This window comes from Pholis gunnellus (genome assembly GCF_910591455.1).
Source record: "Pholis gunnellus genome assembly, chromosome: 2".
In the NCBI taxonomy this organism is placed as follows: Eukaryota; Metazoa; Chordata; class Actinopteri; order Perciformes; family Pholidae; genus Pholis; species Pholis gunnellus.
The window spans coordinates 3,011,830-3,083,918 of record NC_136536.1 but is presented as its reverse complement, the minus strand read 5'-3'; the positions used below and the strand labels follow the sequence as shown (position 1 = coordinate 3,083,918).

Below are 72,089 nucleotides of genomic sequence, written 5' to 3'. Positions count from 1 at the left end.
GCCTAAACCTCTGGATTTTACTAAAACATCTTCCGGGAGTCATTTGCATTTATTGTATTCTTTACTACATTTTTATTTTTAGTAAATGTAGGATTTGGTTGAAAGGCTGGCTTGATTTATAAGCACGCAATGTTCATCTATTCGTAATTTTAAAAAGATCTGTTTATTGTGAGGCATTAGGTTAATTCATTTTAAAGTGAGCGAGCGACCGTCATGTAAAATGTAAAATGATAATCTATATTTATAATTAAAATGCACACTAAGCCTGGCTAATGCTCCCGATGGCTACGTGTGCAGTGTCCGGTGATGGAAACATCCGCCGCTCCATCCTCTCCACCTTCAGGAGCCATGCTTCTTATTGTGAAGGTTTAAAATATTCTACTAAATGTATCAGAGGCCAAACACCGAGGCTCACGTGCTACAGGCTCAGTAATACATTATTTCATAAACAAAAGTAGGCCAGCCTCACAGCTCAGGCCTACACACTTGACGATGGCTGCAGCGTTTTAGTCGGATGGAGTCAACATGTAGACATGTTCAGGGATCTGGCGCCACCTACAGGCCGTGAGGACTCAACACTATCATGAAATCCACTTAAAGCTTTTACAGACTTCACTGGAGGAGAATAATGCATCAGACTTCATCCCCTCAATCCTTAACGGAAGATACTAAATCTAACATAGTTTGTAATGACAAACCTAATGTTTGTGTTGTTGAAGATAAGACATTTAGCATGAACTAATAAATGACCTAAACAGGACAAATAGGAGAATTTAGCAGAAGTTGTATTTTCTTTCAGTCACATTATAGGTTCAATATTTTGTGTAACTTTTTCATGCGTTCCTAAAACAACCGATATATTAACTAATAGCTAAATCTGGTGCAAAGCCTCTTTGAGATGTATGTATTTTTGTACACGATCCTTGAAACATGAAAAACATATAAATAACCTAAATATATGAAATGTCTCATGTCAGTGGACATCGCTGTGGAGTCTTTACTCGTTATATGTTTGCTATATCAGAGTCTGAATGTAATTTCCTTTTGTTGTAATATTGACCACAAATAAAGCCTGAGCTGCACAGTTTTCTGCTTGTGATTCTTTTGTGATTATTTCATGTGGAACCAATGCTGGAGAACACACACACACACACACACACACACACACACACACACACACATTATCCTTTCACAGAACTTCATCCAATGTGACTTATTTTAACAAACTTTTAAATCTTGAGCAGAAGATTTGTACAAACTGCCAGCTGGTGATCTTTGAAATCGTTGTTTCTTAAAACATTTCATAGTCATATATCTCCGTCACCATGTAACGTGAGGTCACTTACAGTGTGCATCACTCCAGAGAGAGTTCTTTACTTCACCGCGTGATCGGAGAATCCCACCAGAAGTTCACCCCACATCAGGAAATCAGCACCACGGAGAGCTCCTGTGAAGGGAAATCTAAAAAACAAAAAGTGTGGAAGAAATATATTACTTTGTCAAATAAAACGATCTCACTTGTTTTTTGGTGTACAGGACATCTCGGGAAAAACATCTGGGTTATATTAAAAAAAAGGATTAAAACCTAAAGCCTCTCGTCTTTAAATATTAAATGAGCCTCTGATCAAACACTCTGCACTTACTTATGAAGAAGCCTTTTTCTGTGTGACAATACATTTTAAACACCATAAACCTTCATCATTAGTGCTCCATCATATATTATCTTGTGGAAACAGAGCTCTGCTTTGATATCAGGACAGATACAGTAAAGTCAGCTGTAGCAACACTATGACAAATAAAATAAATAGAAAACAAAAGAAACTGATCCAGCTGAGAAAACCTTTCAGAGACCCGCAGAGCTTCCTCTGTGTGTGTGTGTGTGTGGTCACTACAGGTGAAGTCAGGAGATCAACACAACAGTTTCTGAACGGAGTTTTATTTAAGGCTCGATTTCTACGGAGAAAAACTAAGATGGATCATCTGAACAAAGTCACCGCCTCACTACAAACTGTGGCCTAGAAGATAATCAGTCTATTTAATATTGCATGTCATTAAGTGTTGTAGTGTTGATGCAGAAGACTTCCCCGTCTATAACCCGACGTCCCTCTATTGCAACACTTTGATCACAAGCAGGTCACCCGAGCTCGACTCTACGGTAACCGGGAGAGAGCGACGGAGACGAGAAAACGTGTTCACCGTATTGCTGATCAAAACTATCGACACAAGAGCAGAACTTCTGACGTCTTAACACAGTAAAGGTGTGCGCGTGTGTGCACGTGTGCACATGTGTGCGCGTGCACACGTGTGCGCGTGCACACATGTGCACACACACACACCTCTTTTTAATTTTTTTTAAATCAAATCTATTTCTTCCTGAAAGTACTTCACTGTATCGATGGTTTCAGTCTTGAACTAACTTTTCTTCTTTCGGCAACAACCAAGAAACACACAGAAACCACATTTCATTCTTATTTTTTTCTTCTTACTCGATAGTAAATCAGTTACATTAATTTTCAGGTTATACATTTTTTTTAGGCTTTCTCCATGAATATATAGGCTCCTACGTTAAAGCTTAGCATTACGACCAACATGACAGACTTATTAGCAAAAAACTAATTAGAGGGGAAAAAACAAAAAACCAGGATTAAGACAGAATGATGGTGAATGGACAAAAAGATGTGACACACCCCCCCCCCATTTTGTGGAACAAAAAAAGAAGAAGCAACAATTCATTCAATGTAGCAGTTACATCAGGACATAATTGTGATTATAAAACAACTTAAAATGGTGGATGCAGCTATTCTGTCAGACTGGGTATTGAACACGAAGCAGAATCTGAAACATACAAAAGACCCTTAAAGACAGAGCGAAGCAGAGGGGCGTGACGGATGGCAAGAGTACAATTTTCTGACTTTAAACGGTGAGAGTTCTGGTCGTGGAGGACACATCCATTATTTAATTTTTTTTTCCCAGAGGCCTTTGCAATTCCTCCTCGGAAATGTCTCGAGTCCCGTGTGACTTCACACTTATCCCTGATTTCTCCAGCAGTGTCACTGTTTGAGCAGTTCGTTTGAGAAGTCACCAATAATTAGAAAACAAAAAAAAACTAAAAAGGAAACATTAAGGCTCCAGAAAACAGCTGTTTCTGAAATGAAAATTGTCAGTAGTAAGCCAAAAAAATAGAGATTTTTGTCGATCTGAATGAAAAATAGATAAAACATTGAAGTTTTATTATCGTGGCGGCTCCAAGTCCGAACGTTGCCTTTGGGATCCTCCAACCCTGTTGGCACAGTTAGAACCTCTGAAGCATGGCAATGTTGCCCCCAAATGGACAAAGAGGGGCAGGACACGTCCGATCCTGATTGTACTGAAATATAAAGTGGCAGATTTCGTTTTTTTTCCTCCGAGGTGCAGTCAGACCCTGATTCAATTGGAAAGAGGTGGGAGGTGTGGGGCAGGAGAGAGAAACCCAGTGTGGTGAGAGAAGAGGATGGAACGGGAGGAGAAGACTACAGAGCGTGGTGGTGGAACATTAATCAGCTTGTTATCCCTGCACAAGAGGTGGGCGGTACATGGGGGCAAAAAAAAGAATTAAAAAGCACGAGTCTCGACAATGGCAGAGATTCACCAGGATTAAATAAGAAAAAAAATGAAGGACTTTGCATTTTCATATTCTTCTGTCTCTTAAATCATAAGTCCTAGTCTGTAACTGTTGATCAAGCCGAGGATGAATGTCTTCTATTGTTTATTCCTGTTTTGGCGCTCCTGTTGGGAAAAAGAACACAAAAATAAAATGACATTAGACAATTAAATATTACATGACAGCACATTTTAACGAGGTCTACGTGTATCTACTCAGAGCAGGGATCAGATATCAGAAAATGTCATCTTCACTCATCAATCAGGAGGAAAAAAAGCCCCAAATACTCGGAGCACTAAGTCTGTCAGTCAGCTAGTCAGTCTATCAAACATTTTAAAATAAATAATATCAATGGTTAAAAATACTAATAAATATAAAATAAATATGCAAACTGTTGAAAAAGTGTGTGAATATCTTGTCGAACTGATTAAGAATACAAAGACAAGTCTGACTTCAGAACACATCAACGGGTTAAATTAAACAATATTAATAGTTTAAGAGACATTGTGAAAATGTCGAGATATTATTTCGAGGCCCTACTTATTACTCGTGGGATAGTCAATGACACCAACAAGAAAATACTACTTATTATTATTATTATTATTATTATTATTATAATAAAAGGATTCTTTACCTGATCCAACCGAGAGCGGTTCGGTATCGGAGAAGGTTCAAAAGTCTGTCGAAAGGAGCAAAACAGAGCAAAACAACGATTAGCCTCTCAGACACGAATGAACTAGAAAAACAATTTGCAAAAACAACAACATGTGTAACGGTGTATGTATATTTTTGGTATATTGAAGGCAACACAGTGAGATTACTGTGCCCACCTTGCACACCTCCTCCTCCTCCTCCTCCTGCCTCTTCTCATAATGGGAGAAGTCATCAAAGATGGAGGTGGTGTGTTTGTAGCTGGCGATGATCTTGAGCACCTGCTTGGCCTTCTCCAGCGGAACCTCCTGGGTGTCACGGGAGTTGGTCACCGGCTTGTTGTCGTTGTTCTCCAGGCGGATGTGGCGCAGCTGGCTGTTGGGCACGTCCTTAACGAACAACCAGTCCACGTCGAACTTGCCCTTCCACTTGTCCTGCGCCCAAACACCGGCACTGGTGCCGTAGTCAACCGGCGAGCGCATCTCCGCCACGCCGCAGAAATGGCCGCTGCCGTTGACACTGAACAGCAGGTACACGGGGCCTTTGGCGTTCATGGCCCGGAAGGCCGAGTCCAGCCGCTTGTTGCCGTGCTCCGTGCTGCACCAGATGGAGTACTTGATGGAGCGGTGGATATCGTCCTCGGAGTAGCTCTTAATGATGAAAACACGTCCGTTCTTCAGGTTCCATTCAAAGTCCTTGGGGTTGTAGCTGTGGGAGGCTCGCAGCTTATCCAGCACCGGGTGGGACTCTGCACCGGGTCCCTGGCTGACACACGTCTGAGGGCCGCAGCTCCCGCCACCGACCATCCCCATCACGCCGCCGTCGTGGCCGGGGCCGCCCTGCCCGTAGCCTTGGTTGCGGTTGCGGGGGGCCACCCAGCGGGTCTGGGGCTGCGGGGGCTGGGTGTGGTTTTGGTAGGGCTGAGGCGGTGGCTGATGGTGCTGATGGTGCTGCTGGTGGTGTTGGTGTTGGTGATGGTGGGTCTGTAAGGCCATAGGCTGCATCTGGGGCTGCACCAAAGACTGGGGCGGTGGGGGGTGCATGGGTCCTTGCTGCATGTGGCCTTGGAGAGGCATGGCGTGAGGAGGCAGGCCATGAGGCTGCTGCTGCTGCAGTGGAGCTGTGGCTACTTTAGTCACGGGGCCCTTGTCCCAGGTCCCGATGTTCATGTTGTGTTTGATGGGAGGCGGGGGAAGAGCCCCCCCCAGGTTGGACATCCCCGGCTTCACCTTGGCTTTCAGCTGCTGCGGCTTGGCGGGCTTGCTGGCAATGGACGCCCAGGAGGTGGGTTTGGGCGGCGGCATCCCGATTGGCGTGGCCCCGTTCCCCGCGGTCGCCACCACCGGTCCCCCGATCACGGACCCCACGGCCTTGACTCCCGAGCCCTGGCCGGTGACGTCCCCTCCGATCTTCAAGCCGACCATACCCTGCTCCAGGCTGTTCATGCCGGGGGCTTTGTTGAGGGTGTCGCTGTGAAAGCCCGTCTGACCATCGGGCACCAGGGTGCCCCCCAGGGAGCTGGGGGGGTAGCTGTAGCTGCCGCCGTAGGCTGAACTCTGAGTCTGCTGGCCCTGGGAGCCACTCGCGCCCCAAGCAGAGAAGGCAGGGTTTTCGGGGAAAAAGTTAAACCGGTGGGGGTAGATGCTGCTCCCCAGGCCCCCCGGCTGCCCGAACACCGTGTCCGGCATGAAGTGATGGTCTCCGTTACTCAAGGCTCCGTAGGGGGTGAGGTACGGAATAGGGGGGTCCCCGCCTGTGGACCAGGGAGCCTCGCTGAGGGGATACGGAAATCCAATGGAGGGGGCGTAGTAGCTGGACAGGTAGGGGTCGGTGATGGACTGGTAGCTGTTGTTCTGTTCAGCAGAGCCACAACATTAGCAAGGGACTTACAGTTTGACTGAATCAGACCTATGATGTAAATAAAACTCTACATCGACATGAGCGACTAACTTAATGCCAAATATCACGTTGTGTTTCTGTAGTAATAACCAAGTCTTTGTTTTAAACATAGCAGGAGTTTTGTTATGCTCATTTACTAATATGTGGGTAGAAATGTTCATTCTTTTACAATTTAAAAAACGTTAACATGCCCATCGTAGTCGTGACAGTAACTAAATAAATAAAATAACCGAGGCGGTGAATGTCGCGTCCCTGAGATACGGACTGTGGCTCAGGTACAAATGAAACATTTACTTTAAAGCGAATAAAAAACACAGAACAGAAGAAAAGGAACCAGGTGCAGGAGGACAAGGACCACCTGCTATGTGAAAAGTGAGGACATCCAGCCAGAACTTTCACCCAGAGCTCATTTATTTCATCGTTATTTCAGGATGTTCTGAACATTTGAATGCTGCAGAGGTTTATCTATTCGTCCTGTATGAACCTGTACTTCTGCACGGTTGCAGATTCAGATCATATTCTTAGTATTATACTATCTGTAGAATTAAATTCCACTCATGTGATACAAATACCAATAACTCCAGAGCGTCAAAAATGAACAGAAAAAAGATTGATGTAAAAATGTCCTATATTCACCACGTTTTTACTAAATGAATATTCTGCTTCAATCCATATTTTTGGGCGTTTCGGTTCTTTAAAAACAACATTTTCACCGCGGTCAAAAACTGAAATAGTGATATTTCTTTTCCGGGTGATGGTGTCAGAAAATATGAAGACAGACATTTGAAAGTTAATTTGAAAAAACCTCAAAAGAAGCTCTGAAATATTTAGTATATTTTATAGTATACTATACTTTAATTATGGCAATAATTGATGAGGATGTAAGCGCTTCAATTTCATAGTAATTTAATACACTTGGCCAATGAATTGATAAATTAACCGTTTTAAATAGTCTAAAATATTCTATTAAAGCCCATTTGAATAAATTCTGTTTTAATATGAGACGCATTCAGATACACGGTGTGTGTGCAGTTAGTGAATGAGGCCCGTCGAGGTTTACCTGAGTCGATTGACTGGTGAGGTAAGGCTCAAAGTCATTGTCATGGACCGTCTCCTTCTGATGCAGTGAACCATTTTGCACTGCGACAAAAGAAAAATGACATTAATGCACATTTAAATACACATGTTCACTGTTTCAAGATAGTGATAGCAATGGCTGTTTTAGTTATAAAGTTGAGTTGAAAATGATCGACTTAGGATTCAATTATAATGTTGTAAAACAAAAGAAAATACATATTTAACTTGCTCAGCTCCAACACAGCACACAACAGATTTAAGGATAACTCCATATAAAGGTGTATTGATATCCATCTATCCAATGATGTAATCTCTCTCTGTCCACCTTGTGTGTGCATGTGTTCATCCCTAAACGTTCTTTAAATAATCAGTGAGCCACGAGCCTCTCCTGGAGGTGAATCAGCCCGTGGCGTAGTGCCAGCGAGGCCTGCAGGTGAAGCGTGAGTCAAGACCTGCCTGTCACTGCGCCTCCTTCACCGACCGCAGTAAATCAAAGTTGACTACAACATCATAAAAGAAAATCCCATTACAAGGCCATAACAACAGCGTTGCCACCGCTAACGTTGGGGAGGAACTGACAACAATGACTTTCCAGTAAATCTTTATGCATTATGCAAAAACATTCTGGATCTCTGATTTATGTTAACATTTTCCTGCACCATATCTCTCGAGATTAAAGGTGGCTATAAAACTTTGCAGTTTGCCCTCTCACAGAGGATTCTGTGGTCAGATTTAAGAGATTAAAGCATAAACAAAACACCCATGGAAGCTTCACAAACCAGTCAATACTGTCTGCTAGGTATGTTTGAAACCGCCATATTTCTTTAGCAAAACAGGACGAAAGGACTCTGCCTTTGTTTCCTCTTCCGTTGGCAAGGAGAGCTCCTCTTTCCTGGTTCACCGAGCACTTTGACTAATGTAGGAGCAAGAGGAGGATCTATCTAATGTGCACAGACAACGGTGAACTGGGGATGGAAAACAGAACCGGTGCATTAAGGAATATGATTGAAATATCCTCAGAATAAGGACGGGACAGTGGCAAGGTGGATAATGCTGGGAATGAATTTTCTCCCAGATCCCAAGCAGACTACAATATCTCTGTTACTCACAACTGTCAAGGCTACAGGGGCTGAGAGTGTGTGATACTCAAAAGACAGCTTTGGGTGTGCCGGAATCTCCAAATATCACCAAATATGCATCTGCCAATAACATTAGAAACCGCTTCAACGGATGGCATCGACACCGTGCAGGTTAAAACTGAGCATCATGGACATCTTCTCATCATGCCTACTATCAGCAGACAAAGACATAAAAGTATCCGCCCGTTTAATGACCTGATGGATGTTGTACTCCAATGTGTCTTCACAGTACTCAAGTATTTGACCCCTGACCCTGATAATGTTTATGTAATACTAACTTCTTCAGAACATAAATACTATACAGTCAAAGTAACTCATCTGATTTAATTTGTATGTCCTGTCCACACTGTGGCAAGACCCAGCATCTGAATATGTGCATGTATATAAATATATGTACGAATGCTTTTCTTTGTAATGCGTTTGTTGTGTTGAAAATGGGCTGCAACTGAATTTGGTTGTGTATCCCTGTGTTGCATAATGACAATAAATGATCCTTGAGTGTGTATATTATGTTCCTAAAATATTGTGTAGCCTGACAGCAGTGTGTATGTCAAAGACAGTGTATGTGATGCAGATGTAGTCAGAGGAGGTATGAGCCCAGGATAAACAGGTATACACAAACAAATACAGTACAACTCACCTTTAGATGCTTGTCCCTTTGATCTCTGCACACACGTTGTAGCATAAGAAGGAAAAACAGGAAACACAGTTATTTTCAGTTGATTTGGGGGGATTTCACACTGACTGTTTGCAGCTTTTTATTGTATTACTCACAACATTAAGACTACTTCCCGAAAAGACGCAATGCAACATGATTACCTAACGTTGCTCACCAGTGAAAAGCTGTATATAAATACAGTTTAGCTATAATAGTTAGTCGTTTAATTGGTCTGTAACTTTAGCTAACGCACGCACAACTTAGCTAGTTAGCTTAACGTGGCTTAGCCCTCTTTAAAATGGCTTTTACAAACGCAAATAGCGTAAACAGCAGCTCGTAACTTAGACAAAGTCACCCTAGAAACAATGCTGGTGTTTGTACCACCTTCAATATAAACACAAACTTGGAGCTTCACTGAATAAGTTAGCTCGAACCCCCTGTTATAATCATTTTAACGTTAGCTTTCACGTATTGTGCCGTTAATGGTTACAATAGTTGTTGTTTTCTTCCTACTACGTTGATTCTACAGATATATAATTATAGTTAAAAGATGTGTTTGACACAGGTTTGCATGCTTGACGTATAACTTAAGTGTCATTCCAATTAAACGTCCGTTAAAAACACATTTAACCGTTTGCCGGAATGTAGCCGTTGTAGCTAACAGCTACATGCACCCGGCTAACGTCAGCGGCTAGCTAGCTTAGCACTTCCAATGAATAGCCGTAGCCCAATATAAAAAAGAACTCGTTTAACGTTAGCAGGGTTAAGCTAACAATCCTACCTGAGGGTCAATGCTTGTGGCAGACATTATTCATGAAGCAGGTCTTCTCACAACAGCCGGAGCTTGTGACTGGGTTTTTTTCCAAGGCCCCGTGATTTGAGAGAAGAAAAAAAGAAAAAAAAACAGCAAGTTCACACACAGCTCAGTTCCAGTTAGCTTATGTCGGCTAGCTGCTTAGCTTAGCTTATCGTGTGTTGTGGAGCTAGCAGTTGTAGCTCAGCTGTGTGTGTGTGTGTTTTTTCCGCTGTGTGCACCAGTATCTTAAACTTCCACAGTTTAAAAGTCTGTCGCCTCCGGATACTGGTGGTCCGAAAGCAGTCCGAAAATAAACGTTTATGTGTCGCCGGTTGGAAGCTTTTCTGGAGCTTATAGAATATTTCTGCACCTCCTCGGTCGCCTTTTACTTTGTCTTTATTATTCCAGACAGAGAGAGAGAGAGAGAGAGAGAGAGAGAGTGTGTGTGTGTGTGAGCGACAGAGAGACACACACAGTGAGAGAGAGAGAGAGAGCGTGTGTGTGTGTGAGAGAGAGAGAGAGAGCGTGTGTGTGTGTGTGTGTGTGTGTGTGTGTGTGTGTGAGAGAGAGGGAGAGAGAGAGACACAGTGAGAGAGAGAGAGAGCTCATACACTTCCCCAATGGCTGCTCTCATCCGGGCTTTGAGCTGCAGTGCACGTGGCTCCCCGCGGGGGGTGCAAAAAGCATCCTTGTTTGATTTTATTTGTTAATATCCGTGATTCCATTGATATGGAAGCCAATTTCTGACACTGTGATGAAAAAAATTAAGATTTAATGAGAACAATGATGAAATGCTAAGTCATAATTATGAGATACTAAGTCAGTATTATGAGATACGATCTTATAATTATGACATAAGTCCTTATTTTGATAAACGTTCTCATTATAATGACTTACAGGATCTTTATTTTTTGGGCTTCCGTACATAAAGCATTACATACATAAACTTCAGTTCACTCTTCACTATTCTGACATTGTTTTTTTTTGCAATCTGTGTGGACGTAAAACAACGTCAGCGGGGCGATCAGCAGACTGTGTGTGTGTGTGTGTGTGTGTGTGTGTGTGTGTGTGTGTGTGTGTGTGTGTGTGTGTGTGTGTGTGTGTGTGGTACACTGATACAGTTTATCTCAGTGACTGGTGATTTCAGCATGACTAGAACTGTTCTAGTTATTACTCTCCGTCGCCACCAGGTGGCAGCAATGATGCACCCACAGCCCCCATACAAATCTATCAAAGGTCAAACCATGCTACTTTTTATAGATAGACTGTAAATATTTAATGAGTGTTGTGAGTATTATAATTAATAGACAAATATGTTGTGATTTAAATCTTTAAAAAGCTTTTGACACCACAATAAATCCCACAAACAAGAATAAAAGAGACTCATCATGTTTTGAACTAATTCACCTTCATCCTTATTATTTGTCTTGCAAACAAACCATTGTTATTGTTGAGATCATTCTATTCTTGTAGGGTTATGGTTTAAAAGTTCAAGGTTGTAAGCTTTCACAATGGTATTTTTTAATAACTCTTTGTTGTTATGGGGCCATAGTGTTTTTTTTCTTCTTTCTGAAATGCTTCACATGTTTTGTCCGAAGAGGCGGAGCGACGTTCAGGCTTTTCATCCATTCAAGGATCAATGAGCGCATAACGTTCTGGCATTCGGTGGCTTTTCTGGAAAGCCGTCTGCCGTAGGCCGCAGCGCAGGCCCCCCGCAGCTGATCAGATTATTTCAACTGGTGTGCTGCACTCACCTTCAGTGCGCGCTCCACTATGGACCGCAAACGGGACGACCGGCACAGGACGAGACGAAGCTGCGCGCCACAGAATGACGGATGACAGGGGAACCGCGCCGCACGTCCTCGAGGAGCCCCGGATGCGAGGGGAAGGGGAGAGACTTCGAACTTTTGAGAGCTGGCCAGCAGATGCGCCCGTCACATGTGGAGCGCTGGCCAAGGCGGGCTTCTTCTTCCTGGGCCCCGGGGATAAAGTCCAGTGCTTCTGCTGCGGGGGGATTTTAAGATGCTGGGTGCGCGAGGACAGCCCCGCCGTGGAGCACGAGAGGCATTTCCCCACTTGCGGCTTCACACTGGGCCGAGCCGTGGGGAACATCCCGCTCCAAGTCGGATCCTCCGACTCCGTGGACGGTCAGCTGTTGAGTCAGCTCCAGAGGATGACTATGGATGACCAGGGCACCGCCGGGCAAGCGGTCTACCCGGAGATGGAGGCGGAGGACTCCCGGCTCACCACGTTCCACAACTGGCCCACCGAGGCCTCGGTCCAGCCAGATGTTCTCGTACGAGCAGGATTTTTCTACACAGGTGCTCATTGTCTCCTACATCCTCCTTCTTTAATACCTTAATATAGCAACACTTATCGAGTGATAATAATATTTCTGTCAGTTGTTCAGCACTGACCCCGGTCGCTGCTGGAGTGACCTCTCTTTGTGAGAGAGTTCATGGGACAATTGTCCTGCTGAGTCATGGGTGTTGTGGACAGAACAACCTGGACAACGCTGGGGCTGCTAGAGAAGTTCAGCAGCTTCAATACACAGAGTCAAAGAAAAACAAGTACAACATAATGTGATAATACAACATTTAAATAAAGTATTGTGTCAGAGAGGAGGTTGATTCAGCTTTAGTGTTATTAACACAGGTTTTTAGTTTGTGCACGATATTGATTCCTTTTACAGTTTGACCTATGAAGTGATTTCTTTTATTTTCTTATTTTATTTAGGACACAGGGAGAGTAACGAGATGTTACAGCTGAGTTTCTGTAAAAAGACTCTCATGGCTCAATATAACAAATCACAAATTTGCCTCAGAGGGCTTTTACATTCGGTGCAATTTACAAAAAATAAAAACCTTTAACATGAAGAAATTTCAGGGAAACCAACAAAGGAAGGATGCCTCTCCCAGGATGGACAGAAGTGCAACAAATGTCAGAATAGAAGAGAATCCATACGACCAAAATATGAGAGTAGAAGCAGAAATAATAATAGCAAAAATGTAATCATAACAATAGTCCTGCTCATCCTGACAGGTCACGGTGACAACGTGAAATGCTTCCACTGCGATGGAGGTCTGAGGAACTGGGAGCCGGGAGACGACCCCTGGCAGGAGCACGCCAAGTGGTTTCCACGGTAAGAGGACTTGTTCAAACACACACAAAAAGTTTGGTTGTTTTTTTTTGGTGTTCAGCATTCACGCTTTAGAAGATTTGTAAGACGGAGTCTTCATGTTTCTCAGATGTGAGTTTTTGATCCAGGAGAGAGGGCAGGATTACATCAGCAACATACAGGACTCTCACTTCCATCTGGGGGACACTGTGGTGAGAACGTTCACTCCTCTAACAGCAGCCGTTATGATCACACAATGATGCATGATGATTGATAAATGACAGTTTGTGATTCCTGCATTTAAGAATATGATTGTTTTTCCAGGGCGGATCACAGACCTCCACAGGCAGAGACATCGGATCCAGAAATGGTAAGTCACATAAACAGCAGACAAGGCAGGGAATAAGAAACCTTTATAGACCTGGATTTGATGCCAGAAATGATCTCCGTGCATCCTGCACGAAGTGTCAACATCCTCTCTAGCTTGTTCACACAACAGGGGAGAAGGTTGTGAGTGTCACTGCAGTTTGTGCAAATGGGAGGCAAAGAAAAGCTGGAACCCGTTTATTCAATTATTCTCAGATCGACATGGTGACAACACCACCTACAATCTCAAATTAGACTCTCTGGAAGAAAAGCAGGTCCTCTGGGAGGCGGCTGACAATCCAAATAGCTGGATGTTCAATTAGCTGAGCTCATGTTTGCTAGAGGATGTCAGTAATTAGGGGGTGCTATGGAAACCATTTGTTGCACACGGTTTCAGGGCAATTATTCCATACAAATATAATCCATTTTAGCAGAATATACTGACAAAAAAAAGTTAAGCTGAACACATTTGTTCCTCATAGTTAATGTGACATCTCGTGGATGTGTAGTTTTTTTGGTCGCTGGTCTCGTCTTCCTCACTTCTTCCTCCCCCCTTCCTCCCCTCTCGTCTACCAGATGTGGTCGGTGGTCTGGGAGCGTCGTCGGCCATGCTTTCTCCCGTGGTGCAGACGGTGCTGCAGATGGGCTTCGAGGCCGGCCTGGTGGAGAGTCTGGTCCAGACCAAGTACCTTCTGACGGGTCAGCACTACACCTCTGTGTCGGACCTGGTCACCGACGTGCTGCAGGCGGAGCAGCAGGACAGACAGAGGGGGTCACAGAGCAGAGGTACGGACACGAGTACTGTACTTACGTACATTTCTTGTGGTACTTTTACTTGAGTATTTCCTTTTTTCTTTTCTATACTTCTACTCCACTACAACTCACAGGAACATGATGTGTTTTTCTTTTAACTTTTTTACTACATTTATCAGCTATGGTTGCTTTTCAGATCATCATCATCAGTAGCTATTCCTACAAACAAATGTATGATCTGTAATTCATATATATATCCCACAAAATAAATTTGCATGTAATCCAGGTAATCATGAACCAGGAAGTGTAAGACCAGCTGTTTGTGTCCCGCGTAAAACAAGAAGTCAGCGTTGATTTATTTACGCTGTACTTCAGTCACGTCACCTCCATAGTTATTTTAACTCAAATCACAATCTTTTCCCAAACCGAACTAAGTAGTTTTGTTGCCTAAACCTAACCTAAGTTATTTCCTGTCAAGATGTAAGAATATTTTGAAAAGACTGTATGCATGTAGCGAGCAGACCGTTGTGCAGAATGTAGGGGGGATGTATTCGTAGAAATGGAATATAATATTAATAAGTATGTTTTCTTTAAGTGTAGAATCAGGCAATTGTGGCTAAGTGGGCCCAGAATGAGTCATTTAAATCTTCATATGCCATGTTTCTACAGTAGCCCTGAATGGACAAACCAAAACACTGGCTCTACATAGGGGCCATTAACGTTTTCCTTTTTTTCCCGCGTCGGCCATCGTAGTTCTCCTACATGCTCGGCAAACCGGAGACGTTTCAGTTGTTTGCAATCTGCAACCTCACCACTAGGTGGTGCCAAATCCTGCACACCTTTACATTTAGCTAACGATGCTATTGTACTTTTACTTAACGTTTTAAATACAGGTCTCTAGCTTGTAATAAGACTAGAGGTATTAATGATTAGCATGCTGAACTACTGTCATTTTACACGCTAACCTCTTAAAGAATAATCTGCCAATTCATTGTTTTTTGACAATTAATAATATGAGCACATGGTAATAACCCAAATATCAATGCTTTAGTATATAATAATATGTTTGACTGTCTTGTGTGTCCTACAGAGGCAGACACGAGGCAGGGCTCCAGCGCTGCGAATGTGAGGACACAAACACCCATCAGAGAGAAAGGTCAGAGGTCAACACCTATGCACTTTGCAGGGGGAAAAACACCCTTGAGTTGCTGACATGCGATCGCTCTATCCTGCAGACTCAACACTCTTGAAACTTAAAATGATTTTGTCCTGTTTTGCGGTTTCTCCGACAGCGAAGGACCCGAGCCCCGAGGAGCTGCTGCGGCAGCTGCAGGAGGAGAGGACCTGCAAAGTGTGCATGGACAAACTGGTGTCCATCGTCTTCATCCCCTGCGGTCACCTGGTGGTGTGCGGCGATTGCGCCGCCAGCCTGCGTCACTGCCCCATCTGCAGAGCCGTCATCAGAGGCAGCGTTCGTGCTTTCATGTCCTGAGGCTGCAGCGAGAAGCCGCCGTTACACAGGTGTCGCATTGCACGAGTGGCCTTGAGTTTCTTTCCTCTGTTCTCTCATTTAACCTTGTACTGATAAAAAAAAGCTAAATAAAGAGTAATTGCTGCTTGCTCGTTACAGCTGACAGATCGTTTTCTATCATGAACATTTGAAGCTGTTCGATATGTGTTTTTCTTTAACACGCACAAACACGTCTACTGAATGTCACACAGTATCCTTAATTAAAAGAGCACATTCTTTTATTAACAGACACCTATTTACATGAACACAAAGCACAGTTCTGGATAAATAGGATTACACACAAGCAGGTCACATTGAGGCAACACAGGACACAAAATAGAAGAGAGAGGTACGGAAAGAAAAAAAATACCTTTTCCACTTTCTATACAAAGAAAAAGAATTATCTACAAACAGGTGGAATGTTTTTTAGTGGAAACTAGCACACAAACACACTAATTCCAGTCACCAAAGGGGGGGGGGGGGGGTTAAGGAAGAGGCTGTATTGCACTGAGAGGAAGACTAGTGTTACATAGTAGCATTTACCACTAATACTGATTATGTTACAATATGAGGTGCTCTGTGTTTCTACTAACACACACTCCTGTGAGCCTCCACTCTTAGAAATCAAAAGGTGCTAACTAGAACCAGAAAGGGTTCTTCGGCTTGTCCTCATACGATCAAAGGGGTTCTACCTAGAACCCAACGTCACAGGGTTACACCTAGAACTTGGGCTGGGCGATATAGAGAACATCTTAATATCACAATATTTCAGACTAAAATCTGGTATCGATATTGTAGAGTTGACCATTGGTGCTTTTACTAAATATTTACACAATGAGATATTTGTGGATATTATGACGAAGTGACTAAAGGCGATTAGTAGAACATCTAGAACAGTCTGGTCTCAGAAAATGACATCACTCTATTGCAGCCTTTAAAAACCCACAAACACTTATGCAACATCACAATATCCAAAATCTAAGATATCTCTTCTCATATCACAATATCAACATTCTAGTGACACGGCCCAGCCCGACCTAGAATATCATCATCTAGAACCCACCCGTCGGTTTATACCAAGATCCTTTTAATATTTGAAGGGTTCCGTCTAACCCACCCGGGTTGTTCCACTGAGAACTCTTTAATAAAGCGAGTGTTTCTTCTAGAACCCTGAAGGGTCGGAGGTTTCATGTGGTGCAACTCACAGCAATCATTGTTCACAATCACAGCTTTTGGTGGTGTGGTTCTCGATTGTGGCCGTTCTCTTGCTTTCAACAATCCTTGAAGAACTCGTCCTTCCACAAAGGGTTCTTAACGGAACCCGTAGTCTCACAAAGAAGCCTTGACAAACCCTTTCTTTATGATTCTGGGCGGAACCTCAAGCCTTTATGAAGAACCCATTTTGGAACCCGTATTTCTAAGAGTGAACCAGGAGTGTGTTTTAAATCATTAAAAAACAAACATAGATAAGACATTAAATTATTGCATCTTGCCAATAGAGAAGAGACCAATCCAATGGAAACGGGTCGCTCTCATCGTTCTGAAATTAGCCGACAGAAGCGGTCTGAAGATTCTAACAGTTGGTTGACTTTCTATCCGGCAGTGAAGAACATCTGATACCGCGCAGGAATCTGACACACAGCAGGGTATTTTTAGTTGCTGACGATAAAAAGCACCGAGAACAGAAAGAAGTTCTTTGTTCACAACTCGTTTGATTCCCAAAAGAAATCCAGCTCGGCAGACCATCTCACACTTAGCTTGTAATCAGACGAGTAGCGCACCGAGAATGTTCTGGATTTAAACGTAAATGGGTACAAAATGAACTTGACCCGAACGATAAAGAAAAGAACTGAGTGTCACACTGAAACAAGAGCAAAGCACAGATTCATCCGACACGACATTTACTGTACAAACAGTAACACTTTCTCTGAAGCCCAGTCTACGATTCATAATCATAAACATACTTATAAATGCATCGTAATCAGCTTATGACACTGTACACTTATGGCTATAAACACAACACACATTCTTCATGCTTTATAACAATAATAACACATTTGACAGCATTTTATAATTACTTTTAAGTTCATGTGTCATAATACTTCAGAATCCCTCAATGACCGTTTCTGTTCAAAGATCATAATGTATTTCAATTCCCATAATTGTCTTTTTAAAATGCATTATAATTACTGTCATAATGCATTATAATGCGAAATACGTTATTTTAAGTGTTTTTTAAGTCAAATGAGAAAATACATTTTATTGCATAGATTTAATGATATTCTTTCACTTTACTTCAAGCAAACTTATTATAATCGCATTATTATGCATTTTTACAGTGATTACAATGTATTATAAAAAAGATTATAATGTATTACAACTATGGAAATTACAAGAGAGCGACTAATAATTATGAAGTGTTATGATATTTGACCTTAAGAGTCATTATAAATGCTTTGAAATGTGTTGTGATTATTGTTATACAGCATTATGAAAGTGTGCTTTCATAATAAGAGTGCTTATAACTATAATAATATGGTGCTATAAGCAGATTATAACACATTATAAGTTTGTTAAAAATGCATTAAAGACATCTGCGCCAGAGAAAGTGTTATCAAACATACTTTTTTAAAGGTTTTAAGACAAATCGTGGATGTTTTTTTTTTTTTTACCCTGAAGCAGAAACTCGGTCGCCTTGTACACGAACACTCTGAACACCAGAGAGCAGTAGTGATCCACACAACCAGTCAGGCAACATGAAATATGACATTTAACAGAAGAGAAAAAGTGCTACTTATCATCAGTATAGATATGACCGACGTGTGCTCGCCTAAATGAAACGTGTGTCAAACTAATCTGAGTCAGAAACTACACAGTAGAAGCTTTTCAGTTGCTGTTTAACCAGCTCATACACAGCCACTTCAAGACGCCCGTTTTTGTCTTTCCTAAACATGTTATACACATTATAACGATATAAACCCTGTAAAAAATAAAGAACATGCTATAAAACAATCACAAACTGAGACGATCACCGCCGTTGGAGGCCATGCTACTTCCACACTGAAACCCGTTGCAGCTCAACGTCGTCGCTTTGTGCAACGTGAACGAGGGGAAAAACAGCCGCAGTCATTTTTTTTTTACTTGAAGTTAAAAATACGCCGCGTAACCTTAGCTTGAGCGTGTAATGATGAAGCAGCCCGACGTGTCAGCAGTTAGAGGAGGAAAAACAAAAAGCAACGTTTTCTAACACCTGACACTTCAGAACCTGGTGAACAGTCACATCAGTAAGACTCCCCAAATAAAGAAAAGTCAGACTCATGCCGTCTGAGCTCCTCTTACTCGCCAACATTTCAAACTCTAAATCCAAAATCCCCCCCTGTTGTTTCATTATTTACATTTTCTATTTTTTGACGGATGCCCCTGTAGGTTTGGTGCTTTTTTTTTTTGTTCCCTTCCCTCCCCTCTACCTCCCCCCTATGCCTCTCTTCCTGCCTCGCTTCTGTATTTATGCACACAGATCCCGGCCTAAAGTAAACAGGCGGCGCACAATAGCTCATTCCACAGGCTCCGCTGTAATTCAGCCCTCCGGCCGAGATCTGAGCCAAAACCAGCAATGACACGCTGAATCCACCGAGTCCTCTAAGACACGGCACCGCAAGAGTGGGAACGCTGGGCCGTCCCCGATTACACACACACACACACACACACACACACACACACACACACACACACACACACACACACACACACGTTTGTCTATACGCTCTACATGTTGTGTACAGTCTTGGGGAGTATGAGACCATTATGGGCAGGTCACAGCGATGGAACCTCAACAGAGAACTCAAAGAAAAACACAATATGAGGCTTTGTTGCACTGCAATTCCCCCCCCCCCACACACACACACACACACACACACCCTTTTTCCAGGAACCCGTCATCGCTCCCTGGAAAACAATGGGCCTTAACTGAGAAGTGTTGGTTTTTCTGGGCAGCACACCAGTAAACAGCGTATACTGAAATCAAGAAGGGGAGGAACGTCTGGCGTGTCCCTCCAGTGAACTGAGGGGGGACGTTTGTGTCAAAAACTGCCATTTTGTCTTCGTGGGAAATGTTGCCGTGTCGCCTCCGCCGCCGGACGCTTCTCTCATTTACGTAGACCTGCAGAGAACAGAAACACGGGGCAAATAAAGAGGAGAGAGTCAGAGGATGGATTTCTCCCGGTTATAACTCCCTGTAGGTTTGGGGGCAGACAGAACCGTCCTCCCTCCCATTAGAGACGGAGCTGATTAAACTGTCAAGAAGCTCATAAAATATTCATTTCATGTTGGCAGAGAGTTACGACATGACTTCCCAGACTTATTGTTATCAACTCCTCTGCACAACTTAATTGATTCATCCAATTTTAGACAGGTTTGTGTGTGTTTTGCTCCATGTGCTTCTACCGGGTACTGCCTGCGGCGTGGGACACACACATGTGTACTACACACTCACACACACACACACACACACACACACAACTGTGTCATGAGAGGCCTCCATTTTCCCTACAGCCCCCCGACAGGATGGAGCATGTTCCAGAGAGACGTTCACACCCCAGACGTGACTCAAGGCTCCAGATACTGAGCTAGAAACCGTCACGTTTCTGGTCGCTGTTGTTTTGTGACCGCCTGCATCCTGATTACAAATACTAAAAGAAGCTCTGGAACAAGCGAGTACGTGGAACATTGAAACAACTACATGTTAGGGCTGGGTGATATGGACAACAATTGTTGATACTTGACAAATAAAATATTTTCTCATTTAATTCAATTTTATCTGTAGAGCCCAATATCTCAACATCATCTGTCCTTGGACTCTCGCGTAGGAAAAGTAAAAACTTCCCCAAAAATAAACTTTTAACGGGCGACATGAGAAGGATCCCTCTCCCAGGATGGACAGATGTGTAATAGATGTGTAATAGATGTGAAGAGAACGAACAACATACTAAAATTACAACATAGTCAATCCGTGTGATATAAATGATACATTTAAAGAGAGTAACAGCGATAGTAGCAGAAGGAACAATAGAACAATTATTACTAATAATAAGCCTGCAGCAGAAGAAACAATAGAACAATTATGATTACAAAAGCAGTAAAAGTAGCAGAAACGTGACTAATAATATAGTAATATACATAATAGTAATGATGAACAACTGCAGTGCAAAATGAACAGATTATCTGAGGAATGTAAGTCATGTGCTTGTTATTCAGGATATCTCACGATAGGATTTCTTTGATAAATGATCATATTGACTAATCGCCTCATTACATGTAGGTCACTAATAGGCCCAGAGCGTAGATGACCACAGAAGGAAACAGATAACGACACACGGGAACATAAAACACACACACATGTTGGCGTGACACATGCTCATACTTACTGGTACATGGGCTTTAAGAGGAGGTGAGATGGTTTCTCATTGACATGGTAGAGAGGGAATGGGTCAAATCCACCAATAAAATCGACTGAAAATAAAAGGATTAAACACATAAATTATGGAGAAAATCAAAAGACAGACAATAAGAGAACAAGACGCTGAAATTAAAAAGACAAACAATGATAAAAAACAAACAGTTGAATGAGAAGCGAAATGGAAACTAAAGACGCGGATGTAATGCAGGGATGGTTGAACGGTACGTTTTTGTACTTTTCAACGAGTCCACAAAGAGACCCGGGTATCTGCCCGGAGCTAAAGGCAGAGCTCGGGAACAGGTGAAAGCTGGCCACCTGTCAAAATAGCCAAAGCCTTTTCTCTTTTTTATCGCTCAGAGACAGAGGTGACTTTCAGCCACGAGGACCGAATGCTCAGCCCGTTCTGTTTGTTCTCTCACTTAAGAGTTGCAGTGCGGTGTGCAGATGAGCAAACCAGCGCTGTGTGGAAAGAGACAGGGGGACACGCTGGAGACAGCAGTGATTGTGGGTAATTTTTTGCACAGATGCAGAGAGAGAGAGAGAGAGAGAGAGAGAGAGAGAGAGACAGAGAGAGAGAGAGAGATGTTTGTGAGACGAAGGGGAAAGGCTCGCGGCTCTAGAGGGGGACAAAGGCTGAGAGAGAGGTGAGAAAAAGAGAGAGAGAGAAGGGGGGAGGATGGGGGTGTAACTGACAGGGGGCCAAAGAGATTAGAGAAAGAGGCCAGCAATGTCCAAGAGCTGGGAACATCGTGACGGGGGAGGAAAAGGGAAAAAAGTGAACCTGACTCAGTGGAAAAGAAATAAAAAAGGTACCAAAACAAATAGCGGATGCTCGTTTAAGAGAGAGAGAAAATGGAAACTACTGTGAGGCCAAATCAGTTGCATCCTGATAAGAGGACGCAGAGGGGGTCTGCTGAATACTGATATGTAGGCAGGATGAGTGCAGAGCGCCACAGGGTGCGGTGGTGGTGGTGGTGGTGGTGGAGGGGGGGGGGCGTCCCTTTCCTGTGACCCTGCCCTGGTTTCCTGGGATTCTCCGTTTCATTTTTTCCACCAGGGACACATTCCCTGCCACAGCGAGCTGTGCTGAGGACCACAGTTAGTCGGTAATGACGGTTGCCATTTTTAGACACAGCGGCAGCTCTTTGGGGAGGCCGGTGCATCCGTCAGTCTGTCAGTGCAACACTTTGGTTTTTAATGGTTATTAATTGAACCTTTACTTATCTAGGATATATAGGTCTTGCTCAAGATGGCAGCGTCCACACAGATAACAGACTTTCAAACTAGAATGACCGCCTCGCTGTCGTATGCCTCTCACTTCATTCACTTCGCTTTCTTTACGTAGCCGCGTGTGCCTTTAACGCATGTTTGTGCATGTTAGCGCGCCCCGCTAGCTAGCTCACGGTCTGCACTTTGCACTGCTCTCATACGGCGGTTACAGCCGCCGCCGCCGACGCCGGCCTGACCGACAGCACCGTCGGCGAGGTGTCCTCCGGTTCCCTCTCAGGTAAACACCGTTAGCTCCGGCAGCAGCCTCGCAGGTAGACTGCTTGTGTTGAACCCCAGGTTATGGTGGATTATGTCTTTAGAGTTTTCTGGTGAGAGGGACGTCTTGCAACATTGTTTTACACTATTTTTCATAAATTTGTGAGTTTTTCTTGTAAATTTGCCCCGTTAATCTCAGAGAATATCAGAGTTTTTAATCTTGGAAATTCAGAGTTTCTCATAACATTACCCCCCCCCCCCCTTCTCTGGCTCCATTTTAACCTACAATGGCCCTAATAAGCCGTCGTGGTAAACGGCAAACAACACTTTGAAAATAAATGTAAAAACCTGCTTTGATGAAATGTTGGAACGCTGCGAGCTCAAATCGGCTGTTCATTGCTTTTCTGATGTTTTGGCATTTCTTGTGTGGATGGCACGCTTTTTAAAAAATGAGATCAGAAAACACCACCATGAATGATGGAGAACATTCAACATGAAACGGTGCATTAGATGTGTCCTCTGTAGTGTGGACGGCGGCCTTGGAAACACATTTTGGCAGCTGATCGCCGCATGTGATCCTGTTATACTGAGAGGGTGCGAGCTCGTTCTCCTCCGAGCAGAAGCAGCGAGCGGATTTTCACTCGTGTGGACACACTCGAGAAATGAAAGGTATGTAGGTCAACAGCGAAGGCATCCATGTGCTGCCCCGAAAACAAGCAGGGAGTAATGTACGATTATGTTCAAGTGGAAATCAGGACCTGAGCCGAACCAGGAGACAAGCTGACAATCACTTCATGTGTGTGTGTGTGTGTGTGTGTGTGTGTGTGTGTGTGTGTGTGTGTGTGTGTGTGTATGTGTGTGTGTGAAGGGCTGGTGAGCTGACAGTGAAATGAACACAGGCACAGAGATAAAGGGGAAAAGACCAGTCAGGAAAAACAGGGTTTTGTGAGAATAAAAGAGCAGAGTGTGGGGAAGATCGAGACGTTTTCTCCTTCTGGAAACACTCGTTTGTTTTAGGCGAGGTGTCTGAGTCTCAGTAGCGTGTGCAGGAGACAGGAGGCAGGAGGCAGGAGACATGACGCAGATCGCAGCATGATCAAGTAGCCGGTCCGTAAGTTGTTCAGAAGCAACAGATTCTCTTGCCGATTCCTTGAATTTGTGTGAGGTTTCGGCGTCGGCCCTTAATGACGGGAGTTCACAAATCTCTCCACAGTTGGACATTTACGTTGGCGTCTTCGCGTAAACGACCCGTCTTCTTGCGTCTCTCGGATGTTTGTTTTTCTTTACGAAGACCTGCGAGATCATGCAGTATGCTTTAGGGCGGGGCTACCTTGTGATTGACAGGTCGTTACCACGGCGTTGTCCGGTCTGGTAGATTTCGTCTTCAAACTTTAAACCTTTCAAAGTGTGTTTTCACTTGATGAAAGTTAATCGTAGCCATTTTAGACGTCTAAAAAATGTTGCAAAAAACCAAGATGGCGACGGCCAAAATGTCAAACTTGAGGTTTCAAACCTCGAGTCCACAAAGCAATGAGTACGTCCACTTCCTATATACAGTCTGTGGTTCAGGGTGTGAACACACACACACACACACACACACACACACACACACACACACACACACACACACACACACACACACACACACACACACACACACACACACACACACACACACACACACACACACACACACACACACACACACACACACACTTTAAAGAAGTTCCTCATGGTTTGGTCCACTCTGCAGTACTCTGTCCCCACACACCATTACACAGCCATCACTGCTATGCAGGCTACTCATTGACTTTAAAGGCGGTTTTATGCTCCGTTATTCTGCATATGAAAACTTCAGGTGTGTTTGAATGAGAGTGTATTTAAAGTTAATCATCCGTGCAGAGAGGAGAAAGGTTCCAGGCAAACACAGAACAGGAGACCGTGTTGAGATGTGTTTCACGTGCTTATTATTGGGCAAATATTTTGATGGTGGATTATCTGGTTTGAGTAAAAGTCTAAATTCTCTGGTTCCTGCTGTGAATATTTTCTGGTTTTGTTTACTCCTCCGTGCTTCTGGAAACACTGATTTAACATTTTTCTGACATTTTATAGACCAAACATACAATCGACTAACGAGAAAATAATCGACAGAACTTACAAGTAACAACTCCTTAAATGTGAATCTCTTTCTGGTTTCTTCACTCCTCTGAGACAGTAAACAAGACTTTAAAGGACGTCATCTCTAGGAAACACTGATGGACCTTTTTCAACATTTCTGACAAAAAAAACATCATTATTTGCTTCACTTATTTTCATAATTTATAGGTAACAACTACTTTAACGTGGATATTTTTTTGCAGAAGAATTTAAAAACATTTCACGTCTTTAATTAAAAGACATTTTGACGTAATCAGAGTTCCTTTCAAGTGTCCCAGGATGTTGATGACAGTGAGCCAGCATCACGATACGAGGACCAGAGACTGCATGTAAGAAGTGGACGTGGTCTTTGTGACGTCGCCCATCTGTTTGTGGAATGCCATTTTTTTCAGCCTCTAGTTCAGCGTTTTGTCCGTCGCCATCTTGGCTTTTTGCAACCACTGAATGGAAGTGACCGTATTTGGACCGAGGAGGCGGGACGTAGAGACGGCGTATACGGCTCTGATAGCGATCTGTCAATCAAAATGGACTTCACAATCTCTGAATGTTCAACTTGAAAATAACATTTTGGGGTAAGCCGGGGTGACAAGACTTTTTTTGTGGATGTTTTGACCTTTTTCACTCTTTTAACAACTGGAGAATACGCTGCCACCTACACGCTCTCGCATCCCTTCAGCGTCTCATTCTGCTGTGGAGGATTTTCTGGGGATGTGACTCAGCACAGAGGGCGGCAGCATAATTAGCAGACATGCTAAAGCGAGCTTATCCCGGCGCTAGGCTTCTAACTCCATGACCTACTTTACAAAGAGGATTTTCCCCACCGCTCGCTCAGCCGGTGTGTCTGCTCACCACCGATAACTCTGTGGAACCAATTCACACACACACACACACACACACACACACACACACACACACACACACACACACACGCACACAAATATCTACACTCCAACATTCAGTCAGTCCTGCACAGTCAGGTAACACACAGAAATACATGCAGTAAAGGTATGCATGAGTGTGTGAATATACAGTACATAAAATGCACTTTTAACGTGAGAGGAAGTCAAATCAAATGGGAGATCACACACACACACACACACACACACACACACACACACACACACAGACACACACAGTTTGAGTAATAAAGCCTGAAGGCCAGTCCAAACCCTGAGCTGATGTTGTATGATGCTTGCTATTCTGCCCATTGTCTCTTCCTGTGAGTGTGTGTGTGTGTGTGTGTGTGTGTGTGTGTGTGTGTGTGCGTGCACGGCTGTGTGTGTGTGTTCACCCCGCTATTCTTTACGCAAGCCTGAGCACTCAAATCTATCTCACCCGTCTCCCCCGAGAGTGAGAGAGTGCTCGGCGTGAGAGGAATTCCTGTCTTATCTCCTCATTCACGAGAAGCTCATCTTGTCTCGTGTTGTTTGTTTCGGCATAATGACCCGTCTCCTCTTCCAACCTCGCTCCTGACGAACACCTCCCTCTGCTCTCCCCCCTCCTCCCCCCTCCATGCTCCTCTTCCGGTGTCTCACCCTCTCTCTCTTACTGTCCCTCCTGAGGATTCTTCCCCACCTTTCTTCTCTTGCCGAGGCGCAATCAACTGTGGAAGTTATTGACCGACGAGGCGCTTAATGAGGCTGCTAAAACGAGGGACCAGGGACCTCTAACTTTTTTTTTTACAAGCACACCTCATTAAAGCTTCGAAAGCCAGAGACGGGGAAACGAGACGGAGAGCGGCGGAGATTTCTTACAACAATTGGACTTCGTACGTGATTATTCCATTTTACTGTGGAGAAAGCGAGGAACGGGAACGAAGAGAGTGAAGAGAAGAGGAAGTTCTGAGTAGGACGAGAGGTGCTGAGGCACAGAGACACACTTTAATCTACACATCAGATGAGAGCGGTGGAGCTGGTGTCTGTGTGTGTGTGTGTGCGCACCTGTGTCTGAACAAGTTTGTGTGTGTGTGTGTGTGTGTGTGTGTGTGTGTGTGTGTGTGTGTGTGTGTGTGTGTGTGTGTGTGTGTGTGTGTGTGTGTGTGTGTGTGTGTGTGTGTGTGCAGGCAAAGGGCTGATTACAATAACAAAGAGCGAGCGGTTGGAAGCTTTTGTGGCAGCGTTTTACTCCTGAATCAGAGAAGAGACGCCAGATAATTAAAACTCATAAAAATCCCACCATGTTTTGTTTTCACCCTTGACCCTTTTTTTTGTTAACCAACCTTTCCTTATTGCTCTTTTGATAATGTTACCGCTGTTTTTGTGTGTGTGTGTGTGTGTGTGACAAACACAATCTGTGCCACACGGGGCGGTGAACAAAGCTCAAATGTCACAAAGAAACAAAAGTCTAGTTTAGTTTAGTTGACTTGACTCGTGCTGAGGTGCTGTTGCCCTCCGGGGATTATTTAGGGTCGGCTGGTGATTAAGTGGTACTGCCCAGAGCCGGGGGTGGTGATGCTAACCGCTCACAGCCGGTGAATCTCTGGTATGTGACCACCCAAAGAACTGCCTGGATTTCTGCAGCGCTCGTCTGCAGGAACACGGGCACCACAAGTTCCCCTCAAATTACACGAGTCTGCAGGTTTAACATGACATTAGTGCGTGTAGTGCTTTGTGCATTACGCCGTGTTCGAATCAAAATGAGAGTTTTGGGTGTGACGGATTGACGTGATTACAGCCGGGCTCCTCAGAATTAGTGCTCTGACAAGCACGAGCAGAATGTGGGGGCCTGGGATTGCTGCGATGTGGAAAACGCGGACAGCTTCACGGAATTTGATGATAAAAATGGAATCTGCGGTGAAACAAGGCACATTTGTTTTTTGCCAAAATGTGGAAGCAATTTATGAAAATCAGGGCTTCCCCTACTATCATAAGCGTTGTTTTTTTCCCAGCATCTAAGCTGTATGAACGGAAATAAACCACGCCACTAAGTTTTAGTTTAATTTACGGGTCACGCCGCTTCTCTCCTCTGCTCTCTGTGTCGGTGTTTTTTAACTGATGGTTTAGCTCATCTCCTCCACACACACACAGTCGTGTTGAAGAGGCCCTTTGACACGTCGAGCGTCTTTCAAACTGCACGATTTTAGGCTCTGGTTTTCCACTCGCCGCTAGTTTTCGGAGCTTCCCAGCAAAAGATCACAGATCAGAGGCAAGTTTGGCGTTCGCTGCTCAAAGATGTGAGGCGAGAGGCTCTTCGATGCATAAATGTTGGGACTTGTTGGGAACCAATGAGAGCGCAAGACACGGGTCAAATAAAACAAAGGAAGGCGACACTAACAGCTACATTTACAAAAGAAGGAACGTTTTGTTTTATAACCGTATTGAATTACTTTCTTTGATTAAAATAAAATGTGCGATGTTGTGTGTATTCATTACATTTTGAATATTTTCTTATGAAATGTTGAATTTGTGTTCATCTACCACATAATTAGACACTGAAGATAAAATGTGCTTTAATTGCAAAGCACAGAATTCAGAAAAACGTAATGAGAAAAATAAATTGGGAAAAAATAAAACGGAATCTGTAACAAAATAAAAAGGGTTTCATGGGGCCCTAAGTATGTATGATTATGTCTCTGAGAAACCTATTTAATCTCAGCTAATCCTCACAGTGTTCAGGGTTAATATTCAGAAGGGAAAAATACGTTACGGCAGATTCTCATGCATGTGGACATCGCTATGCGTCCCGGAGAGTTACGGCGCTGCTAATCAGATATTTACGACCGCCGCCAGCCCTTAGATCAAATGTTTCCTGCCCTCTGATTGTCCGACCTCGAGCGGGAACCTCTGACCTCGCGTCCTATGAGGTCACAGCAGCTGGGTCATTTATCACAAGGGTTCATCTCTGGTTTCTCCTTCTCTAATATCTCATGTCGCCTGTTCACACACCCTTTTCTCTCTCTCTCTGCCTGCTTCCATGCAGGACAGGTCAACTGCACAGACGGGGAGCGAGAGCACTGACATACTGAGCCACTTCGGAGGAAGCATGTGCATGTTTGACAAGCTGCAAGAGCATGAGGAGGGAAGGTGTGTGCGTGTCGAGAGGAGAGTGGGGGAGGTGCACTCCTGCGGTGTAAAAAAAAAACACACCCGCCCGAGCCAGCAACAGACAGCTGCAGCGACAAACAAGGGGGCACGTGGGGAGAAGAAAGTGAGAGAAGTGAAAAGCCCCGAGTACATGAAAGAAAGGTTTGCAACAACAGCGAGGACCACACAGACGACCGGACACGTGAAAGAGAAAGGGAGAAGAATGGGCTGAAGGAGGTGTGGAGAGGGAACACATGGTTCCTTTGGTTCTGGAGGGAGAGAGAGAGAGAGAGAGGGCCCAGCTGGCGTGGGGGAGGACAGAGGAGGGAGACAGGGGAGAGCTGGAGCGGTGATAGTGGGAGGTGAAGATAGGAAGAGAATAGAAAGATGTGGCCCTGTTCTCCTCAATTCTGGAGTTTTCCGTCACATCTGCGCGAGTGGTTCTGGGAGTGATTTATTAATTGCTGCAATGATCTGTTTCAAGAATGTGTGTGTGTGTGTGTGTGTGTGTGTGTGTGTGTGTGTGTGTGTGTGTGTGTGTGTGTGTGTGTGTGTGTGAGGTTAAGCGACTCACAGCTGTCCTCCTCCTCGGTGATGGCGCTGACAACATAACAGGCGTACACGAAGCCCAGGAGCTGCGAACACACAAGCAAACGAGAGAGAGAGGTTAGACCGGCTGATAAACAGCTGCTTTGATTGGCAAAAAAACAAAAAAAACAGAACATACACAGAACATCTGGAAAGGAGCGAGATGTTTTGATGATGCAGCCTCCATCTTTTTGAGGGACTATGTGACGCAACGCTGTGCAACACTCGAGCTGAAGCGATTCGTTGATTACCCGACAGAAAACTGACTGAGATTCATTTTAATGATGAAGTGATTGATGTCAGCTGTTCGTTCCATGTTACAATCAAGCTAAAGTTGTGAAACACGTCACAGGTTCCAGCTTCTGAAACGTGCTGCTTTTTCTCTGTCATATAACAACGCGAGGTGAATATTCATATTATTACATTATTAGGTTTTTACTGTGAGTCGGACAAAACAAGCAACATGAAGACGTCGCCTCGTGTTCTGGTAAATGTGGACATTTTTCACTATTTTCAGACATTTTAGAGACACATTCATTAAAAATGGAAATAATTATATAGGTTTATAATATAATATGGATCAAATAATTAGGAGTAAAGTGAAAGGGGTCGCTCGCAGCGACCTCACTCTGAAGGCAGGGTTAGTAACTTCTTCAAAAACATATTAATATTTTCGTTGAAATTCTCATTAAATCCCGACAGCATTAATGAATCAAATCCTTTGACCAAAAAATATCATGAAATGATTTCTCGTCAACAGAGTCTTTCACAGGCTGCTATCTTAACAGCTGTGAGTACTAACAATAACCACGTTTACTGTTTATATTTAGAATGATCATTTTTGGAGAGAGGCCTAAAGGAACGGGCTGTCAGTGTCGCTGACGTAGCGACTTTCTCGCTACATTTTGCAGCTTTTGGAGCTGGTGTTGCTCGCTACTTTAGTTGGAAAAGAGTTTGCAACACTGGGCTGTTTTTTTATTTTTTATCTAGCAAACACTGTTACGTTACCGTCCCACATCGGCGCTATTTTCTGCCACGGCGAGCACCTGTTTTGAGCAAAAAACAAACTTTGATAAACCCAATCTACCTGCCCAGGTGGTGAACATAGTGGAGCATTTAACTACTAAAGAGCCACGTGCATCCATCAGGAGTTAAAAACAGAGCTGAACAAAGAACAAATTGGATTTGCATACAGCATGTGTCCAGAAACAAGGATGCTGAGTATGTGTAAATAAAACTACTTAAAAAAGGTGTTAAAATGTCAGTGCTGCTTTACTGTAACTGTACAGTAGTAGCTCACATGCACAAACACACCAGAAAGCAACGGAGCGACAGCACAGACTCACTGTACGCTGACGCACATGTGGGCTGAGAATATAGCCCGTGGGACTGGCAGATGGCTGTCATCGACTCGGAAACAGACTCAGTGAGAGACAGACACTCTGAGAGACGGTCTCTCTCCACCCGGGCCAGCCATCCATCATTTGGCTCTCCGCCATGCCAATTAAAAACAGCGTTGGGCACGCTGCCCTCCTCGCACACTGGGTACACAAACACAAAACCCAAAGGGGGGACGGACTGGCTGTCTGCGACGGCGGCTATTTATATAACATTCATTCAACCTATAACTTAACTTGGCCCGCGTAATTATAAGAGGAACAAAGACGGCGTGCAGTCTGCATGGTCTTTCATCTCCACCATTCGGGGTTGTTATTCCTGTTTTTCACTCGTATAAGATATTCAGCCTTTATTGAAGTTCATCCAGATGTAGATTAAATGTTTTATTTATGAATGAAACGCAGGTGTGGTGTCTAGTGGAGAAGCGAGCGGGGTCGGTCTCTGTGTGGGCTAGATAAGACACACATAACTCTTGTCTCTCGCTCCGTTTCCTCTCTCTAGAATCTAATTGCTGGTCTCACCCCATCCATTACAGCGGCAGTGAAATGGAGGGGAATTAGCATATGTATAAAGCTGGTGTCAAACACAAGATGGTGTTAACAGCAGGGGGGGCACACCCTGTTTTCAACCGCATCGTGTCTGTCTGTGTGTTTTTTCCTGTAAAAGCGGTGCGCTCGTACGAGTTAATATTGATGCATGAGTAAACGCTTGTTTCATTTTCCTAAAGGGCTCTGATCACTGCTGTGGTCTGGGACGGAGTCAGACATACTAAAGCCAATCTGTCACAGCAGAGGAGGCTGTGCAGAGTGTTTGTGTAGCATACATACAGATGGGTGACAGATTAAGAGAAAACACAACATTAAGAGTGTCAATAAGGTGTTGGGGCTCCACAAGCTGCCAGAACAGCTGCAATACAACTTGTCATTAGTGCTGGGTATCAGTACATGGTACCTTTAAGGTATCAGTACATGGTACCTTTAAGGTATCAGTACATGGTACTTTAAGGTATCAACCAAGTACCAAGTAGTATTGAAACCTCTCCAGTCAAACGTTACCATGCAATTAACGCTTTTTGTGGCCAGATCTAGAAAAAAATTTGTTTTGTACGCTGTGTTTGGCTAACCGCTAACAGCTACGCACACTGCTGCGTTGTTTTGTACGCTGTGTTTGGCTAACCGCTAACAGCTACGCACACTGCTGCATTGTTTTGTACGCTGTGTTTGGCTAACCGCTAACAGCTACGCACACTGCTGCGTTGTTTTGTACGGTGTGTTTGGCTAACCGCTAACAGCTACACACGCATGCTGCGTTGTTTTGTACGGTGTGTTTGGCTAACCGCTAACAGCTACACATGCTGCTGCGTACCTCTCGGCCGCTGCTCTGCGGCTCACTTGTATTGTTTTGTACGGTGTGTTTGGCTAACTGCTAGCAGCTAACAGAACTACCAGTACCCAGACACACACAAACTGCTGAGTACACCGCCGCAACTCAGCCACTGCTTATTTTGTCTTCGGTAAGATTGTTGTCTTATACGATGACTTAGAGCTGATTGCCTGCATACATCGCTGCTTGTTTTTGAGTTTGAATGGTGTGTTTTACGACGCCTTACAGCCCGTTAGTGTCTAGACGGGGGACGGGGGACGGGGGACGGGGAACGGGGGTTGTATTCATTCAGTCACACTATACAGCAGGCGGTGATCTGCACACTTCTGTTTATGGTCTGAACATTCAGTAACACGTTCGTTCAAAACCTCCTATAGGTGATGTAATATGACTCACACAATCTCATAAATCATCAAACCATTCAGTGAATTTGTAACCTGTCTGTATATGAATGAAAGAGAAGAAAAGGGAGGGGAAGAAAGAACTAAGCTCTCACTTCCTACCCATGTTTTGATTCAAGAAATGTATTCAGGGAAACCACAAAGATGTTGAGGCGAGGATGAAAGAAACAACATAAAGGCCATTTTCTATCTACAGACAAGCTATTGCCCCGAGGATAAAAAGCTCATAATACCACGGACACACTGCAGTTCCTCTTAGCCTCATTGCTCATACAGCAGTTGTGAGTAGACAAATCCAACACACCAGAAATGTCATACCTTCAATCAGTGAACGCCAAACCTTGGGAGCTAGTAATGAGAGATCGGTTCATTTCTCACGCCTCGACTGATAACCGCTGACAGCCAGAGAGTCTGGACGCTGCATGGAGACTATAGTATATATACACTCGTGTCCCCGTCTTCTAGCTTCCTCTCCTATGGCCACGGTACATTTAGTGTGATGTACAGGGAGCTAATAAGATCAGAAGTGAACGCTCGGTGGCTTTTTGCTGGAGGCATTGCTGTCCTTAGCCAATATAGGTCAGCGTCCTCAATAACAAGTGACAATTCCACTTAAATATCCTGGCGTATTAAATAATCACGCTCATAAATCCTCTCACACGCACGTCCTTTGACTTCCCACTGTCACTTCTGGAGTTCAGGGATCATTTTAGAGATTGATGTCAAATTAATTAAGCTCATAAAGCCCTCGCACGTCCTCTGAGGCTTGATGTCAGTCTGCCTGTGAGGACGTGCCGAACTAAAGCCAACTCATTTAGCTGCCAATCATTTTTTTTTTTCCTTGCACTCTGCACTTTTCCCTTCAAGTTAGTCACTTTTAAAACACAAGTCTCCACATCACTGTCACTCCGCTATCTGCAAATCTCCGCTTCTCTATCTGTGTCCTTTTTTCTTTTGTTTTGTTTGTCGAGCAGTAAGTAAGAGTCCGAGGAAGGCAAACTGGGCACGAAAAGTTCAGCTCTAGATCTGAGAAAACATCAAACGCAAAGCTGTCCTCCAGCGGGCCTTCATGTACTATTCACTATGTGGCAGAGGAAACTAAAGGAGGTATTTGTGATAGTTCAGCACTATCCTTGTTTCCTCTCTCCGATAATGAGGGGCTAAAAGAAGGGCAAGGCCCAAACATTGGTGTGTGTGTGTGTGTGTGGGTGTGTGCGTAAGAAGAATGCCAGCTGCCGAGCTAAAAAGGAAGGTTACTTATTTGCATAGGCTAATGGAGGTCAGGTGTATACTGAATGTGCCGGTCCAGAAAGACGCGCGATCACCTACGACAAAACGCACACTTACAAACATCAGTCTGCTCGATGTGAAGCTGTTGCCCTCTTCTCAGTTATGACTGCAATAAAATCAGGTTTACAGTCAAGTTGGATAAAGGACAAAAAAAGACCGACGTCCTTTTCAATCTCAATCAATTTAAAATGTTCTCTGCGTCGCCCTGACCAATAAGTAGATTGATTAGTTGATTGTCAGACAACGTATCAATAATTTCGATAATTGATGATTGATATTGTTATTGAGCAACGCTGCATTCACACGGATTCAGGCCGACAGCAGACGGCAAACCGGATATTATGTTAGTGATCGAGAGAAGGGCGGAAATATTACCAGGAGCAGCAACGGTAACGGTAACAACATGTTACGTGGCTCCCTCACACCGGAGAAAGTTGTTTAAGTTTGCATTTGAATATGAAACAAAACCTGCATTTTTATAGCTACATGCATTCTAAAATAATGACATGAAATAATCAGTTGACATTAGTTGAGTGGAACACTTGTGGAACGCCGTGTGGAAACAGGCTACTTTGTGAACACTAGGGCTGACAACAAATAGTCTAAATTTGAACATATATTTGAATAGTGAAAAATACCACAAAAAAAAAGTCTGCCTCGCACAAACTGAACGTAGACAGTCACACAACGTCACTTTCGTTAATTGAAAATGAAACAATGTAAGATCAGTTTGAGCTGAAGCTGCTGGTGGTGCTGGAGGAAAAGTCCGGAGATCAACCAAAGTCTGTGCTGATGCCGGGTTTCTGTTTCATATTATGGTCAAAAATAAAATCTCTTTTGGTTTTGTCCGGTTATTTGGACAAGATTCAAACATTTATGACGGCATTCTGTGCAGTATTTTCAGGAATGTTTCGAGGGAACTAATATAGGAATTGAAAAGAGATGAATCAACAATGATAATAATTGTTGGTTGCAGCCATGTATCTGTCTGTTGATATGAATTTAGAGACGCCTTACAGCCGACAGGCCCGTCCACACGTGTGTGTGCAGTGACGGATGTCTGAGTCGGTCTACGAGCTCATTAACACACTATTGATTGTGTCTCAGCGTCAGGAGGAAATTCACCGGGTGCACGATGATGAAAGGAATTTGTAGGTAAAATACATCACGCGGGAGAGAGGAAGAGCAGAAAGAGAGAGAGAGAGGAAGAGCAGAAAGAGAGAGAGAGAGAGGAAGAGCAGAAAGAGAGAGAGAGAGGAAGAGCAGAAAGAGAGAGAGAGAGGAAGAGCAGAAAGAGAGAGAGAGGAAGAGGGGTGGTGCAGATGTCTAGTGGGTTAATTATACAGGCTTCTCTGCACAAAATCAGACGTGTGTGAGTGAGCAGCTGCATGTTTAATGACATGATGAGAAAGGGACTGCCGAGACCACATCCACCTGTTCTCTTCTACCAGACCCCCCCCCCCCCCCACCCCCATCCACAAACACAGATCTATACAGCTTACAGGACCACATGGGGTCGATCGGTGTCTCTGTGGTGCTGATTTGCATCTTCCACATCAAATAACAGCATGCTGATGTAAACAAAAAATAAAACAAACACACGACACACAGACACGAGAGGCTGCACATGCAGGAATAAAATCCTCTGTATGAGGAAAGAAAACACTGCTTGTTTGTCCCGTGCAGCCTCGTACAGAGGATTTTAGACGAGGGAGGTCTGACTTCCTCGGCATGGATCGGTTCGGTTCTCTATTCCGTTTTCCACTGCAGATAGTTCCCAATCTCAGTGTAGGCGGGATTATCAGCTGATCGCCGTATATGGACCAACCAAACAGAAGGAACGTCTGGATTTTGTCAATTGCATGGCGTAGTTTAGTTTTTTTAAATGTGGGTCGAATGAATGAACAAATAGACGGTAAATAGCTTGGCTATTTAAAAATGGTGTTTGTGCAGGACGTCCCGGGGTCGTGCTAGATATTCCACCTTCTAGTATCGACTCAGCTCGCTTGGAACCTCGACCGGAGATGGTACCAAAAAACAGTAACAGGTGCTGTCCACAACCTTTGCTCATCGAAAAGCAAAATAAAAGAGCGAGGCGAGTTGAGTAGAGACGTGCCGTCGCTGTGGAAATGTGAATCAGGGAGTAAATAAAACGAGCACACACTCAACGAGAAAAAAAAGAAAAGCAAACATGCCGCTGGAGAAGTTTTACTTCTTTAATGTTGCTTGTTTTTCTCCTCTGTTCCCATTTATTCCTCTTGCCTCCTCTCAGAGTTTAAAAAGACCAAATATTGGAGTAAAATTAATCTGAGCAAAATGCATGCCCCTGAAAAAACTGATTCACAATTAAAGCTCTTGGTGGAGACGGCCTTTGAAGTTCAATGGCGGGAAGTCCTGTTTGGAAGATGAACTGCGAGTAGCCCGAGATATATATATATATATATATATATATATATATATATATATTCAGTGGCCCGCTGGCGCCTCATTCAGACTTCTCCTCTGGTCTTCGGGTCCGTCTCTTCTCCTTTCTGTTTTTTTGGCAGCAGCCAACAGCCGTAATAACTGCTGACTACTGCATCATCAAGTCTTTTAATCCTTTGAAGGAGATGCTGTGAAACTCACAGATCAGTTACGATGTGATGTCAGCGCTGACATATTGCGGAGGTGCTTAATGCTTTTATTACACTAGATAATGCACGGACATTTTTTTTTTTACTGATTCCGGACAAATTACTGCACTTCAAATAGGAATGACATCAAAGATCCCTCCAGTTGGCTCCCCATGCAGCACAAAACACACATATCCCCCCACAGTGGTGATGCTTGTTCAGCTTGAGAGTTGGACTAATGGACTTATCAAAGCGAGCCCCCTGACCTTCTGGATGAGTGAGGGGGGGAGGCCATGATGTTTCTCATGCCGCTGAACTGAGTGAACCTGAACGACGCCGGAACACACACACCCAAACCTAAAGGAGAGCCGAGCAGACCCCCGATATATAACACACACACACACACACACACACACTCCCCTGGTGTTAAACAAGCTGCACTTCAGCACGGACCGCAGACTGACATTAGAGAGAGACAAAAGTGACAGAAGAGAAGGAGAGAAGCGCGTCGGTGGGAGTTTGATTGACACGAGGGTCGAGCGGTGTGAGATCTGTGCAGGAAAAAGGAGACGGGAAGAGGAAATAGATGAAACAATAAAACATTGTTTTCAACGAGCAATGGAGCGAGAGAATGACGCATGGCTGCCGTTCCTCCCATTATCAACTACCACACAAATCCTCCCAGTGCAGGTTCCCGATGAAAAGACAGGCAACGGAAAAAAGAGCGTTGCCTGTGGCAGCAATGAGCTACACTCAATGATATGATATCTGTGTGTGTGTGTGTGTGTGTGTGTGTGTGTGTGTGTGTGTGTGTGTGTGTGTGTGTGTGTGTGTGTGTGTGTGTGTGTGTGCATTTTATGAGAAGCTCAGCAACTCTGACAGCCTCTCGACGTCTCTCAGCGCTCCCTTTAGTGTGTGAGAGTTGTGTCGACACAGATGTAAACGAAACATCACACCTTGCACATTTTTCTTTTTCCTTCTCTCTCGTAGTTTTCTTCACAACATACCCTCCATCTCACCGGAGACGTCTTCTCACACTCGACTGTTTTATTTGACGGCGTAGGAGGAAAAGAAAAGAAGACAGGATTCACGGGAGGACAGAGAAAGGTGTGTGTGTGTGTGTGTTAATTTGCTGCCTTATTATTGAAGATTAATATATATAATTATCGCCTCCGTCAACCAGTCAAGTTATACTTTACATCCACTTCTGTCCAAAAATGTCACCACTTCATCATTTTATCCGATTAGACATTTGTGTGAAATTGCAATAATTAGCTTATGAATTCTTGAGTTAAGGGGAAAAGTGTGTTTTGTAAAGATAAAGTGACCTTTGACCGTTACGTTTTCAGTCACACCTGGAGTCCAGGTGGACATTTGTGCCAAATTGGAAGAAATATCCTGCGGGCGTTCCTGAGAAACGGCGCTCACAAGAAAACGGGCCGAACGAACGAACGAATAGACGGACGGACAAACCTGAACACATAACGCCTTCAGCCACTGCTGTCGCAGAAAGAAGCCATTCAACAACAATATGTGCTGCGGGACGGACGGGTGAGCTGGGTCTCAGTGAAGCCAACAAAGAATATAAAAAGGCAGAGACGGAGCAAAATGTTCCTGAATCATTGAATAATACATCATCCCAGTTTGAAAAGGTTGCCTCCACTTTGAGCTCATCCTTTAAACCTCTGAGTTACTCTCTGACTGAATGCAGCCTGAACAACACGGCGCCGACTTCCCTTCTGAGCGGCTTCCTCCGAGCTCATGATGAATCTGAGCAGATAGATGACGGATGGTGACGCCTCCATTACTGGCCAATGGATCCACAATTTTTCACCCTAATGAAACAACGCTCTCTGGAGTCCAGACTAAATATTTAATGGCCTCTCGCGGCGCCCTTGAATAAAACCTTGAACAAAGACAAAGGGACACCCCACTTTTCTTCCCATTCTTTTCTTTCACTCCTTCATCTCGGCCTTCGAGTCTGTGCCTTTCCCCAGAGAAGGAAAAGGGACAAACCGAAACAAGAGCGGACATCTCTGAGGACTGTATTTTCCTAAGCAGCGCTCCGCTTTTAGCCTGAGAGGAAGTGAAGGTGCGAGGAAAACTTTGCCATTTATGACGCCGGGATTTCAGCACCAATTTCCCTCGCTCCCCTCGGGGAGCCGTTCTCACGGAGATGCTGCTGCACGCTTGGTTGGACAATAACATGTAAAAATGCTGGCATAAAAAAAAAAAAAGGAAGATGTGTTGCCATCTCCTGTGGAGGAGTAAAAGTCCATGTGAGGCGAGGAATAAACCAATTCACTGCCTATAGTGCGGGGGGCTAATGAGGTTCAGTGAGAGAGCCGAGGCTGTAACGCGAGGTCAGACGGTTTATTACCTCTTCTCCACGGGGCTGATGGGATGAGTGCTACAACTCAGTGCTTTCTCAACGCCGGGTCCCTCTCATGGTATTCTAATGCGCCACGTCGCTAACTGCATTCACTGTGCTCTCCCTGGTGTGAATTAAGATTCAAGATGAGACGGTAAGAATGAGAACCAACAGGACTTCCAAGGCTACATCCACACAACTATGTTTTTTTTTTTTTAAAACGCATTAATAATCCTAAAACAGAGACGTTTGAAACAGCTGCTGCCGTCGTTTTAGTTTGAAAACTGCGGGGGGTCGCGTCGTAGTCTGGACGGGCAGAAACAGTGACCTTTGAGAACGCCGACACAAACAAAATGTCCCGGTGAGGAAGCAAGAAGACGACGAGTGTAACCGGCAAACAGCCACAAACCAACCTCCGTAAAGAGACAAAGGTTGAAAATATACTGTAAACAATGTGATTTGGCTGCAAAATATTTTTAGGACCGAATGTTTCTAGAGCATCTAAAATAAATACGAATCTTGTGAAATACTAAGACATGTAAATAGTGTTTTTATCAGTGAACTGTCTCTGAGCACCTCCCTGAAACTAAGCTTCACCGGTCATGACGTGTCCTTCCTGGATATCGTCACGCCACCGTCACCTGATCCTCATAATAAACAACATCAGCCTCGACTGCCATTGGTTAGTTTCAACATGAATCATAAATTACAAGTGTTGCTGATCTCGTTTACAACGCTAACAGCTAAATTCTTCATTTTATAATGCTACTACTGCCGACATGCGCAGTAGGCGAGCTATTATTCGAGCGCTTTGCAACCGGTACGCGAATGCCCCGTGAATGTGAAGGTCATGTGATAGGAGCTTTCAGGCGTGGCGGCATGGAAGGAGATTATTTAAGAAACGACGGTAGAGCGCTCCTCTGGACGAAGATTTTTTAACATATTTTTAAAAAAGCCGTTTGAAGACAAAAACGTAGTAGTGTGGATGTAGCCTGAAACCCACTGAAGGCTGATGAACCTGCTGTGTATTAGCTCTCTCTCTCTCTCTGTATGTATTAAAGCGTAAATGAGTGGGAATATAGCTCTGGATGTGTTTGTGTTCATTGAAATGGAGTCAAAGTGTGTGTGAGTGAATGCTACTGTGAGTAAATGTGTGTAATGTTGTGCATCTCTGAACCCCAAGTGCCTGCTGGGCTGGCAACAAAAAAAACCCGCCCTGGCCTCCGTCCAATGTCAGGTTTAGTCTCTCGTACATGGGTGTGTGCAAATGTGCATGCTGGCAGGATGTGCGTACACGGTGCTGTGTAAAGAGGACAATAACAGTCCTTCCAGTGTTTGAGTAGCCTGTTAGCAGCTGGCAGGTCTGAGCCTCAGCCAGACAAAACAACAGATACATTTTTCATTCAGTGACCGGGAGCGGAGGAAGGGGAGGCTGCCACAGACAAAATAACAGGCCGCCGTGGAAGTCTATGGAGAAAAGTGCCTGAAAGGGGAAAACACAAAAACATGACTTTCCTCTCCATCACCTCTCACGTACGTGAATCCCACAGCGAGCGAGGCCGCCGCCGCCGCCGCCGCCGCCGGTGTCAAATGCGTAATATAATGAGTTCCTGTAACACGACGTGTGAATAATGTCGGTGAGAGCTTGTGTACTCACAGCCACGAGAATCTGCGTGCCGCTGTGCACGACCTCGATGTACTGGTAGTCCATGAGGCAGCCCATGACCGTGATGTAGGAGTGGCTCTCCGTGGTGTGGACCCCCGGGGCCTGAGGCATCTCTCTCCTCACGCAGCCCGGCCCGTGTTCGCTCCACCAGGAGTGATGGGCGGAGATGTTGAATGTCAGCAGGTCGCTGTCCTGAAAAGGAGAACAAAAAAAAAACTTCTTTACTTGGACTCTATTCATTACTTATGATGTACATCCATGTATTCTTTATGAGGAGAAACTGGGGCTGGTGAAGTTGAACAAGAGGGCTTTTCTTTGGACACTTTCTTTGGATAAACAACAACACATTACACAATGTGTTTTATGTGCGCTACACCTTTAAACTGTATGATAAATAAAAAATCATTATAAACAGATTCTGCCTTTATATGCAGTATTTGTAGGCAAAAGTTCAAGCTTTTGGTATTTAAAGTACAATTGAACAATCAGGCTAGAGCAGGCTTTGGTTGAATGCAGGTAAACAGGAGGAACACATTGGCTTCAGTGGCATCAGTGGTGGCTGAAATGTAATCTGGGAACCCACCGGCTATCATCTGACGATGGTGTAGCTTTTTATTGGACTGTAATTAGCTCGTAAACTAGCAACTAGAAACAGTTCAGTCGTTTTTTTTTATGGTTCTTCTCTTTAGCTCAAAGGGTTCGGACTCAGAGTCCAAAGCCACGCTAGCAGCTCTCTACTGAGCTAAATGCTAACGTCAGCATGCAAACATGCTCAAAGTCCATCCAATAGTTTAAGTGAAACACTGTCACTATAAACCACAAACTACAGGTAAAAGTCATGAGATCCAAGTCATTAGGATGCATCCTCTTGGGACCACGACTGGATGACATTTCATGGCAATGCATCCGATAGTTGTTGAGAAACTTCCTTCTGGATCAAAGTAATAGACCGACCCCTATATAACATGCAGCTAGCATGAATAAAAGCACATTTTCTAACTTGCCATGAGCGTGTCTAGACGTTGTATTGGTTGTGCTTAAAACTTTGAAAAAGTCAAAACAGAAATGTTTCTTTCCAGGAACAATGTGTCGCTTCCTTAAAATAATCCACAGACTTCAAAGTCAACAGCTTTCTTTGGGACTATTTCCTGGTGAATAAATAAGCCCTCTGAAAACTGTTGACAGTGTGTTTTGTGGTTCATCCGGAGTAACGGGGACATTGTTTCAGGAAAGAGATTTTGCTGTTGAGTATTTTCTTTTGTCTATCCTCCTCAACTGTATTGTGGTGGAGGCAGAACTTTCATAGACTGAGAACCAGGGCAAATAAAACTAAAAATATCTGCATGGCGAGACACCATCAGAGGTATGTAATAGATTGGGGCGAACCAGCCTTTTAATAGTCGTACCCATAGACTGTATATAAGAAGTGGAATGTAACTCATTGTTTTGTGGACTGCGGTTTTGAAGCCTTAAGTTCGGCAATGGAAGTTACAGTATTTGGATTGGACTGCTGAGGAGTGACGTAGAGACGGCGTATACGTCTCTGGTAGAGACCTGTCAATCACCGTGTAGCCCCGCCCCTAAAGCATCCCCTGCTTTATGGTCTGTTTGACTCTAAATGGACCATCATTTACTAAATGAACATCATGCTGTATTGAAGAAGACTTGAAACTGGAGATTGAGACCATAAACTCATGTTTACAATGTTTACTGAGGTAATAAATCAAGAGAGAAGTAGAGTCATTTTCTCATAGACTTCAGAACTGGACGTTCATTGACATAAGACATGCCTAAAGCCCATGAGGCATGTTACGAGTATGTGAACCCGATCTAGGCTGAGCCGACAGACTTTCCAGGGGAAAGTTTCATAACTTCTTTAGATCCAGCATTTTAGTACATGTAAGCTCTTGTGCACCCTGGCGGCGTTGAAGTTGCCCACAGCCACATGAGCCCACGCACACAGACGCTCGCACCAATCAATAACCCCAATACAGCAATCTAACCCCGCATCTGCCCCTCGGCGACAAGACATGCATTATTAAAAGGGACCGAGCGCTGTCAGGAAACATCTCTGATTCCTATCAACCCCCCGCTCACACTCACGTGAACACATCGACAACACATTCGTATCGCTGCCGTCAACGGCTGATCCGTGCGGTCAGTGGAAACTACTAAAGCGGTGAATCATCCCTCTCTTTCTTCACGTTGATTGCTCATCACCACCCCTCCGTCTCCATTTTCCTTCTCTTGTCATTTCGGACCGTTCTCTCACACAGCCACAAAAACAAGGGCGGCTGAATGACTTGACAGATGCCATTGATTGAGCCTGCGAGCTAGGGAAACCATCTCGACCCAAACTGCAGCCGCACGTCAGGAGTCGATATTGAGGCTTTTGGCAACTTACTGTCAAGAGTGTTATTGTTATGCTCCCTTGCACCCAAAAGCACAAATCAATTCCTCCATATCATAGATTCAAGGTTAGTCCACTGATACTGCTCAAAGTATTTTCTTCAACAAAAAGTCAATGCTATTACTGGAATCACTGGAGACACGGGGCTTTCTATGAAGCTCAACATCAAATGATTAGAATCTTATTTCTCGTGATTTATTATTTCTCAAATACAGAGGAGAGACTTTATGTTTGTGTGTCCACATTGGGGAGCAAACCTGAGTGGCTGACTGGGTGTTGTAGACTCTTCAGTCTCATATTGACTTAGATTTCATAAATATGTGAAAGCAAGGTGGCTGCATACCAACGCGGGAGCTGGTGAGACTGTTTTGAGGGTGGTCTGCGTGTCTCAAATAAAGTCTGCAGTCACATGTGTGTGGTTGTGCATCCACACTTACAGGCATGTGTCCGAAAACTTCATTTTTATGTATTTTATAACAACTGATAAATTGACAGATCTATAAAACTGAGTATCTCCAAAAAGAATCATGCAAAAGCACCACTTTAAAAAACTCAGAAATCTGAAAAGTGAAACCTGCATTCTCTCTAATGTCCATCAGGGGGCGACTCCTCTGATTGTATGGAAGTCTATGAGAAAATCACTACTTCTCACTTGATTGACTGCCATTCAAAAACAAGAATTCTAAACCTGGCTTCATCCAATGTTCAGGCTTCTGGAAATATAGGCAAATCAGCAAAGTTTTGACAAGATAATTCCTCATTTGTATATTTAAACATACAAGAAATGTCAGGAATTAACTGGGGAAGTTTCATGGTGAAATCTATTAGTTAATGTTTTGACCCTATTCACCTGCAGTGTCTATAAAACGAGGTGTGTAGAGTAGCGGGGGTCTGTCTGTCAGTCTGTCGGGCACCGTGGGGGAGGGGATAAGGGATCAATATGACTCCGACAACCTGCCCCCTCACTTCGAGGGCCTTGTCACACACACACACACACACAAACACATAAACACACATAAACACAACCTCCAGAACAGCCCCGTCAACATCGGTCAAGGCTAGCCGAACAGAATTAGCTGACTCGGTTTTATGATCAAATATGTTGGGGACCTCTCAGGAAGTTGCGTGCCAAGTTCAGTCGTGCATGCGTTGAATGGCGTGTGAGTGTGTGTGAGTGTGTGTGTGTGTGTGTGTGTGTGTGTGTGTGTGTGTGTGTGTAGGTGTGTGCGCTCCATTAGCCGGCTCTCCTCCTGGCCACCATATGCAGAGCTGGGAGCCCAGGCTGGCTCCATCTGTCGGGTTAATGCCCAGCCTCGGCCCCAAGCAGCTGGCCCCTACAAGCCTCATTATTTAACACGCAACACACACACACACACACACACACACACACACACACACACACACACACACACACAGTGAGAGACGGACACACTTGACGGAGCTGTGGTCTATCACACAATGAAGTCTCCAGAGCTTAGAGGGAAAGGTGTTTTTCCGAAATTCATTTTGTGAACTGGTGTGAGATGAACGTTGCCTACATGAATTCATTATTCTCAATGGTCAGGCGGGCAATTGGGCAAGATACCCATCAAGAGCCAGAAGAGGAGAGGAGGAGAGGGGGAGAGGGAGAGAGAGAGAGAGAGAGAGAGAGAGAGAGAGAGAGAGAGAGAGAGAGAGAGAGAGAGAGAGAGAGAGAGAGAGAATGCTGAACTGAAAAGGCCAAGTTTCATAAACTTGCAAAATGTGCAGAATAAATTACACACAAAAAAGATCAAAGGAGCAGTGAGCAGAGTGGGGGAAAAAAAAATCTCCAAGACAAGACAAGATGTCAGGAGGAGGGAGGGCGGATACGTTTACAGGTTGAGAGGTGACCACCCAAACACTTCTCTTTGTCTGGATAAATACGCATCTGAGCTGCACTCAGAAACCACAGGGGAGCCCACGAAGGTTTCAAAAGAGCGTATGTGTGTGTGTGGTGGCCCAGGAGGGAGGATTTTATTTTTTAGGATTACTTACCTATTTAAGCCGTGAGCTTCCACTTGAAACTCAACAGGGAGGCGACGGTCAGCGGAGATGAACCACGCAAACTATTTTAAAAACGAGTGCAGACGGCACAAAATATACAACTCTGTTGAGCAGCTGTGTGTGTGTGTGTGTGTGTGTGTGTGTGTGTGTGTGTGTGTGTGTGTGTGTGTGTGTGTGTGTGTGAGGCGCAGATTCCTAAAGGTTAGGGAGTGATTTATAGTTGGGTGTAGGATTCATTCTACATGGCTGTGTCACGCATTCATTACATTGTAATCGGGTGTACTTGGGTTGGGTTTTCTTTCTCACACCGAGGCGCTCAGGCTTGACAAAACGCACCTGGTGGCAGCGCTTCAGATCTAATTACAGCTCAATATATATATATATATATATATATATATATATTTATTTATGCTCAGTTCCATTAAAGCTAAGGCATGTTTTACAAGGTCAGAATTAAAACAGAATAATTTATAAGGGGAAAAAAAAAAACAATCAAACTTGACGATGAGGACGAGCATGTTTTTGTCCGTCACTGACCTCGCCTGTTTGATTTTAGACAGTTCAACCCACGTTTTTGCTGTTTTATCCACCAAACACAAAGCACATTGTTTGCATTACACGTGAAACGTTTGACCACAGAATCAAAAAGAAGTCTGGTCGTATAGAAGTCTATGAGAAAATGACTCTACTTCTCTCTTGATTTATTACCTCAGTAAACATTGTAAACATGAGTTTATGGTCTCAATCTCTAGTTTCAAGTCTTCTTCAATACAGCATGATGTTCATTTAGTAAATGATGGTCCATTTAGAGTCAAACAGACCATAAAGCAGGGGATGCTTTAGGGCGGGGCTTACTGTGATTGACAGGTCTCTACCAGAGACGTATACGGCGTCTCTACGTCACTCCCCCACATTCCTAATATGATATCGTTCAGATGTTATCGATACTACTATTGTTATCGATAATCTTATCTTTTTCGTACTTAAATAATTGCTTTTTAATATACTCTGTCTCTCTGCTCTGCTGTTCGCTGGATCAACCCCGATCCACAGAGAGCCGGGTGGAGGCTTCAGCGTGATAATACACGACACCAAAACGTTAAAAAGTACCGATAGTAGAACCGATAACGTCGGTGGTTATCAATACTCCGGTCTTTCGCAATTAAGCACCTGTGTACCCGGTGATATCGGCTTTCAGTACCCGTCCCTAGTGGGCTGGTCTACTACTGTGATATGAGCCCAGATTTGGCTGTGATTTAATTGAGATAAACCGATAAAAAAAGATGCCGAAATAACTGTATAATGATGCTGGGTTTGTAAAAAGGTCTGAATTCATGCTTTGTCAACTTTTAAAATGCTTGTTTTCTCAATGGAGTTTGGATCAATCGGCGCTAAGCTATGCTAACATCGTAGCTGCTCCATCAACACTCAAAATAACTTCATCTCGGCATAAATATGGCAGCAGCAACGTTACTGTTCATAGTAACTATAGACCGCCTGTCTATACTTTATATACATTCATTTATACAGAGTATCGTTTGGTCTCGGTACTATCTTCGAGCTTTTGTTGACCACAGATTCCTGCAATACGTTTTTTGACTTCATTTCTGATTCAGCAACATCAGGACGTCAGGAGGAGAATCTCATGGCTGACACACAGCATCACCCCAAACGAGTTCTCAGCGCTTCCAAAAAGACACCTGCGGTGTCGGTGGCCCGACTCATAAAACACATGGGATATAAATCAGCCTTCGCTCCCCCCCCCCACCCCCACCCCACCAACAGCCTACAACCGTGAACTCAGTGAGTAAAAGAACATTCATCACAGCGAAGCCGCCCGACTCCGCTGACGGCGGCAGACTGAAATTGTGATAATTCTCACCTTGGACAGGCCTCCTACGTCCAGGTAGAAGCAGATGATGAAGACGTTCCAGGCCACCCACAGAGCGGCCCACACCGTGTACTGGAGGGCAAACAGACACAGACGGATTAGCTTCATGGAAACTAGATGAAGTGACCAGAAACAGGACGTGACAGCCTACTGAATAAAAGAGACAGGCTGAATGAATGAGCTCCTAGACAGAGTCAAGTCAGTGGACAGTGTCCTCTAACACACACACATAGTCTCACATACACACACACACACACACACACACACACACACACACACACACACACACACACACACACACACACAATGAAGTTATTATTATCTTTAAAAAGGTACCAGTACGTTCAGCAGGTTTATTTGAGCCCCGAGGGAGCATCTCTGTTTTTATCTGCTCAGGCTGAATGGAGTTCAGGATCGTTTATAAAATTGTACAGTCAGACAGTCGAGTGTTGACAGACACACAGAGACACATTATTGTAAAAGGTTGTGAAATCCTCTGACTCATGATGAATCGTGTTTTTAAAATGTCAAGAGGAAGAGCAGCACCTGTATAAAAAAAACGTACATGTTGGATCATGAAACCCCGTCAGCTGGCTTCCTCCGTCTCTTCCTCGTTCATCTCCCCCGTCTGTCTTTATTTACCCTCTTTTCCCCAGAATCTCTTACTCTGCTCTTTTTTTTTCCTGTCATTAAAATCACCATCTGTGCTTCCACTGATGCTGCTGAAAAATCTGCTTTTTTATGCCGAACGTTATGGTTTAAAATAAAAACCAAAGTGCGTAAAAATCTCCGAAGCTTCCCAGTGGTTCTGTGAAACAACAGGCGACACATGTTTTGCACCGTGTTTCAAAGAATGACCTTCTCTGTCCAGAAACTCGACTCTGAGTATAAATCTGATGAGCTTCTTAGCGCACCCCCCCCCCCCCCCCCCCCCCCCCCCAACCCAACACAGCCACCCCCTTTAATTAGCCCTAATTACCACGGGATTAGAGTGATTTAAGAGTGTCGCAAAATGCACAAGAGAGCGCGGCACACTTTGCAATTAAAGAGGAAAGGCAACACGTCCAATCAAATGAGAACTTATGCAAAGAGAAGTGACACTGCTGAACAAGAAAAAAACAAAAAAACGTGAGGAGCAAGGAATTATGTGACAAGAGTCTCACCACCACGATGTAGCGCGGCCGGTACTGGATGGTGCCGAAGAGGCCGAGGATGACCATGATGATGTGGAAGAAGTTGGCGAGGATCGGGGCCCACTGGTAACCCAGGAAGTCAAAGACCTGTCTCTCTAAAGCCAACACCTAAAAGGGGAGGGAGAAAAGAAACGAGACAAATGTTACCGGGCCTGACAAACATAAATAATAAAGTGGCGGACGAGACACATGTGTACCGCTCATAGTTTACTGCGGACAATAAACTATTTACCTCACGGCCATTGGCCAACAATCCGGACGTGAACAGCTTGAGCGTTCGCCCTCCCGACTGTGGGAGCGTCGGAGGTGAAGACGGCAGGTTTTTGTAAAATGACAGATTTATCGATTCGACCCCTGCCGAGCTAAATGGGAGCTCACTGTTTTTCCGACCTTCCTGCCAAACGGCCTCCAGGAAGGAGAACGCTCTGGGAACTTTATGGGAGACTTAATAATACCACTGCAGCGAGCTCAGGCGCTTATTGAAATATGTGCTCGCAAACAACGTGCAATACATGCAGAAGCAAAGTTAAAACCAAATTCCTCAGTTTTCCCCCAGTACAGTACAGGCTTCAACCTTTCCACTCATCCATCCGGGATCCCTTCCCTCTACCGGAGCCCTTTGTCTGCAACATTTTGAGCAACAGCAGAAAAAAACAACAACAAAGCGATTAGAAGCTTTAAGACACCGTGAGTCCCTATTTGCATCAACTCAATTAGCATGCCATATTTTACAGGGGGTACGGGGGGGGGGGGGGCACAGTCCTATATAATTAGAATCTCTCCAATCCAATTCCATTCCATTCCCAGTGTGTGTGTGTGTGTGTGTGTGTGTGTGTGTGTGTCTCAAGCAACGATGTGTTTCGTGGTGTGTCGACATGTCATTTCCAGCCAAGCGCTTGAAGATGGATGAGGGAGGGAAGAATCTCGTCTCTGCCTCAATGATAAGAACGCACCATCGAGCACATTCACACACACACACACACACACACACACACACACACACACACACACACACACACACACACACACACACACACACACACACACACACACACACACACACACACACACACACAGCGGCGGCTGCTCCTCCTAATGTAATGGAAATGTTACCAGCAACCCGATGAGACATTGTGACAGGCAGGGGGGGGGGGGGGGGGAGTTGATCAAATGCTGAGTGATAATTAGAAACGAAGAGTCCCTCGCACACAGAGGGCGAGGGGCAATAACGCCGCAGACGGGGTGTAAAGCCAACAGAAGTGAGTGAACTGTGACCTAACGCCAAACATTATCAAACCAAAGAGTCACGGCATAGCTCAGCAATCTGAAGATAGAGCCTTCACTCTCATGGAAGGAGGAAGAGGACGAAAAAACAAACAAAGAGGAAATGAATAATGGCCGGGGGAGGAAAATTGAGATGGTTTGGGAAGAATATTATGAAGAAGAAAAAAGAAATGCAGACGTGCTAACGTAGAAGGACTGAGCTCGCTCCCTCTTAATAACCTCCGTCTGGAGGGGCTGAGGGCAGTGAATGGAGTCGATGGAGTCATGCGTCTTGTGGTCAGCTGTGGGTCATGGTCAGAGATAGAGAGCTCAATAAAAAGCCTCGCAGGAGGAGGAGGAGGACATCAGCGAAGACCAGGTGCAGATATTGGTTGGGGAGCTTACGGGACTGACCCCCCTTTTTTTTGGAATTGACAAGATGTGAAGTTATTAATCAGCTTCAGAGATAATTCCACAGCATTCTGTGGAGAACATAAGGCGTGATGTTTACAAGAATCAAGTGTCTTTATCCCAAAAAGAAGGACACCTGTGATCAATGATATTAATGAGTAAATCCTCCGCTGCTCAGAGACCGAAAGCTGCAACAGTTCAATTAAGCTTTTCTTTTTTATCCAAAAGAAAAGATGAGCACGAAGCTTCTGGCCTCCTATCTGTCAAGTCAAGGTTTGCTAAATTGCATCTCCCTCCACAGGATATCAGAAAGAAGATAGCGTGTCGTTAATCTTCTCATCTTGAGCTCTCAGAATGTCCTGAAGAGATTTCCAACGGCTCTGCAAACTCTGTTAAAACAGCTTTTATTCTATTTGGCTGGGTGAAGGCAAACAGCCTGTGGGTCCTATCTGGGAGTACTTGGTATCATTCTTCCTTTTCATTGCAATAATGAAAAAACCTAACGCTGTGTTCACACCTTGTGTTTAGGGTCGTTCGTGTTTATTGGCGTCACTCTGGGCGAGTGTGGGAGGAGCCTACCGCCATGTAGATACCAACGTTTCATCAACCACGGTGGGATAAAAACACTCGTGCTGCTGTGCACGTGTTGTGGAAGTCACAGATACGTTGGAAAACCAACGCTTTTGTGTCTGGGTTCTTAACATCATCCGGAGGCGCTGTGTTCACTGTAGGCTGGTTTACTACAGCGGTATGAACCCAAAATAAACAGATTTTGCTGTGATTTAATTGCAAAAACTGATAACAAGGATGCCGAAATAACTACATGATGATGCTGATTTGTAAAGAAAATCTCAATTCATGCTTTGTCAGGTCTGTCCACAAGACGACAAGCAAACAACTTTTAAAATGCTTGTTTTCTCAATGGAGTTTGGCTCAATCGGTGCTAAGCTAACATTACTTTTTATAGACGATGGTTAACACACCTACTCCTCCCTTTCCGATTCCACAAAAACGAGCGCAGTATCAAATTTGAAGTATTTATGTTACCTGTAAAATATCTTTTGTCTCCTACCCTCTTTTTGTCTGCTCACTATTATTCAAACACACACACACACACACACACACACACACACACACACATGTTCCTATATGACCTGCTGCCCCTGTGCAGAGCACCAGTCGTGCTATTGAGCGTGAGCCTTCATCCATCTAACACACGTACATAGACCCCGTGATGTATTCATTACACACACACACACACAGCCATGGACCCTTTCCCTGAAATATTTCCACTAGTCATTGAATTAACGACGTGTATAGGCATGAGGGTTGTGTGTGTGTGTGTGTGTTTGTGTGTGTGTGTGTGTGTGTGTGCGTGCATGCTCCTATGCGATGCTGTTGTAAGCCTATCACGTTCACAGCTAACTCAATAATCCACCAAGATGACAACAATCAATCAAGAATAGAAAGGCCTCTGCCCACCCGGACACACACACACACACCTACACACACACACACACGGCACAATTAGCCCACAATTCATAGGAAGCCGGTTACTGGAGAGTGGAGTCCAATTTGATCAAAAGATACCGACGCTCTTCCAGGAATAGAGAGCCGGCTACGTAACGGCCCGTAAAAGCCTCCCGCGAACGCAAATGACTCCCTCCAGGGCGACTGAATCTCTTAGTGTGTATTTTGGTTTTGGGTGTGTATATGTGGAGAAGCATGTTGCCCACACATACCACTCCTCCCAACCATAAATACTGAGCAATTAGAGGGTGGGTACGACAGCAGGATGCAACAAGCCCCTCTCTATCACCTCCGCTGCTGCCCATCCTTTGTTCGCTCCATCCTCTTCTCTCTTTTTCGCTGCTTATCTCTTCGTTTCTAGCTCCCCCGAAAACCATCAATTATTCCCACTTTCGACCACCTGACACCAGATTACCAACAAGGTTCATAGACCTCAATCATGCCGCTTCTCTGACGCGATGTTAGCTCGTGTGTATGTCCTCTCAGTTTCTAGTGGCTGAGCAGTACAGACACAAGTGGACACAGCTTTACACTCTAATCCCTCCTTTCCTCAACGCCCAAAACTGAGAACATCAAAGTCCCCAAAAAAACATTTCAATCATCGCCACCTTCTTTAACATGCCGTGAAGGAGAAGGAGAAGGAGGAGAGGGAAGGGAGCCACACATAAAAAAAGAGTGATAAGAGGATCAGAGTGAACGTGTCTGAGAGGGAAAACACGTTTGATCCTCATTATATTGCAGCTAATTACGATGTGCATGTGTGCTCAAGATAAGTGGATGAAAAACAGTTTTGCTTTTGCTGAAGCGTCCAACTGGGAGCAAAAACATGTGGGTTTGACAGTTGTTTATGATTTATAGCTAAACTGTGTTGTCAAAAGTTAGTGATGTGCAGTAGTAGGACACACTTCTGATAAGGTGTGAAAAGGCCTACACACACACACACGACACTGAAATGCTAAATACTCGCATGCACATTTTTAAAAACTATTCATACCTGCAGAGATGTGAATTTGTGACAGCTGCAACTACCAGGATCCTCTTCACCCAGAGCAGTGTCTGACAGTCTGTCTGAGCTAAACCGTTGTATAGACGAACCAACTGTGAGATATTTTATGGCGTTTCCTTTTAGTGAAATGCTCCGAGTTTATTTTCCTCGGGTGAACAGTTATGCAGTGTATATGTCTCGGGGCTTTTATTGTGAAAGGTAAGAGCGTAAGGATTTGGATCTGGTCTGCGCTGCTTTTGTCAAGGTTGAAAGGAGTAATAAAAGTTTGCCGACCTCCTTTCGGAAGGAGTCTCTGTGTCTCTGTGTTGTGACACTTATAGTGCTGGTTTGGAATATTTACATCCCGGCACAACGTGATTGGTTGACGCCTTTATTTATGGTGTGAAGGCTACAAAAAAACTACGCATTTTTTCCTCATTGCGTGATCGTCACGTTCTGTCTGAAAGTACTCCTGACAACAACAAAAAAAAACAACTTGAGAAAAATGAATTAATAGCAACATTTTTTTGTGTGTAATCCCAGCCTTTAGTGCTTAAGGCTGGGATTAAGCCCCCCCCCCCCCCCCCCCCCCCCAGGGCAGGAGGATGGAGGTGACCGGTGACCCTCTCATGATCACAGCTCTCCACCGCAGCCTCCAGATACCATAAATCACATCGGTGTTTTCTGCACATCTCTGTGTGAAATGTCCTCTGATAACATGTTACTGAATGGGTCATCAGGATCTGTGGCTCTGAAGGGGGTCTGTGTGTGTGTGTGTGCGTGTGTGTGTCTGTGTGTGTCTGTGTGTGTGTGTGTGTGTGTGTGTGTGTCTGTCTGTGTGTGTGTGTGTGTCTGTGTGTGTGTGTGTGTGTGTGTGTGTGTCTGTGTGCCTGTGTGTGTGTGTGTGTGTGTGCGTGCGTGCGTGCCCATTCTGTTTGACTTTGGGCTGCATGAGTCAGTCTCCTCTATGTTCAAACTTATAACTGTGACTCACACCGTCAGGCAGGAGAACGACATTGAGGAGATGTGAGGAGGTGAATGACAGATAAAGTTATCTCGTAATAGACTCACTAATGTGTAGTTTTGACTCAAGACACGCAAGCAACGCATTAACCAATGAGGCCAAGGGGCAAAACATGGCACGTTATAAAAAGCCAGCCAGCCATTTAACCGTCTTTCTCTTCATGTAGTTTTGACAAAGAACTGTTGTTTTGAGTTCCCTCACAGATATGGAAATGACTGAGCAGTGACTCCACTTCTATGAGTGCGTGTGTAGTTCTGTAAATCAGCAGTTCCAAATTTGGCTGTTGAGATTCCCTCGAGGGGGGGGGGAACGCAGCACAAGTCTGACGGAGGCGGCAGATGGTTAACAGGATAGAAAATCTGTAAAGACATCTCTCCCACACAAAAATCGAATCTAATTCTTTTGACTTTCTTCTTTGCATTTGTCTTGGGAATTACATGAGAAACACACCTCTCACGTGGTTCTAAAAAGGATCTAAAGCAGAGAGGAGGAACGGAGGAGGATCTGCTTTGGATGAACTGGTGCATATCTGTAGAAATAGGTCTTTATGGGGTTCATGGGAGACCTGACCTGAGCTCAGAGTCAGACAGGGTCCAAGTTGAACTCAATTATACTCTAATCGGGTCACTCAAGGTCTCGTTTTACTGCCGTGGCTCTCGGGTGTAATACGTGAGCGGACCTGAACGGGTCAGAGTGTAATCAGTAACAGCTCTGAAGACTACATATCATAATCACTACACCAATGAAAGGACGTTTGCATGTAACAAGTGGAAATTGACACATGTTGCATGTTTTCGTAAGAAAAACCACGAAAAAACCTTTCGTCAGATATCATACGAAACCGTACGCAAGTACATATAGCTTCATTTTCAGGGGATCAACGAGCTAAAAAGATTGTGACCCTCCTCTCTCACTATCCTACCCATCTGGCCCCATCAACACAGCATGCTACCACCATATTGAGTAGGGAGTGCATTTTTCTATTGCATTGAACGATAGGGAAATATGTTTGAGAGCTATACACACAGAACTAGGACATCTGAGTGACATCAGAACAACTGTTTTCTTCCATAATCTAAGTTAAGGAGAAAGACAGTCACAGAAACACAGCATGAAAGAGGCTTGGCAGGCTTTTTTTTATGTGCCATGCTTTGCCCTGGCTTGTCTTTACTCTGTGACTCCCAGCAGGCAGTAAAGTACTTCTCAAAAACTTTCCCCAATCCAATTTCTCACCTCTCGCCCGGGTAAAGTCATTATGTGCTGGTGGCTGCCTGGTCCTTGTGTAACTAATGGTGCCCATCTCAGCATGTGTGTGAGTATGTGTGTGTGTGTGTGTGTGTGTGTGTGTGTGGCGTTCATTGGGTACGTGAAGGGTTGGATAGATAGATAGCCCTTGGTGGTGCCTGGTCGAGCAGAGCTGAGACAGGGATTAAGAGGTAGGGTGCCTTCATAAGCCACTTTCCTCTTCCCTGTTTGAAATATGGTCCGCACGGTGAAACACACAGCTAGCTAGTCCCTTTGTACTTCAGTAAGTACCGCTTGTTTTACGTAGCGGGGCTGAACAGACACTGAATGAAGTGCTCATTGCAGCCAAGTGTTTCTTGCAAAGTGGCCGTTGAGAGCCAATGAATCAAAGAGCTCTTTATTTAACATGAAATATGTTAAACTTCTGGAGCTCTTAGTGCTAATAACATGCTAATCTCTCAGCGCTATTGGGAACACACAACGCACAAATCCGTTCCCACTGAAAAAAAAAGACACAGATGAAAGCCGATGCTTTGAACTGAGGCTCCCTCTGGACTCTAACTACTTTAAACTTCTCGGTTTTGTTCTCTCCGTTACTGTTGCTCTCTTTAACAGTGAGCTGTAAGCTTCTTATGGACCAGACTGTGGAGTGTACGATTGTTTTCTGTTCTGTTCAATACCGTCGAGAGTGTGGTTCATTGGGGCTTCATCAGTTCAGCTAGATGAAGCCGATGAAGTCCATGATCAGACCGATTGAGAGTCGTCTCCCTGTCTGGTCTGCCGATCAGCCTTGTTGGAGGTTCAAGTTGACCCACTCTGAGACACTCTGACCTCCTTTCAATGCCTCCGTCTGCTTAACCGGTTTCCTCAACCTACATCTCAACTCCTTTGCTTTTACTTTGCCCATTAGGAGTGCATTACATGTGATTATTCCTCAGATAAGAGTAACGCTACAACCAGTGTGTGTGACTCGGGGGATCCGAGAACCAGTGATTGACATTTTCAGGGGGGTCTCTAAAATCTCTTGCAAATGTCTCAAACTGCATTTACACTTATTTACGAATATGAATATTGAAAGACGACACTGGCTACTGTACGAGTAGTTTTTGGGGTTATCCACTCAACTTCAAATGATGCACATGCGTCTGTCTGCATTACAGTTTTATACTGCGACGTGCAAAGATGACAAATTTGTAAATCGGCGAGAGAACGTCGACTTTACTTTTATCACATCAATAACGATAAAGCCACGGGCCTTTTTCCCCGGAGGACATTTTGACGTGACACAGACAGTAAAAGTCACAGGTGTAAATAATAAAATGAACGCCGGTTGATTTCCATTCGGCCGCTTCGGTTTTAGGGCCCTCGTGAAGGTGCATGTGGGTTCACTGTCACAGCTTACGGGACAGTTATAGAGCAGAGCCATCGTTAATGGCATTAGTAACACCTGTGCTTCTCCTACAATGTCACAATGTCATGATGGGAACAAGACTGAAACTAAAACACAAACAGTATAAGGGATCGAGACAGTTTTTAGTCAGTACTTTAAGGCATCTAACCCCGCACCATATATATTATGCATTTAAATAATCCTCTTGATAATATTCTATATTTACATGCGTCGGTATATAAAGAGAGTATGACTTGCCAGCCGCTTCAAGCGGTTAACAGATCAGAGAGGATAAAGACCGCACTGCCTGAATTTCAACGTTACGGGAACGTTAAAGTCTTGTTCTCTTGTCATGTTTGGCTGTACGTAGCTAATCTTTTGTTAGAAGAAACAAACCGTTCTCAACAGTTAGTCCTTGAGTCTAAACTGCTTTCACGCTCAGTTTGTCAATAACAGAACCGACGAGACGTCACTTTTGACTCGATGATGAGGCAGAGTTCATAGAGACGTGACCCAAATTGGCACACACGGCGACAGCAAACATCCCTTCCTCTCGCCGCTGGTATCGCTTGTGAAACGCTTATCTCGCTCGCTCTCCACTTTGCCGCCAGCCGGCATCACTTTTAAGTTTATCTGCAAAGGTGGCGGCGGTGGCGGCGGCGGCGGCGGCAATGTTGGGATTATCAGAGGCTAATTTAGATTTTGCCGCATCAACTCGGGAGGAAGAACGCGGCGGCGCTCTGGCTGTTGTGATTTCAGCCTCAACCCGAGAGGATTAATGTCACTTGTGAGGTTTTTGTATTTCTTGTGGGCTCCAAATTTCCTTGTTTGTTGTGCGGGGGCGTCATTTGGAAAAATGAGGGATGAGACAGCGACACACACACACACACACACACACACACACACACACACACACACACACACACACACACACACACACACACACACACACACACACACACACACACACACACACACACACACACACACACACACACAGATACTTTGATTTCTCAGAGGGGATGAAGGAGAAAGAAAAGAAAAAGCCAGACAAGAATACAGCCACGGATAAAACCCAAACGCGCTAACCATGGATAGGGTAGAGGGGAAAGTGACGAAGATGAGAGCAGCTTAAACCAGCCAATCCTCTCTCCTCCCCGTGTCCCAGATCCAACAAAAAAAAATGTTCAGGTTTCGCCCCAATTAACAAGAAGGGAATTTTAGCAGCGACAGAAGAAATTCTCATCACGAATATAAGCGGCGAAGAACGGCAAACAGCTGTCAGCAGTTTGCGCCCTCTGGCTCCGCTTTCCATAATTGAGTCAGTAATGTTGCTCTTTTCATCATAATACCATCACTCCTAATCTATCACAGGGGAAGTAATGCCGCGTGCATCCCTGCTGTCCGACCGTCTGATCACACGGCACAATTAGAGCAAAAACATCCGTGGAGCCATCAGCCGCTTGTAAAACAAGGCCTGAATGGCCCCCAAAAAAAAAAAAAATGAAACACTGGAGGGATTTTGAGTGAGATGAATACACTGTGCAGCCGATCGACTGAATGCGATCTGTCAAGATAGTCGTCCCAGCTGTGGCGCTCCCAAAGCAATTTATTTCGATGCCGCACTATAACAAATGACACCGCTGGAACCGCTGGAATGGAAAGAGAGAAATGGGCTCGCAAATAGTTCGAGTTTTATCTCCATTATAGCTTAATATTGCAGTGTCATTGATGTGGAACACACACACACACACACACACACACACAATCCTCTGCACGGATGGGTAAATGCACACACACACACATGCGTTTGGCAGCCCAAGGTTTTCACTATAACCACATAATTAATGGTCTGTTAAATTGAAGACATTAAAAATGGCGAAGAGTTGTAGAAAAAAAAAATGGCCACCAGGGACAAAGAGGAGATGGGTTTTCCAAGAACACGCATTTTATTATTATAAACCAACAGAGAGGGCAGCGACTCCCAACCTCGGGGAAGGTCGAAAAAACAACATCATGAGAGAGTCGTCGCCTCGTCTCAATTAGCATAAAAACCAGGCTGCTTTAATCTGCGTTGAACAAGCAAAGTCACGCAGAAGTATACAGTAAGCACATTTCAGAGAAAGTTAGTCACAAGTAAACCACTCAGCTGCATCCGACGGGATGCTACTCTGCATTTTTGGGCGGGTCATTTATTTTTGAGGTGAGGTTAAAAGGCTGTGAGTGTAGGTCGAGGATATCTTTGGAGGATGTGTAGCGACTCCCCCTCCACCGGGGTCCTCGGCGCTATCTGAAACCTGCATCACACGCTCGCCATGTCTCCGTTTGACAGGTTGCTGTTTTGTTTTTTTTATCTCCTGCAGGCTCTTCAGCATCTTATTGTATACATTAAGGTCTCTGTGGTAACGGCGCACCAGAAGAGAGGGAAAGCAAATGGAAAGAGAGAAGGTAAACGACAGCCAAACAGAGAGAGCTCGAGTCTCGAGGGTCGCGCTCATAATTGGCCCAGAGTGAGAGGTCGAGCCACCGCCCATCCCCCCCCTCTCCCCCCCTCTCTCTCTATTTCACTGCACCTTTCGATCTGCATTTTCCCCTAAATCTCCAGTGTCTCTGGCCCGGCTGATAAATCAGCTGGTGATCAATAATTCAAACATACTCCCAGCGGGGGGGGGGGGGGGGGGAATAGGGGGGAGGGAGAAAATATCGGGGCAGGGAGGGCGGGGGGAGTAAAGGAGAAAGGGAGATAAAACAAAGCCTTGTTGTGTTTTAACAAAGGCTACACGTTAAGGGGGCGGGGCATGAACATTCATCACACATTCAAGGCGGTGCCTCTAATCCCAGAGTACCCAGGATGCACTGGGCCTCCCAGGTGAGGCGATGACACACTGGAGGGAGCCCCAGAAGTCTGTGCGTTTGCATTTATTATACAGTCACCTTGCCTTCATGACCTAGAACACACGTTCTCTTGTTAAATCAACTTTCCTTTCTTTTGATGGGGCTGCTATTTGCGGCTCAGACAGGACCTGCTCTGCTGTGGATGAAGGCTGTTCAGGCACTGCAATCAACACAGTTTAGGTCAAGAACACAATCAGCGCTGAAACACCAGGGGTCCATTTGACAGCTCACCACCCACACACACACACACACACACAGTACTTAATTATGTCGACCTGCGTGCCCTTCAGAAAGAAAAGAATAAGAGCCCAGAGACAATGGAAGACGGGGTTAAGACCTTCATTTCTGAGATCACACAAACTGCTGAAGCTCCTGTGGTCCGCGGTCACATACCGTGACCTCCATCTCTCACTTTGGAAAGACAAAACAAACATGAACCGACGGGAAAATTAAAACACGTGCTGTCTTTTAAGATTAGCTGATGATATTCATTGAGCTAAAGCTCTGAGTCTTAATAAGCAGAGTTCTTTTTCACAATGTTTGACTGGCTTTCCCCAATAGTCTGAGCAGCAGCTGTGAATCAGTGGTGATGTCATTTTATTTATCAGCAACTTAATCTGAGTAGGTCCTAATAGAGAGGTGAAGCCCCGCCCCTTCTGGTTGACCACCATAGGACATTATTTTGGAAAAAATATGTACGGTAGTCAACGGCGAGAGACAAATAACTAATTGATCCCATTTGAATTGCTTCATGAATTACACACATGATGTTGGAAAAGTGAAAGCTGTGAAACGAACCCGCTTTGTACAAATGTCATTATCAACATAAGCAAACTCTGTGGCTTTGATTGCTCTTGCATTTTAATGCGTCATGGCGGCTTATGAGGGTATTTTAAGCTAAAACCACGCGGCTACCTCTGGTACAGAGTCAATGCTTCATGTCTTAAAGCTGCATTCTCTCTAATGACCACCAGGGGGCGACTCCTCTGGTTGTATAGAAGTCTATGAGAAAATGACTCTACTTCTCTCTTGATTTATTACCTCAGTAAACATTGTAAACATGAGTTTATGGTCTCAATCTCTAGTTTCAAGTCTTCTTCAATACAGCATGATGTTCATTTAGTAAATGATGGTCCATTTAGAGTCAAACAGACCATAAAGCAGAGGATGCTTTAGGGGCGGGGCTACACAGTGATTGACAGGTCGCTACCAGAGCCGTACACGGTGTCACTACGTCACTCCTCCTCAGTCCAAATATGGTCACTTCCGCTCACTGGTTGCAAAAAAACAAGATGGCGACGGCCATAATTGCCAAGTGTGAGGCTTCAAAACGGCAGTCCACAAGGTCTACGTCCACTTCATAGTGATCGATGCTCTCTGGGTTCCAGACAGTCGACTATGTGTTGCCTCAGGCTTAGTGGTGTAGATTACAAACTAAACCCACATTGGTCTTCAGCGTGTACGTCTTCATGACCCACATGTTGTCTTCAAAACCCTAAACACATACCGGTGCTGCTCCATTTAAATCCACCTTCCAAAATAAAAAATGAACTAAGAAGTCAACTAATAAATTGCGCGCTGGCATCTGTTGGCATTCTGTGAATACACCTTAGTTTAAGAAGCACACGCATAGACGCCACGTTTTGTATCTGCATGGATAATTCAGACAGGGATGCTATCTTATTCTGCCACCATCTGTGCAAGCCCAAGCAAATAGTAAAAAATAAAAAACATTATATATACTGCATATTTATGTGTGTGAATCACAGTCCAGAGAGGCTTGATGAGAAGCTACAGGCCCAGAGAGGCGAAGACGAGGGTAAAGAAACGGAGAGACAAAAGAGCTGTGACCGTCCACTCTGTTCCCGCTGGATCTCCTCCATCAACCCGGCATCGCCAAGGAAATACAGTTCCTTACCGTTGATCGCCACAGACGTTCTAAAGAAGGACAAAACACAGCGCAGACACCATTGAAAATCTTCTCGCTCTCGCCAAGAACGGCTTCCATATTTCACAAGTAACCGGGTTTTGATGCATCACCTCTCCTGGGAACTGGCCAGACCGAACTGGATTACACAGTGGCAGCAACTCCCAGTCTGATAGAATACAACGTTTTATTGCCGAGCAAATTTGCCCCAGCTGCCGTAATTATTCTTAATTACAGCTGCGTGACGCGTTGATATCAGAGCTGGTGGCTGAGACCTTTGCGTCTGCACATATGTACATGCAGCTAAGATTGGAGAGACGGTGCGTTTGATAGACATCCGGCCTCTCTAAGCTCATGAATATTCAACAGCATATTTGGATGTTAGTGGCTCCATAAAGCAAAAATGAGTTAGCAGAGAATGCAGGAATAAAAACAAACAAAAACAGTCTAAATCCTTTGTAATATGCAGGATTAGAGATGGCACTCTTCAGGAGGAGGCGCTACAAAACTTTTCTCTGAAGCACTTTGGTTGAACTCGGTCTCCTCCTCTGAAGGCTTCGCTACAAAGACGGTATATTCTCTGGCTGTGTCATCAAAAGAAGGAAGAGGGAAAAAGTGGGCAGCGTGATGCAAGACGTTACACACACGCGCACACACACACTCATCTCAGAGCGCTTGTGGGTAGTCTGACTGTTAGTGTTTCTTTTAAGGGTGAGGATGAGGATGAAACTCGCTGTGCTTTGGATCACTTCACTTGAAAAGCACGACATATAAAGCACAAACGAAGCCAATCACTGTGACAACACGGACGCTCTTTTGTTCTTTTCTCGTTGCTCGTGATCAAATAAAAAGGCCTTCCACACTCTTTCCCCTTTAGTTTCTCTTCCCTTGACAAAGACGATACAGCCACACTTCCTCCCCTCATGCACAGGTCGGACCCACTAACCCAGAACTCACAGGTCACAATGTGCAGCGCGCGAAGAGGCGTGCATGAAATAGTGTCTCTGTCAGTGCTGCCGGCGGCGCAGTTGCGACCCGGCATTTTCAGGGTCAACTTTTCACTTCTGAGCTCATCACCGTTGTTCAGTGTGATTACCACCCCCCCCACCACCACCACCATGACCAACGAAGAGGCCCTCTTCATCATCAATCACCGCCTTTCCTCGCCATGGTGTCCCGCATTAGGAGCGTTCCTCTCCAGCGGGCCGGTCGCTGACACTCACAATATGTCTGGACCGCATCCCGGTATCTGACCGATCGAAACGGCAGGTTCAGCTTCAGGTCAACACTTCAAAACAAACCGACCCGTCGAGGGCAAAAAAGAAAAACGAGCTCTGCCTGTGTCTCGGTGTACAAACAAATCATTAGACAGACATGGCTCACTGCCAACACTCGCCTTTCTCTTGGGGATGATCGCGAGGTTCTGAGCCCCACTGTCTGGACTAGTTAGGCTGCAGGAGGCGAGAGGGAACGGAGGCTGGATTCGATCAATACAGGCTCATTATCAGTTGCCTTCTGTCCCGGCGAGATGGGTCCCACCGCTCGGCCCGTTGATGAGGAAAGCGCACCACAATTCAATTAAGGGGGGATGGCCGAGATGCCAAAAGAGGTTTTGATCAAAGCACTCTGCCCGGGCTAATAAGCGCACGCGGCGGTTCACGGGGGCTATTTTTACATCTGAGGAGCAGAGTATGTTGTTTTGTTAATGGTAGTTTTACCCTGTAATGGACTGGGAATAACCTGGCTCATTGCCAATGCATAGGTTTCAGCCGGGGGAGAGTGTACACATGTATATTCATGCACAGATGCACCTTTTCCAAAGGGGTCACACAGGGTTTAACGCAACCCCTCTTTGCGGGGTTAAACTCATCAGAAGTGTTCAGGTGTGTGTGTGTGTGTGAGTGCTTCTGCAGACAGGAAGTGTCAGGTCATCCAGAAATAGTACCAGGGGAAAATAAAGCTGTTTCCAGGAGTCTTCTGGGACTTTTTAGGCAGCCCGCTGACAGCTCAATAAACCTCTTAAGGAATGGTCGACCCTCCTCCTCTCTAATGAGGCCAAGAGGTCCGAAAGCCTGGGAAGGGAAAACAGGTGTGTCCCTCAAGGTGGGTTCATAGCCCTCTGTGTTTATGTGTGTGTGTGTGTGTGTGTGTGTGTGTCGTCACAGAGGGAGCGGTACTGAGACCATTAGGACTTAAAGCCACGAGCAGGTCGAATGTTGTATTCCTCACTATTTAGCTGAAATCTGACGGATGCACAGGCACCGATGTGAACCAGCACCTGATCAATGTGGAACACAACGTGGGGAACCGTGCAGCAGGATTACGGGGCCGAAGGCTGTCGGACAGGAAGTCACTCCAATGGCAGGAAGACAGAAACGCTCGACATCATCTTTTTTTTTTCCTCTGAACAAGCATTGAAACTAAAAAGGCTGAGGATTCATTGTGTGGAGCCAGAAACCTGTAACTCTCAGAGGACGACTCTGATGGGGGGGTGTTGAGATGTCGGCCTTTGGGAAATAAAACATTGTTAAATGGGGAGGGGCTGTTTTACTCCGTTATGACCGACATCAACTGCCACTTCCCATCAAATGCGTTCCTTTTTTTTCTTTATTTTCGGATTCAATCACGCAAGACACAGTTTATATCACAACTTTCCCCGTCCGACTCTTTTGTCTGGAGACGATTTTATTGCTCCCTTAGCTGTTAAAAGCGACATTTACTCTGGGGAAAGGAGGGGGGGGGGGTTATGTTGTGAGCGAGCTCTGTTTTAATACCGCCATAAATAACATTGTCACACCCTGTCAAGTAAACTCCTCTCAGGGGATAGTGGCAAAAAACCAAGCCGGCCCGCGTCGTCCGAGACTGTCCGGCTATCGTCAGTGAAATGTCACAGACCCACACTTCACTGATCACACACACCGAAGTGATTTGTGGATCGACACTCGCCCCAAAAACACAGCTTTGTTTGAGTTCTTGTTGACCACGTTCCTTCTGATTTTAAGAGCAGAGACTCGGCAGACGTCTTCAATGTTTTACATCTCCAGACCTCAGCGACTCTGGACCCTAAACCCTCACCCAGAACAAAAGGAGTGTTTATGAGGTCATCGTTACAATATCCCCAAAACAGCTCATCCACACATATGTTGATGCACTTTTCAAGTGTGCCTCCACTTGAGGCTGTTAGAGGAGCTCCACGACACCAACAGCACCATATGTTTTCTGTCACAACAGTGAATTTTCTTGATCAAGATCAAATAAATAAAGAACACTGCTGAGGACTTAAATCCAGCACACAACACCAAACCGTCCACGATTTCAGCAAAAAGGAAATATGAATGTTTGTAAACGTGAGTCTGGTCCTTAAAGTGAGTGACAGAACACTTTTCAACATGTGATACTCAGCTTTCAACAAGAGGCTGCTGACCGGTTAAACCGTAAAGGTATTGATCATGTAAAAAAAGATCGAGAAACTTTTAAAACAACTAATAGAGGCGCGTGGGTCAACTCACCAGCTGTAAAGTGCAGATGAAGATCAGAGTGCATCGGCCGCTGCAGCAGCCCATCGTGTCCGCGGTGGAGGAACGTGACTCTGATCCGGGATTTAAAAAAACGGGTCTGAGGAGCTCTCAACGTGCCATAGACCGAGACTCAGTCCTGAGGCGAGCACCGGCGTCCCATTCCTCCTCTTCTGTCCGGCGTGTCTTCACTAAGCCCCCCCCCCCCCACCACCCCCAAAATATATATTTTACAAACACACACACACACAAACACACACACACCGCGCGGCAGGATCGCGCTGGCTGCTCCGGTGTTCTGTTTTGTTGCCTCTCGCTCCTGCTGGCGGCCGGTCGCACTTGAGGTGACTGACTGACTGACTGACTGCGAGCCGGTGTGCACGAGGAGGAGGAGGAGGAGGAGGAGGAGGAGGAGGAGGTGGTGGGATGCGGTCGACTGAGGGCGTCAACTCTGGAGGCTGTCTGTGCAGAGAGAAAGAGAGAGAGAGAGAGAGAGAGAGAGAGAGAGAGAGAGAGAGAGAGAGAGAGAGAGCGAGACAGAGAGAGAGAGAGAAATGAGAGAGAAGAGAGAAAGAGAGAGAGAGAGAGAGAGAGAGAGAGAGACAGACAGACAGGTAGAGAGAAAAGAGAGAGAGAGAAAAGAGAGAGAGAGAAGAGAGAGACTGAGAGAGAGAGATAGAGAGAGAGAGAGAGAGAGAGTCCTGTTCGTTCAAAAAATGTTTTAAAACAGAGGCGATCAATTAATTGTCATGGCAACCGAATACATTTCTAATTAGCGTCACAAACAAAGCGATTTTCATTTATTTGTGGAGGAAAAACACGTTAAAGACACACTGGACGGCTATAATGTTAGCGTCTCACTTTTAAGCTTTAATGACTTTGGAGTGAGTGTGTGTGTGTGTGTGTGTGTGTGTGTGTGTGTGTGTGTGTGTGTGTGTGTGTGTGTGTGTGTGCGTGTGTGTGTGTGTGTGTGTGTGTGTGTGGAGGCGCGTGTGTGAGCTCGTGCTGAGGAGGGACACAGCGTGGTTAAATGAGCTGCTGCTGCTGCTGCTGATGGAGGACAGGCGCCATCGTGTGTCTGTATGAAGAGACGCACTCCTTACAGTACAACAGATGAAAGAATCCGCTGCTCGCTACACGATCATTATTCAAAATGGAAGCCGGTTTTCTCAGTTAATGTGATTATTTTCAAGACAAACATCTTTCATTAGACTCAATTTGAGAGCGTTTAGTTTATAGTATGAATTAAACCAGTATTCTCCCCTTGTCTTGGGAACTCTTGTAAAAGACACTTTTACTTTTCTGGTTAAATTATTAATTTGATTAAAATTTGATGGCAAAATAAATCCCCAAATCCTTCTTTTCCTGCTTTTTCTCGACACAGACCTTTAGTTTGAATCTAAACTCAAAGTCTCTGTTCAGTGTGATGCCTGAGACAAGAAAGACTCAAAGATCTGAAAAGCAACTCTCAGTCACCCTCCTCCTCCTCTCTCCCTGTCTCCCTCTCACTCCCTCCCTCTCTAACTCTCTCCCTGTCTCCCTCTCTCTCCCTCCCTCTCTCTCCCTCTCTCTCCCTCTCTCTCTCCCTCTCTCTCTCCCTTTCTCTCTCTCTCCCTCTCTCCCACCACCAGCTTGATAAATCTTTTACTCGTCTGCGGGCTGAGTGAGGGAACACTTCACATCTCATTCCATCACACACTCACTCCTCCGCTCCTCTCCTCTCTCCTCTCTCCTCTCTCCTCTGCACCGCCCAGCCCACCTGCGTCCAGCTGAGGCCCAGGAGGAGCCCCCCCCCCCCCCCAGGCTCCATCGCCAAAAATAACCTCAGGGTATTTATGGAAGGCGAGCGAGCACGAATTGGACCATTAAAGAAAAACAAAAATAAAAAACACTTCTTTCATCGTGAGAGCTAACAACCTGAGAACGAATTCAGCATCGTGATCAATTGAAGTAGCTTGAGCATCACCACCCCCCCACACCTGCATCTGCTCTCTCTGATGACTGATCTGTCTGTGCTCCAGTGGGCCTGCTTTATTATTCCAGTCATATTTTCTTGTCTCAGAGATGCATTATAGGCATGTACGTTATAGTGTTATGTAATCTGTGCACAATCAGGTGATTAGTTTCATGGTTTGTCTCTGGCTGTGCAGGACTTTGACTAAATGCTCTATGGAGGCTGGTGTGTTTTACTAATGCAAAGCTGGAGGGATGCATCAAGCTGACTTCTTCAGCAGCTACCGATAGCGATACCTGGGCTTTGGATATCGGCCGATGCCGAGTACTGATCGGATACCAGTGTTTAATCGATCAGCTGTAGGCCTCACTGTGTGGAAGTGACTGGGATCGTTATTTTATGTGTAAAGCCTCAGACATACCTCAGTTCATTAGCTCCCGATCAGAACGAGACGCGTCACTAGAAACGCGCCGCCCACAAAACATTTTGTTTTCCTGTGGCACGGCGCGCCATGTCAAAATGTATTAATATATACAGAAATAAATAACTAAAAGAATAATGAAATGCTTAAATAAATGCTGAAAAAATAAATAAAAGTATAATTAAATAAATAAAAGCTGAAATAAAAATGTAAATACTTAAATAAATGCATAGATAAATAAATAAACAGGACATAAATAAATACCATACATTTATTTCTACATTTTTGTTCACCTACATTTCGTCACACCTGGTGTGTACTCCATTCATATCTCATGTTGTGATAGTTTCACGAAAGCTACAGCGAGGTAGCGAGAGCGTTATCCATTTTCCGTTAATCACGTACGATGAGATGCGCACGCAGCCCCGATCCACAGGCGCACCACTCCGGTTTGCCTGACCTGCTTTGCCGAGTCGTTTTGTGAAGCGGCTGCGACCGGTAGCAAGGCGTCTTGGTGTGATGAACCCCTGCAGACGTGGTTCCATTCATCCTACAGTTGATGGCACACGTTGGTCTGGCGTTCCACGCATTCGCATTTCCTGCTTCGTACTCCATTCCAGTTGATAGCGATAATGCACCACCACGTTGTTTTGAGAAGTGGACGTAGTCATCGGGACGTCAACCATTGGTTTGTGGACTGCCGTTTTGAAACATTGAGTTCGTCAATTTTGCTGTCGCCATCTTGAATTACGGCAGTCGCCATGTTTTTTTTTCTCGCAACCAATGAACAGAAGTTGCCATATTTGTAATGCGGAGGAGTGACGTAAAGACGTCGTATACGTCTCTGTTAGTGGTAGCTACCTGTCAATCACAAGTTAGTCATTTTCTCATAGACTTCTATACAACCAGAGGAGTCGCCCCCTGGTGGACATTAGAGAGAATGCAGCGTTAAGACATGAAGCATCGGCTTCACTCGGCAGGACCGGAGGTTGCCGCCCGGTAACGAGGGATCTCCTCGTTCAACCTCCCTTCAAAAAAAAAAACATCTGCTTATTTTCTTCTTCTTCTTGGCAAACCAGTTAGAGGCGCTTACGCCACCAACTGACGCTATGTGTTCAGCCCGCAAGGTCACAAATATTTTGGCTGCATGCAGACGTGGACACTCGCAGAAGACATTGGTGGATGAAGACATTTACGTCACACGGACAAAAGCAACATCAGGCTTGACTTAAACGACGTATCCTCATACAACGGTTCCTTTGATATCTTGGGCAAAGTTACTCTTATAGTTACGAATGCTGGATGAGACCAGCCTGACCAAAGATAAGATACATTTTATTTATTAAAATAATGGTACCCGATACCCGATCTAGCTATTGGAGACGGTACCGGACTGATGTCAGCATCAGTCTCGGTGCATCTCTAATTTCTATTGTCTGACTTCTTTTTGACAAAAAAAACAAAAATCACAACTCAGTGTCCACTTACTAGCGTTTCCTGAAGCTTTTAGAACTGTACTTTCTTCATCAGCAAATGGAGTTTGCTCAGGTTTTTGCTCAAGGCCAACTTTCTACCGATGGACCAACAGAGAGATACAAGACAGACAGGCAGGCAGACAGGCAGTTAGATAGACGCGGTTAAAAGCTTTGGAGAAAGCATCGTGGACCTTGAGTTGGTGTCGTTTCATCAATGTAGTATTCAAGGACAACAGAAGACATTTGCAGTCCGCCTTTCATTCTGGCTTGTTTCAACAATATTGTGTGAAATAATAAAATCCAGTATGACATCAAATGGAATTATCTTTTACAATCTTTGGAAAACGTTTTGAATAGCTGCAACCCCTACAAGAAAGCTCTGTGCGTTTAAACAAAGCTTGGCTGAATAACACACGTTTGCAAAGATGTTGTGTGTGTGTGTGTGTGTAGTCAGAGGCATTAACCGATTTTTTTGTTTGTTGCAAAAGCTGTCACTGCGATGCATGAATCCAGTAAAGCTCAAGAGCTGCTAGTGGAATACATTAGTGAGTGTCCTGCACGTCTTGCACACATGAAGCTCACTCATTCACAACTGCTTTTCTTATGAGCACAAGGTTTTCTGAATGTGTGCCATAAAAAAAAAAGTCTGTGTATGTGGGTCTGGTGAGTGGGTGGGAGGGAGGGAGGGAGGGAGGGAGACTGAGGCTGAAATAAGGTCACTGTTATAGTTCTATTAGAGGCCTTGATGGAAGTTCTCCTTGTGTTCCCATTTTGCCCAACACCTCCTTATCGACTCACTGTGTGTGTGTGTGTGTGTGCGTGTGTGTGTGTCCAGAGCACTTCTTTCATGACAAGAGTGTCCAGGCCCTCGGGGGCCGCTGTTCTCCTCAAAGACACTGATGTGAAGTGACATGACAGCCAGTGGTGAGCTGCTCTGAGGGGACCTACCATTGTGGAGGAGACCCAGGAGTCTGGCTAGTGGGTGGACAACAATAGAGAAAAGACCTCAAAAGGACAAGGCTATTCTCTCTCTCTCTCTCTCTCTCTCTCTCTCTCTCTCTCTCTCTCTCTCTCTCTCTCTCTCTCTGTAAGCGTCCGAGGCTGTCGCTTCTGGTTCCCACTCTTTCAAAACAAAACAGTTTGGCGCTAAAAATGTGTTTCACTATGATCTAACAACTCCTCATTAGACAGCAAAATAGATTATATCCTTTCTTACACTCACAGCAGATTGAATGGCTTCCCCCCCCAAAAAATAATAATTGTGGTGAAACAGTTGTTTGCTTACACCACAGGCTTGCAAAAAAAAGAGGCCATTATTCAGGCTGAAATGCTGTTTGTCACCCGAGGAGCTGCTGTGCAACGGAGACAACGTGCAATGTTTTGCAACGGTGCACCTAACGCGCACTGTGGAGACTAATACATCATCACCTAACCTTAAATCAGCTAAATGAGCTGCCCCCTTCAGCTCTACGGGACATTCATCAACACGAACCGCCCTGCTATAGCTGCAAATGACAGCCACCACTGGCTGTCCCACAAGCACGTAGATGCTTTCTTTATTTAGGGCCCAGGCTCATAAAAGTTTAAGATTATGCATGTGCCCTTGGAGGCAGAGTCTCATCTGATTTTTCTTCACTATTTTGCCACAAAAGAGAGTTCCAGACTCGGCGAAGAACAAATACAGGGGCTATTATGAGGAGCATGTCAATAATTCATAATGGGATTATGCTTTGGTGAAGAAATTCTGGTCCCCAGAATCCCTTTGGAGCAGCTGGTGCTGTTCTAGCAGATGCCCGCCTGGAGGCGCTGGCCTGTGAGGTCGGCTTTAATTGAATGGGTGCCGTCACAGGTGCGTCAAGCCAGACACAAGGCTGGGAAAATACAGGATATTAGGTAGGTTTCCTTCAAAATAAAAGCACATAATTAGTTGGACGCTTCTTTACAAGAAGTGTAGCCTGTTGTACAAATGTGAAAATGCATTTCTTCTATACTGTATTTGATTAATAGTTTAACCTAAACGATATCTACTAGATAGGGTTTGTATTATGTAATATAGATTATGCATTATATTATTAATAATAATACTACAATATCTTTCCCACTTACATGATACTGTTATATAGTCACACATTGTCACACAATATCACAGAAACTTGTTTCCAAAGTTTGCAGATTTCTCTGCATTTCAGCACCAACGATCCCTAGACTGTACAGTTTAAGACTCTAGCACTTAAAAATATAATCACTGATAATAGAAACATAACAATAGCAAGGCCACCTATACTGCACTATTCAGAATAGACATAAACTGTTAATATGATGTGATACCATTTTACCAAATATATATAGCTAATGTACTTAATGCTAAGTGGCTCTTACAGACCTCATGTATGATGTGTAAAACAATCTGTTCAGCAACTGATTAATACTGGTTCTTCATATCACATTGTACCTTTATATTAATGCTAGCGAGGCTATTTCTCAGTATCTGTCAATAGCTCAGGACTTTTCAGAGTTTTAGCAGAAGAGCTTCAATAGGCTATCTCTATATTTTAAAATGAGCTCTAAAATAGCAAGTATATTAGCACATCTCTCTAGCACAATGGTCTGATATGTGAAACAGACTGCGTCTATACAGTATAATTAGTTTTCTCTGGTATTTTAACCCTGGTTTGTACCACAAAACCCTTGACTGATATGTCTGGTTGTTGTTGTCTGGCTAAATGTTTGACTTTCTTAACTGGTGACTCCTTTAAGCTAACGTTAGCCCACTACTGTTTCATGCTGGATGGGCGTGTAACGTTAGCATAAAGTTAGCTTGTCTCAGCAGTTACTGACCTGATACTGACTAAGCTAACTGAAACAGTTTATCATATTGAAAATGTATTTTCTATAAGTTCTATAAACATATAAATATTGTGAAACATAGCGATATCCATACACATTGTCTATTCTTTTTTTAAAATATTGATTTAATCAATATCAGCCACATTCACGTGGAATCAGGAATATGGTGGACGGCAAACCGGAAGTCACGTTAGTGGACGGTTGGACAGGTGAGCAGGCCGGTAAAATTAGGTGAGGGTCTGTAGAGAATACCGGTAACGGTAAACGATATTACCGTTCATAGATAAAATATTTAAACAATTTTTTTGCCGGAATTTACAACCGGTTGTGAAGTAGCTCCCTCACACCTGAAAAACGTTGTTTCAGTTTGCAAAAGAATATTTTAAAACGTTTTCTGTGCATTACAGGAATAATTACATACAATAAAATACTTTTTGAATATTTCCAATAGCAACATATCGTCATGCTTGTTTAGTATTGTATATTGTATATATTCCCTTATGGTATATTAACTATTTAATACAGTCTATTATGCATTGCTCAAAGTGGCTGGAAGCTGCAAGAGATGTGTTTAATGCCATTGGGTTACAGTAGCAATGGGTTATCTTACACATACCTTAGTTCAATGAAACAAATGCTGTATGTAAAATATTGTTTTTATTTAAATACTGTTTTCTTAGTCGTATATGTTTCCAATGAGCAGCAGCGTGTTGTTTATTTTACTGTATTTCCTCATTTGCTATTTGGGATTATGCCGAAAGCTATATCTTTTAGGTTGAACTCAGACTTTTATTGGGGGGGGGGGACAAACGTAAATAATATTATAAAATATGTTATGAATGTTTTATTTTGAAAGCTTTTACCGGAAACCAACACGGTCGTCACATGGTGTTGCCTCACCGAGAGCTGATGGAGCCACAGATGAGAAAGGCAGGAGGAGGCGAGCCCCTCCGGTTGCGCGTCAGCATCCCCTCAAATAGGCATCCGCTGCTGTCACTGGTGCTCCACATACCGAGAGGCGGACGACCGTGACCCCAAAAACAACAATCTAAAGGCAGCTGTTTTGTTTTTTTTTGGGGGGGGGTGTTTTTTTTTTGCATGTGATGCCAAAGAAGAAGAGGCTGCTGTAGAGGAGGCTGCATGGAGCTTGGCAAAGAATGATAGCGAGGATCAAGGCGCGCTGTCCCGGGAGAACTCATCTGAAGAGCCGTCCGCGAGAGACCGGGATGCTCCTCTAACGCACCTGGGGGCTG

The 72,089-nt window shown here is 44.6% G+C and overlaps 3 protein-coding genes across 4 annotated transcripts; 1 reads left to right on the top strand and 2 right to left on the bottom strand.

Moving 5' to 3' along the window:
• Positions 1 to 2,460: 2,460 nt before the first annotated feature.
• LOC306707416 (YTH domain-containing family protein 1-like) lies at positions 2,461 to 10,400 on the bottom strand. 2 transcript variants are annotated; one of them, XM_079174867.1, is made up of 6 exons: positions 9,846 to 10,400; positions 9,047 to 9,071; positions 7,251 to 7,330; positions 4,471 to 6,144; positions 4,275 to 4,319; positions 2,461 to 3,765 (listed from the first exon to the last, which is right to left on the bottom strand). In XM_079174867.1, exons 1-6 carry the CDS (start codon positions 9,870 to 9,872, stop codon positions 3,739 to 3,741), a joined length of 1,878 nt encoding a protein of 625 aa, XP_079030993.1. In that variant the 5' UTR covers positions 9,873 to 10,400; the 3' UTR covers positions 2,461 to 3,738. The 2 variants fall into 2 exon arrangements, with proteins under 2 accessions (XP_079030993.1, XP_079030994.1); XM_079174868.1 differs by having other exon boundaries at positions 4,480 to 6,144.
• A 1,288-nt stretch (positions 10,401 to 11,688) lies between these two features.
• Positions 11,689 to 15,589, top strand: birc7 (baculoviral IAP repeat containing 7; the record flags this gene model as incomplete). Its single annotated transcript, XM_079183046.1, has 7 exons — positions 11,689 to 12,181; positions 12,903 to 13,002; positions 13,109 to 13,190; positions 13,303 to 13,348; positions 13,921 to 14,130; positions 15,188 to 15,253; positions 15,390 to 15,589. The coding sequence occupies 7 exons, from the start codon at positions 11,689 to 11,691 to the stop codon at positions 15,587 to 15,589; spliced, it is 1,197 nt and encodes a 398-aa protein (XP_079039172.1).
• A 4,058-nt stretch (positions 15,590 to 19,647) lies between these two features.
• On the bottom strand, positions 19,648 to 64,187 carry nkain4 (sodium/potassium transporting ATPase interacting 4; the record flags this gene model as incomplete). Its single annotated transcript, XM_079181269.1, has 6 exons — positions 19,648 to 19,766; positions 21,031 to 21,115; positions 29,301 to 29,361; positions 46,753 to 46,833; positions 47,925 to 48,062; positions 64,134 to 64,187. 6 exons carry the CDS (start codon positions 64,185 to 64,187, stop codon positions 19,757 to 19,759), a joined length of 429 nt encoding a protein of 142 aa, XP_079037395.1. The 3' UTR covers positions 19,648 to 19,756.
• Between the last annotated feature and the right edge of the window lie 7,902 nt (positions 64,188 to 72,089).

Excerpts from the sequence above, each read along its gene's own strand:
- LOC306707416 (XM_079174867.1), bottom strand. The coding sequence starts at position 9,872 with ATGTCTGCCACAAGCATTGACCCTCAG. Across the intron at positions 6,145-7,250 it reads TCACCAGTCAATCGACTCAG|AACAACAGCTACCAGTCCAT; the intron begins GTAAACCTCGAC and ends TCTGCTGAACAG. Across the intron at positions 4,320-4,470 it reads AGGAGGAGGAGGTGTGCAAG|ACTTTTGAACCTTCTCCGAT; the intron begins GTGGGCACAGTA and ends TCCTTTCGACAG.